The 72,089-nt window shown below is 32.0% G+C and overlaps 2 protein-coding genes across 2 annotated transcripts; both read left to right on the top strand.

Moving 5' to 3' along the window:
- Positions 1–24,117: 24,117 nt before the first annotated feature.
- Positions 24,118–29,072, top strand: LOC120069085 (ribonuclease 2-like). The gene is made up of 8 exons (XM_090307364.1): positions 24,118–24,360; positions 25,108–25,136; positions 25,249–25,322; positions 26,152–26,417; positions 27,429–27,520; positions 27,671–27,835; positions 28,609–28,675; positions 28,786–29,072. Coding segments are annotated over exons 1-5 (582 nt in total). The 5' UTR covers positions 24,118–24,148; the 3' UTR covers positions 27,430–27,520; positions 27,671–27,835; positions 28,609–28,675; positions 28,786–29,072.
- A 23,843-nt stretch (positions 29,073–52,915) lies between these two features.
- On the top strand, positions 52,916–70,703 carry LOC150032600 (ribonuclease 2-like). The gene is made up of 4 exons (XM_090307451.1): positions 52,916–53,160; positions 53,861–53,889; positions 54,012–54,085; positions 70,391–70,703. The coding sequence occupies exons 1-4, from the start codon at positions 52,958–52,960 to the stop codon at positions 70,433–70,435; spliced, it is 351 nt and encodes a 116-aa protein (XP_090163577.1). The 5' UTR covers positions 52,916–52,957; the 3' UTR covers positions 70,436–70,703.
- The last annotated feature ends 1,386 nt before the right edge of the window (positions 70,704–72,089 follow it).

The following is a 72,089-nucleotide window of genomic DNA, read 5'->3' as shown; positions in this document are numbered from 1 at the left end:
TCTAACTAATCAATTTAAGTGCATTAGCATGCATGTTCATAGTTTTTCCAGAATTTAGGGTTTATAGGAATTACCTTTGATGAATCCTCCAATTGATGCAATCTACCGTAAAATCTCTTCAAGAACTTATTGTAGACTACCACAAGGATCTTCTCCACTATTCTCAGACCTTAGATTGGATTGCGAGATTTGAATTGAGAAAGATTTAAGGTGAAATTGGAGAGTTGGAGAGGAAAATTTTCCACGGAATTTTTCTCAAAAATTCGTTTTTGCATGCCCTTTATAATCAAATTAAAACTTTCTATTTATAGTACAAAACATGCAAGCTGAATTAAACCAACTAATGACACTTAATTCTCCACTAGTAGCTTAGATTAAGTGTTATAGAAATGCAGAAAGTGGGAAAATCTCACTTTTATTTTGAAATCAATTTTAAATCAATTTCTTTTTAAATAAATTTTAACAAAATTAAATTAAATATTTAAAAAGAAATTGAATTCTGAATTTGAAATATCCAAATTCAAATTAATTTAAAATAATTAATTAAACAAATTTAATTAATTAATTTAATAAATAATTTAATATCAAATATTAAATTAATAAAATACCAAATCCGAACATGAATCCATATTCATGTAATAAATATTTAAATCATATTAAATATTTTTAACTCTTCAAATACTGTCATTAATTAAAAGTTAATTATATAAAATATAATAATCCAAATCCTAAATCGAATTTGAACATTTCAAATTCTCTCAACACGTTATTCTAAGGTTTAATCCTTTTATGAGCTAGTTGAGGGACCTAATGGAGCTATAGATCATGAGCTCCAACGATCTGAGATTAATTGGTTAAACTCTTTAAACCAAATTAATCAATATTCATTAACCAGAGACACACCACTATAGCTCAGTAGTTGCACTCTTCTCCTTGTATATTTTTGTCCACTTGATTTAACCATAATTAGTAAGTCGATCCTTCACAGGTTGTTCGTATTTATAGCTAGGTCAAAATTACCGTTTTACCCTTGTAATACATCTTTCTCCTTAAGTCTCAACTAATCATTTAATGAATAATTGGTTTATGGTCCTACCAATAAACCGAGTTCCTCTCAGCCATAGAGAGGGCAAGACCCCTTTGTTCAAGATCAGAAGTCAATACTTAAGGGAACAACCTATCTGCTAACCCTAAGATGGGTAGGAGTGAATTCCGTCTTGTAGGACTATGCTCCCAACTATCTATTCGGTCTTACCCTTAAAATGGGAGGCTTACTGAGCAGTGATGTTGAGCCACTCTCACCCATGCAGATTAAAAGATAATCTCGAATAAATAGGAGTTCATAATTAACTCAGGATTGAGATCGAGTTACCTCGGGTCATCGAATAGAAATAGTCAGTTTTAACAGTAAACGGTCGTTATAAATAAAAGTGACTATTTCGTAGTCCAGTCTTATGCAAACATCTTTTGCATAGGATGCCTCCACTCGCATGTCTCCACATGAATGAATTTGGGATCACATCATTTGTATCAATATACAAAGCGGGTCGCATCCATAGTGTCCCCAGGATAAGGTACCCAACCCTATCCATATATTTATAGACCGTTTTGGCTATATACTCAAACTTGATCATCTTTTAGGTCTCTACATAAAGTTTAAGTATTCATGTTATAGCCATGAGTTTGTTAGTTTATTGGATTTAGGAATCTATAAATACAATTTAAATGTTCAATAACAACTTTATTGAAACAATCTTAATAACATCCTTATTGTAAATAGAAATATGTTTAAAGTTTACAAACTGTGAGTTTTAGGATATATAACCTAACAAAAGCAGCATATCTATGGAGCGTCTCAACGTTTCGAACATTGACGGAAATGAAAAGTGCTAACGCGTGCGCGCAGTACGTACACGCCCCCCATCCCCCCTCCTCTCCACTACGAAAAATATCAAGAGCACTACCACACTGTTCCTATGTGTCGTGGCTCCAGCCTTTTATGTAAATGCAATTTTAGCCATTTTAGGTCATTGTATGTCTAACTTTAGTAGTTCCAGCCTTAAATTCTCTATAATTCTTCATTCTCAGCCCCTATCTTCTTTTATTTTCATTATTTCAACTTCAAAACTCATCTTGCCACATTATCAGTCTCTAGGTAAGTATTTCTAGCTTAGTATAAGATCGAGACCAAGTTATTCTTGGTTGGGAGACATGAATTTTAACTTCTATGATGTATGTTTGCTGATATTTCTTTGTTCTTGAATGATATTTTAATTTATATGCATTGAATTTATGAGTTTTTGTCCAACTCTCATTTATTCTTTGATTGCTAAAGAATGAGAATGCATCTAATGTGTTTTTAATCTCAAAGGGGCAAGGGTTAGAGCACGCTTAGGTGTGAATTAGGTTGTTTAAGAATAATCTTTTCAGAAACATATTGTATGATTAACTAATTTCAAGAATGAATTGGCCGATAACTTAGGCTAACTGGGTTATTAAATCGACTTAGCTAGATTATCTATCTTAATGCAGGTGCTTAAGTGATATGGACACTAATGAACACAATTAGTTGAGCATCTAGGTTGATTAATACATTGATCAATACATTAGGGCATGTGGCTTTGGGCTTCTAAAGCACGTGAGCTAAGATTAAAACAAGCTAGCATTGCATGAACTTAGAAGCTCTATGATCAACCACATGAATAGATGGATTCCAAAACTCTAGGCTAGGCCTTTTAATCAAATTAAGTCCTGTTTTAATTGTGCTTTTAAATTCACGCTATTTGAATTCTTTTGCAAACAGAACAACCAACAAACCTCTTGTGACCATTCGGATTCATCAATAGGTTTTAGCATCTCAAGATTTCCTATGGATACAACCTATTCCTATTAGCTACAAGCTCTTGAGAGTAGTTTATAAATTTATTTGTTTGGGGTCCAACAGTCTTGAACAACATGTGTTAACCTCAATAAATTGGTATCAGAACAAGAAAAGTTCAAGAAACCTTCAAAACTTACTTTCTTTATCAAAGATGGTTGTCCCTCGTTATAACATAGAAAAATTGGATAGCAAAGGAAATTTTGCAGTATAGTAGGCTAAAATAAGGCCTATCCTTGGTCAGGAAAAGGTCATTGAAGCTATTATGGATCCTACAAAGTTTTCCACTACGTTGACTATTTAAGAAAATGAAATAATGGTGATCTCGACGTATGGCACAATGGTTCTCAATCTAAGTGATAGTGTACTTAGAAAAGTCATGATCAAGTGACGAGATATAAAATGTGGTAGAAATTGGATGAATTGTATATGTCAAAGGATTTTCCTAATAAGCTTACTTAAGCGAAAGGTTCTTTACATATTAAATGGATTCAAGTTAATCTTTAACCCATAACCAAAATATAAAATTTACATTCAAATAAAACTCTCAAAATCACAATGAGTTCATCTCAAAATTCTCTAAACTAGAAATCCATAAACCTTACCTTTCCATGGAGATGGAGAAGACAAGATCAAATTCTACACCTATTCAACATTTTATGAAGTACTTTTAGGGGACTAAGTCATTAAACCTATATTTCTATGGTTAATGTAACTTAGATGATGTACACAACCCATTGATTTTATAGGTTCTGACCTATATCTAGGGTCGAAAAACAAGGACTTATGTCTAGGCTCCTTTCCTATATTGCATTTATTTGTTCCAAATCTAATCTAACCCTTTCGGTATTAGACAATATTTTATGTACATTAACTCAGGCGATCAATCTAGACCAATGAAATAAGATTATATATCAATAAAAGCAAACTTAGCATTGAATAATTAAATTCTAATTGATCTTTTTACATATTAAACTTTTATTCCTACATTATTTGGCAATCACATATTTAAATCCCTAAAACTAAATTAGTACATAATTAAAACAATAAAATACAACATTGAATTAGAGATGATGGACATAATGTTAAATAAAAAAAAATAAGGAAGGAAATAATGCAATTAATTAAAATCTAAATAAGACTTAAATGGTAAAAAAAAAAAAATTCTAATGATACTCAAAACATAAAGGGAGAAAGTGCTATGCATAATTAGGGGAAATTAGTGAGGAAATGACACAAAATTTGAATCAAACAGTAAACTAAGGTGCTGAAAATTTATTTACTTTGAAAACTAGAAGAGATTTTCATACATCCATCTCAAAAAGTTTTGGATTTCAATTTCTTCAAATGAAATGAATTGATAAGAGGAGATCAGATCGATTACTAAGAATGAATGTAATTGACAAAAATTAAAATTAAACTATAGAAACGAAGAGAGTAGGAGTAGAGAGAATAAAGATGTAAATAAATAAACTTGGGATGAAGAACAATAAAATATTGCGGAATGAGACAATAATTCAAATTGAAACTAAGAAATACAAAGAATGACAATATAAAGAAACTAAAAGCTTGATGAATAAAAGCATACACTAGCTTTGGATCTTCCTTGATTCAATATTTGTCAAGATGAATCAAGGACTAATGGCCCCAACTTTCGAAGGTGACCAGATCTGTGCACATGCTAGCCCAACTCTTCAAGAAAAAAAAAATACAGTAACTAAAATAAATGTGCATAGTTTTTTTTGAATAAAAAAAGTGCATAATTTTTTGTATGTCGGAGAAGAAATAACTCTTGGATTATCTTTTGGGTGAGTCTTGGAGCCTATTTTGGCTGTTGAGATGGAAGGTTATGGGTTGCCCTAATTCACTAAGATTTATGGAGAAAAACTCAAAATGAAACCCAAAATCGGATCTGTAAATTTAACTAGATTGTGGCAGATTGCTATAATATTATAGTTGAATGCTGCAACAATTTGATTTCAATGAATTTTCTACAAAAATACACCAAAATTAAAAAGAATCTTGCTAAATTAACTCTCATTGTTTTTCACATTTAAGATTAAACATGCCATTTATGAATTATTTGCTATTTTTAAACTTGATTTTTCTATGAAAAGTACTAAACGTATGCATTTTTCATCGAAATCCTTAGGTCTAGAAGCTAAATAATTCTAAAAAATTTGAATTATCATTGGTGTAAAGTTCACCTTTCACCTCTTTAAGAATTTGTTGAGTTCGAACTAATTTGGCTCGAACTTGGACCAATTCCACACAATCTTGTTGAAGGAAGTTGATGTAGATGACCAAGCTCATGCTTGAAATAGAGATCTTTGTAAACAACTGAGAATAGGGAAAGGAAACTTATTAGGAAGTTTAAGTTTTGAAATAAGCATTAATGTTGAGGTCGGCCTCGAGAAGAAAAATAACAATGATAATCATTTACTTTATTCTTGTAAAGTGAAAAAGAGGAATGGGAGAAGCATGAAAGTAAGAAGATAACCAAAAAATAAAATAAAATAAAAGACGCAGGTCGATCTCGAAAGTCAAGGCCAACCCCACCGAGAATGTCTTCTCTTTCCTTCTTTAGTTACCTAGAAGGGTTTTTGGGATGACAATACCAATAAAAATCAAGTGTTCTTTAGCAATAAATTTGGAGCCATGTTAGAAAGCAACGTTCAAACTCTAGACAACTAGTTACAGAAGATGGCAAAGCCCCGACAAGCACATAACATTCATCAAACAGTACTCATAGGATTCTGGAGACTCATATGAGGAGAAACATAAAATGATCCCCACTCAGAATGATTTCATTCCTAAAAAAAGACATTTGAAGAAAAGAAAGAAAAAAAAAATAAAAGACCTACCTTTGGAAAAAGAAATACATAGAAATTAGTTTAAATTGAGAGATTTTTTACCTCAATTTATAAGGAAAAGTTGGAAGAAAACGACAATACAAAATCAGGTAGAATAGTGAAAAGTAAAAGAGGGAGGGGAATGGTCGATGCACACAAGCATGCCAAAGCAATAGCACATGCACCGGGCTAGGACCTCCTCGGACTTAGAGGCTGAGGCCTACTAGGACATTCAAATAAAGGGATATGCTTGACACACGCCCACCACAATTCCTCTACCTATTAGATCACTCCCACGAGTCCATTCAATCTTTGTCATCTCTTTTAAACCAATCACTACCCAACATGTGTCAGGACATGTGCCATGTATGTGTTTTCTTCATACGCAAAACCCAAAATATGTGTTTTTTTTCTTATTTTTCTATTCTAAGTTTTATCTACTTTATATTGATTTAATTTTAAAATCATAACATACATATTTAGGAGAAATAGGATTTTCAATTAAGCATAAAATGATTGATTTGCATGAAAGTACTAGCTTGGGGTTTTAGGATAAAGATACTTAAATATGGATAAAAATTCAAAATTTTCATCTCCATACAATTCCAAAAGTCGACCTATGATGGTTACTTCTAAGGACAATATAACGAAGGTTTCATAAACCAACCTTTAAAAAGAACCTAGGGCCAACCCTTGATCTAAAAATTCAGCCAAGATCTGATAAGGTTATTCCAAAATGAAAATGATCTATAGATCACCCGAAAATTAATTAAATTAAGTCACACTGATGGCCACACACTCGAACCAAAACTCAAATGGTGCACATCTTTAGAATAGAGTATTTGCAAGTCCAGAAATGGACATGCAAAAAAGATTAACAAATACACATATTGCATCATTATGCAGAACGACCGAACAATAGAAAATATACTCCCTATTTGGGATCTTAGCACTCAATCCTTAACAATTAGCTTCAAAATCCTAACATGGGAGTAGAGAATTAATCTTATGGGTAATTCTAGACCGGTAAAAGATAAAGATAAAGGTAAAACTAGGAGAACTACATAATAAAAAATAATAATAAAAAAACAGACCTAAGATCGCCATGAAGTGGACCTGGGAAAGTTCCAACAATAGGGAGGAAAGGAAATTGTGTAAACACCTGAACTTGTTTTACTAGTTAATTAAGTTTAAGTTCTCTTAATTATGTGTTAAAAATGTGTATTAAGATTAATGCAAAAGTAAGCTAAGTATGTGTAATGAGTGATGTGTTTGAAATGTTAAGAGAAGGAAAAATTCTAAGTGTCACGAGTATATGCGGTCAGGTTGTAAAGCAGTCGATGCATAGAGAGTTGAGAAGGTTAAACTATGGCAAGCTGGAAAAAAGGGCAAGAAATTATGCTAAGTATGAAATGTAGAGTTCTCGGGTGAAGTAGGAGAAAGTTAATACTTAAAGAAAGTAGAGGACTCTATGCATTAGAGCTATGAGGCACTATGCAGCCAGTCCTGTTGAACTATGCGACCAGAGGTCTAAGAAAGGGACGTTATGGCTAAACACAACAAAAGGGTATGAAAGAAGTATGCGACCAACCTTATATGCCAATGTTGAGGCTAAGCTAAAAAATAAGGTGGAAAAAGATCATGCGTTGAAGGTGTCACTTAGAGGATATGATGATGAGTAGAAGTATGTGCTGACAGGAAAAGACTTAAGTGGCCGCAAGGCCATGAGATGAAGTTAAACTGAGAAGTTTAACTTAATTAATTTGTAAGCAGGCTAGGTGGCAGTTTTAGAGACGTCAATTGGAAGATAAATATGTCAGGTGGCGTTTAATTATGTTGTAATGTTCATGCAAACCTAAGTATAAATTAACCTTACAAAGAAGGGAAATGGTTTGCCAAAATTTTCTTATACTTAATAAAAAATGCTGCCATCTGAAGACTTAGAAAGTGTGAAGAGTTCTCAGCAAGCTTGAAGGAAAGTTGAAGGTTTCCAATCAACTCAAAAAGGAGTAATGTTCAAGTTCTAAGGAAAGTAAAAGCTAAGATGTTTATGAGAAAATTAGTTAAAGTTAGTTTAACTAGTTGAATGTTGGATTAAAGTTATTCAATCTACAAGATTGAAATTCGAAGTGGTGTTGTTGATGAATAAGTAGGCAGCTGTATATGAAGAACAATGAAACAGTTGACCAATTGATGATATGCATTTATGTGTAGACAAGAGTTCACAACTAAGGCACTCTGAGTACATCGCATAGTAGATATTCATCACATAAGCTAAGAAGGTGTTTCAATGCTTATTCAAGCACCCTGAGGAAGGACATCCAAATTTTCAACTAAGTTATAAGGTAAGATGTGTGGTGAAGATGGGTCATGATGTGTTGAACCTAGTTGTGATGCGATGAATTATTAGTATGCAGTGAAATTAAGTTTATGCGCTAAGCTCAAAAGAGAGCTAATTATACTGACCAAGGGACCTTTTCTTATTTCAGGATAAACACAAATAAGAGGCATACAGATCCTTTGGATAAGTAGCTTAAGGCAGTGAGTGACTAGTTTTCAAAATATTTTCCAAGTGTTTTACTTATGAATATTCAATGTATAGTTGCTCTTACTTCAATGTTCAATGCATGCTTTTAATAATGGAAATTGAGTTTAACGCATGATTAATGTTTCTAAAGACAGTTTGCATATGAAATCTCCATGCGTTTTACTTGAGTTTTCATGCCATGACTTAGCATTTAAATGAGTTATCCATTGATTCCTGTAAGTTTGAAAGCATGCTATTTAATAATGTTAACATTTGCGATGATATGAAAACCTACTTCTAAGCTTTGGTAACGAAGGTATGATAAGGTACCCAGTTATATATCGATCCTTGCTATCGAAGGTATGATAAAGTGAGTAGGATCCTATTCAGTTCTATGTGCATGTCAGACTTATGTTATTGATGTTGATGAGATCGAGCAAAAGGGATCTCTCTTAACTAAGGTTAGTAGAAATTGAGCAAAAGGGCTCTCCCACATGTTCAAGCAAAGGAGTAGAGAAATTTTACAAGGTATGTTGATGAGTTTTATACAAGGGTTTTCATGTTATGTTTTTTTAATTTCCTAATTGTTATTTCTGAACCCTGGTATGTTAATAAGATTGTTTTATTATCAAGTTGTTTATACCATGAGTTATGAAAAGCATGTTTTATTGAAAAAGATCACTCATTGGGCTTTCTGGCTCACTCTTTTTAATGTTTTCCTCCCCAAGTAGTAGTTGACGTCCCAAGGCCAAACAGTTCTACCTTTCAGTCATTTTTCAGACCCTTAGAAATTTGAAGCTTAGGTGGCTCATCATGTTTTATTAATTTAGTCTTTATGCTCATGTCATGGGGAACAACATAGACTTGTGTTGAACAGTGGTTGTAATAGACTTGGTTTTCTGGAACTGTTATGCATGTTGAAGTTGATATTTTAGTTAATCGTAATTTGTATGCTTTAAGTTGTTATTGAGATTGTGTGTTAAAGTGAATTATGAACTACTAAACAGGTGTAACAGGTGCAAAGGACATAGGTTTACAGGAGTATGTTGGGTAGTAGTTGTCATAAGATGGTTGGCAACTACTGTTTTTACTTCTCTTCTCGGATTAGGAGGATAATCTGGGGACGGGTGTGACAAATTGGGCCAAGATCCAATTGGACCACCTCGGCCTTAGAGGCCGAGGCCAAGACCAACTTGGCCTTTGTGGCTAGTTGGCCCGCCTTTGCCTTAAAGGTTGAGGCCGAGCTGAGGCCCAGGCCAATAATTCCTCGTGCGTGGCCGATCCAGATCAACCCACTATTGAGGAACATCCCTAGTGGCCCAAATCAAACCCTAAGTGTCTAGTTTCTAAATAGGTAAAGGAGGCATATTCCAAATCCTAAGGCATATTCCAAATCCAGATCAACCTACTATTGAGGAACATCCCTATGGACCTTTGCAAAACACACAATATAGTCTGAGAAACTCTAACAATACACATACTCTAAAAAAAACACTATTCTCCTCTCCCTCTCCCAATAGTTGGATACCACCTATCCCCTATTATAATCCTAAGAGAATAATGAGGTTTCTCTCGTGGTAGTATTCGAGATCATTCAAGGAGTTGTTCATGATCAAGATCGTTTGGAGATCTGTTCGTTGGAATCTTGGAGAGACTTGTTTCTGGCATTAGGGATTCTACAAAGGTAAGAATCATTCTAATCCTTTTCCTAAAAACATGCTAATTTACATGTTTATTTATTCTTTTAGTGTAACAATTTTGTTTAAAGTAAAATCGAATTGTGGTATGCAAGGCATTCTTTGTCGAACACCTTCCGCTACGGGATCCGATCCCTATAATTTTAATGTCTAATCTTTATTCATTTAGTTTTGATAAATCTTTAATTTAGGACCCATTTGGATTGACTTGAGAAAAAGTTTTTTTTTAAAGAACTCATTTTTATTTAAATAGTTTTGACAAAAAAAATGTTGAAAATACACTTCAAAATCTATTTTAAGTTGTTGTCAAACACTCTTGAAAATAAGAAAGGAGTTGACTAATGCGAGATAACTATGTTACCTTTAATGTTACTGCATTTTACATAACAATTACAAGAAATAATCAAGAGACAAGTAACACAAGAAATTGGTAACCCAGTTTGGTGTAAACCACCTATGTTTAGGGGACAGTGTACTCAGAAAAAATAAATTCACTAATATCAATGATAAGTAATTACAACGGAGTACTTATTTAATGATAATACAAATATAGTGACTCCGGAACAGCTTTATCATTCAACTGTACACCTAGGCTCCCCTTAGGTTTGAGATTCCCTTTCATGGAAACCTGCTCTCCCCATAGGTAGTAGTATTAGTGAAGAATGTCTTTGGTTTCCCCTAAGACCGAGACTCCCTCTCTGTAAGACTCGAACTCCCTTCAAGTTGTGAGACTCATTCTCACTTGAATTGTATCTTTCCTTATAGAAGAAAAGTCCCTTTTGCTCGAATGGCTCAGGCTCCTCCTAAGATTTGAGAATCCCCTCTTAAATGAATCACGATACACAGAAAGTAAATAGATCGGAGTTTGTCTCCAAGTGATGCAACTCTCTCCTTCTTACACGACCGATACACTTTAAATGTTCTTCTCGGAAAGACGAAACAACCGACTCGAACCAGAGGATTAATTGTCCTATAAATTTCCACAACGACCTTAACTCCCATTGTAGTTGCACACTAAAAAGGGAAAAGAATTCACAAATAATGATGCAGAAGGAAAAAACTCGATAAGGAAAGCATTTTGCTAAATTTGCATTTTCATAGAACATCCAATTGCTAGAAAACCACAAATGCAGAGACAACTTAATTAACATTTATGATCTTTAAACTAATATTGCCAACCACTTAATATCTAACAAACTCCCCCATTTTTTAAGCATCGACAAAAACAGAATTAATTAACATAGTCAGACAAGCAGAAGTACAATGTCATTGAAACAGAACATAAAAATCTGAGAGACAATCCATACAATTCAAAATAGTAGTAGAAACTGAACAAAAACAAAAACCACTACAACAACTCCATCTCATATTTGACTTCTTCCCTTTTTTTGTCATGTTTAAAAAAAAAACTAGAGAGGAGAACCAAACAAGCAATCATCAACAATCATTCACATCATCATTTTGTGCACCAGAGCTTCCACCCTGATTAGGACCATCCAAAACACGAGAAAGAAAATTTAACATGTCATCTAACTCAGCGAGTAGAAATATTCTGGGCCAAAACGCCAAATTTTTTTGAATCATTTACTAGCACATGCAGTATCTTTTTCTCGTATAGAGTCAGAAGAAACTTTCTAATTGGACCATGTTCAGTCATAAGGACATCAATGTGAACTAGGTCAGGAACATGTTTTTTTTTAATACAATCTATAGCTGATGGACAGAACAGGAGGAAGAGATCCAGACACGTTTGAGTCTAGGAGAAGATTAGGTTTTTAAGTAAGTAGAATCCCACAAATAAGTCTAGGAAACAAACAAGGGAACTTCGGTGGCTTGAGAGGAAATATGACATTTAATTTGATTAAGGATAAAGACACCATAGTTGAATTTTGTCCTGTACCAATATGATAGAAAAGACTTGCCAATGTAATAGAGAGGCTACATTTGTAAGAAGATGGGCACAAGTTTGTAATCCCTATCTTATGAAGCAGCATATATTTCACACTGAGATAAGAGCAAGGCAAATGACCTTTCTCGGGCCAAGCACGTTAGATTCACCCTGTGAGTTCAAAAACAAGATTAGACATAGACGGTCATTGTTCAGTGACATTTTCAGGAACTTGGCGATTCAGAAACTTGCTAATGAGAGAGGTTGAAAACATAAAGCAATGTCCTCTCACATGAACCTTTTTGTAGTTCGAGCTATCTTCATTATCAAACTGGTGAGAGAGATTTACATAAAATTCACGAATGAATTGTGGGTAATACAACCCAAGGTTCAACACAGAGCGAACAATATCAGCCTTCACAAATAAATTCATAATTTCTAGACAGTCTTGTGCTTGTTTAGAAACATATCTTTCAACAATAATCCTCCTATGTACTACAAACTTCCACATCTTAACATTATCCCCTGATATACCACCTAAAGGCACAGCTGGAAAATCTTTCTTTTTTACTCTCCTCTTGGTCACAGTTTTGTTTTCAAGATTTGCCTTACTTGAGTTATTTTTTTCATTCAGACTTTCTGAATCCCATAATCACTTTCCTTTTCAACATACTCAGATTTATTTAATACCCCAGATGTAATAACATTTTGTTGGGGTTGATGCCCTAAATCTCGTAGGGTCCTATAGTTTGTAAACACATGTATGAACAAACATTTGTGATGTAATATTATGAGATATTTTATTCACTACTGTCTATGAAATATGAGATATTTTAGTTGCATTAACCACAAACTAATAAACTAAGATCTCTGGTTATTGTTGTAACTTAAACATGTATGTGGAGACATACAAGTTGATCGTGCCTTAAGTGATAACCTAAATGGTCTATAGTATATGGATATAGGAGGGAAACCTTATCCTAGTGACATTACGGATACAGCCCGCTTTGTAGATAGTTACAAGTGTTTTGACGTGCTACAGATGGTCTGATCCTGATTATTCATGTGGGGACATACGAGCGGGGGTATCCTATACAAAGGAGTTTGTATAAGACCGGACCACGAAGTATTTAGTCTCGTTATATAATGTCGTTTATGAATGAGACTTCATTTCACTGGATGACCATAGGTAACATGACCTTAATCCTGAGTAAGTTGGAAACTTCTGTCTATGAGGGCGGTCCTTTGATTTGCATGAGTGTGAGTGGCCAGATCGCCGACTCAAACTTACCACTTTTGGGATTCGTTTGATTGGGGAGTTAGGAACTCAACTACACAAGACATAATTCACTCCTTCTCTGAAATAGGGGTAAATAAATAAATTGCTCCATTGAGGGCTGATTCCGAGTCTTGAACAATATGGCGCCACACCTTCTCATGGCCCGAGAAATGTTCACTCATAGCGAGACTATGATGTATTGTTCATTAGAGGAATCAGTGGTACTTAAGGAGTTAGATGTAACTATAGGGGCAAAACGGTAATTGGCTCAGCTGTACTTACGAGCGATTTGTGAAGGTCATCATACTATTGATTGGTTATATCCAATGGACACAGAAATATATCTGTAGTACGAAGAGTGCAGCTGTCGGTCTTTAGTGGAATGCCCGACAGTTAACGGATGGTGGATATCGTGATCAAAGAGTTTAGTGAGTTATTCACGTACCATTGGAGCTTCAAGCTACAAGTCCATAAGGTCCCCTTGGTAGCTCAATGGATTCATGTTGAGAACCAGTTTTTGAGTTAGTTTGAATTATTCAAATTAACAAGAGGGAATTTGATTATATATGATATAATTAAATTGATTCAATTATATGTGATATAATTAATTTGATGTATTAGATACATTAATTGGAGGAACTAATATAAATATGATTTATATTAAATGTCATAAAGGAGAAAAAGAACTATGGTTTAAATATTATATATGATGTGATATTAAAACTATAGATTATAAATATAATATGATAAATTAGTTATTATATTTATTTATAATAAAAAAATTATAAGATAATTGTTAGTGGTTGGTTATTTTTTTTCTCCATTAATCGATTGAGTGGGAGGTTTTTTATCAGTTTTAATAACTGATGAATAAAAGGAAAAACTGTTTCATTTTTTTGAATATTTGCATTTACACCGATCAGGTAAAAAGAAAAGCTATACAATAGCCTTTGAGAGAGTAAACGACCAAACTCCTCGTTACTAGACGATAGCTTCTCGTTTGCTAAACGATCAAATATCTAACTCTATACAATAGAGTTTTCTCATTAAATCGTGTACTCGATCGTATACTTCCTTCTTCCCTCTACCAAATCCACATAGAGCCCACACCTCCTGGATTCTCATACCGAGAATACTAAGGTAACCTCTTGGTGGTGTTGAGTTTGCTGTTCGAGGCTCGAGGATCGAGTGTTACTCGATTGTGTTTGAGGATCAGATAGTTCGTGTGATTCACTGGTCGTTTGTTGCGTTCGTGCGTTTGATCAAGATTGCTGGAACACATGACTGGTATTGATCGAGGGATTACTCAAAGCATAGTTCTTCAAAGGTATGTCACTCGATTCTAGTTGGTTTTAACTTAAAAGCATGTTGTAATTTACTCGATGATGCATAACCATTGTTTGTTTGATTGTAAAAGTGTTGATATTTCACAATGGGTTTGGAACAATCTGCTTCCACTCAACGGTTCTCTAGTTTAAGAGATCCTTCACATTTGACAACACATCCAGCGCCTCAGCCTCAATAGTTTCAACATTTTGAATTGTTTCATCGATATTGGACTCAACACTCAACACAGTTGGACTGCTTTCAGTTAATTTATCTTTTGATGATTCCGTATTGTCAGAAACCCTAAACTCTTTTACTATATTTTCATCAATTTGTGTTTGTTCTATAGTCACAACATGCATGTCATCCCCAACCATAGTAACATTTTCATTTCCAGAGTCAACAAAAAAAGAATCATACCTATAGGGTTCTAGAGATCAGACGAAAGTTGGGAAGGATCAATTTCAACACTAGGACCCACAAGGTCCTCCATGTTCAATCTAAGGGAGGTTTCTCCCTTCTTCTTCTTACTTTTAGCTTTCGTCGCACGAGTTGTTCATTTTTGCTTTACACCAAGAGAAGGAACAACATTACCTTGTCCCAATGTCTTAGCATTAAGGTTCTCATTTGCCTCAGTCTCCACAATACTTCCCAAAACAATTTTATCAAAAGTTTTGATAACCTTTTTCCTCTTCACTTTTTCTTTGTATTAAGCCATTTTAGTTCATGTGGTATGAGTTCCTCTTCAAGTATTCATCATTTTGTTTACAATTTTCAGAGACACCCCACGAACATAGGAGAAGTTAAAAAGATCGTGGGCAAACACAAATTTGAACACTTTTTTCCTACCATAACACAATTGATAGGGGTTATTAAGAAAAAAAACATAATTAATTTCCAACTTACTATGAGCAATATCGTAACCTGTGATAGTCTTATGCCACATGTCTTGCTTCTTTAATCTGGGTCTTAATCCTTTCAAGGCGCACATATTAAACATAGTTAGTTGCTATCAGTAGTGCAGAGCCTCAAGGCAGCTCGAAAAGTTTCGAACTGTTTCATATTAAGAGCCTTTGTGAAGATGTCAGCAATGTGATTGTCAGTTCGAACATGCTTCAAGACAACCTGTTTATCCTCTACTAGTTCATGGATGAAGTGATATCTGGTATCAATGTGTTTTGATTTACTCTACTGGATAGGATTCTTAGAGATGTTTATGGAACTCAAAGTGTCACAATACATTATCATAGCATTCTGTGAGACATCATACTCTTTGAGCGTCTGCTTCATCCAGAGTAATTAAGTACAATTGCTTCACATAACAATATATTCAGCTTCAGCTGTGGAGAGGGAGACGTAGTTCTACTTCTTGCTAAACTAGGACACCAAATTGTTCTCTAGAAAGAAACAGCCACCTGAAGTGCTTTTACGATATTCTGAGCTTCCAGCCCAATATACATTACAATATCCTACAAGAGAGCCATTAGTATCAAAAGAATACAGAAGACCATACTCGGAAGTACCCCTTGTGTACTTGATGATTGTTTAGCATTCAAAAGATGACTGGATTTTGACTTTGCTTGATATCTTGTACACACTCCCCCGGAAAAGGCTATATCCGGTCTACTAGCTATAAATACAAAAGACTTCCTATAAGGCTTAGGTACAAACTTTCATCCACATCAACACCTCAAAATCTCTGGATAATTTGACATGAGTGAGAACAGAAGTTCTTGTTACTCTAGCATTTTCATGCCCAAAGTTTTTGACGAGGGTCATTGCATATTTGCTTTGATAAATAAATATACCACCCTTCAGCTGCTTAATTTGGAATCCCAAAAAGGAGGTTAGTTCACCCACCAAACACAATTCAAATTCTGTCTGCATTTGTTTCACCAAAGATCAACCAATTTCTCTAACATTCCTCTAAACACGATGTCATCCATATAAACTTGAGCAATGACAAAACTTCCTTTCTATTTCTTTACAAACAAAGTTTTTTCGACCCCTCCTCTCATATATCCATGACTGAGAATGAACTCAATTAAACATTCATACCACGCATGAGGGCTTATTTAAATCCATACAAAGCTTTTTGGAGTTTATAAACATAATCTGGACACATAGGATCCACAAACCCCTTGGTTGCTTGACGTAGATGTCTTCAATTAAGTACCCATTTATGAAGGTACTTTTGATATCCATCTGAGAGAGCTTGAATTTCAGAAGACATGCAATACTCAAAATAAGTCTAACAGCTACTAGTTGAGCCACTGGTGTAAAAGTCTCATCAAAGTCAATACCCTCTATTTAAGAGTATCCTTGAGAAACCAATTTAACTTTGTTTCTTGTAACCACACCATTCACACCAGACTTGTTCTTGAAAATCTATTTGGTATAATAACATTGGGAGACTCAAGGTGAAGAACCAGAGTCCATACTCGTTTCTTGCGAACTGATTTAATTCTTCTTGCACCGCATTTACCCAGCATTCATCTTTCAAAGCATCATTAACATCTTTGGTTCTACATGGGATGTATAATAGATATTACTGATCATCTGCAAGTAATCCACCTTATCTTTCTTTTTCATGGATACCCTGCCTCAAGATCTTTAATGATGTTGCTGGAAGGATGATTACTAGTTGATGGTTAATTATTGCTCTTATTATCATCTTCACTAATTGAAGCAAACTTGGTTGTAAATGTTAGGAGAATTTTCATTAACATTCTATAAAACTTTCGATTTTGACTTTGACATACACATATCTATCGTGTCTGTCTCATTCTCATCTTTCTCTGAGTGAGCAACAAATTTCCCACCATTTGCATCATCAATAATAACATTGATTGATTTTATGACACATTTTTTGCGCTTATTATAGATCTTGTATGCACAGATATTGGCATAGTATCCAAGAAAAAATCCCTCGTCACTTTTGGAATCCCATTTTTTCTTTGGATCACGGTAAGCTAATATGTAACATGAACTACCAAAAATATGACGTTGGGCTTCCCCCCCCCTCAAAATTTCATAATTTGTGCAGTCAGTGTCAAGATGAAGAGTAATTCTATTGTGAATATGACACATAGTACTCAAGGCTTCAGCCCATAATTGAAAAGGTAGAGCATATGCATGAAGCATAAATCGAGCCATCTCCTGTAGAGTAAAATTTTTTCGTTCAACAATGCCATTCTGCTGAGGGGTGATGGGGGCAAAGAACTCATGATGAATGCCTTTGGAAGAGAAAAATTCAAAAAGTTAACTGTTTTCAAACTCCCTTCTGTGTTGTTGCGAAGACGAACAATGTTAAGTCATTTTTTTCTCTACAGTTGAAGAAGAAGAGTTTTGAGAACTTGAGCACAAGAAGAGTTTTGAGAACTTGAGCAATCTCTTACTTTTCCCTTATAAATCAGACGCAAGTGTATCTTGAAAAGTCATCAACACAAATCATGACATATTTCTTCTTGTTGGGACTTTCAACTTGCATAGGTCCCATAAGATCAACAGGAATTAGTTCAAGTATACGATTTGTAATAGTTACAGGAACTCATTTGTGAGACACCGTTATTTGTTTGCTTGCTTGACATTCTCCACAAATAATTCTTCCTTGACCACCAACATTTGAAAATACTGATCTCAACCTTTTTGTTAACAACCTGTTGAATAGCCTTGATGCTTACATGACCCAACTGTTTATGCTCTAAAGTTTTTCATCATGTTTACAAACAAAACATTGATGCTGAGAATTAATAGGTATCCATAAATAGCAATTATCAGAAGATCTCTTACGAGTCATGACAAGAGATTTAGCATTATCCGTGACAATAAACCCTTCTTTTATAAAATCCACATTCAACTCTTAATCACATAACTAACTAATACTAATCAAGTTTGTAGTCAGACTTTTTATTAGCATTACATCCTCAAGCACAGGCAAGCCAAGAATAGTCGAGTGTTCTTTTTCCAATGATTTTCTCTATTGCTCCATTCACAAATGTAACCTGTCCTGATCCTACTTTCTTGATATTAGTAACATAGTTTCTTTCTCCTGTCAAATGTAAAAAACAACCACTATCAAAGAACCAATCCTCTTTCGTTGAAGATCTAAAGGACGTAAGTACAAAATTATAGAGGTTTGGATTTTTTTTTTTTACTCTCTGAATGTGCTTCATTACAGGAGAATGTGATCTTCTACTATTGAAAAAACTAGATGGCCATGAGTTATGTTCAAAGCTTTGGTAGCCATACAACTTGTAATAATAGGGTCTAATATGGCCTCTTTTTCCATAAAAGTGACAAATCCACTACTTTCTACTCGAATGATTCTTGCTTTGAAAGTGACTAGAAGTAGGACATTCTGGTTGAGCATTTTTCCATGTTTCTTGCTCTCTAACAAATACAATTTTCCATTTCCCTTTATTTGAACTTTGATGCCTATTGTCAGACCTAGAACCAGTAAAGGCAATACCATGAACATCTCTGGAAAACTTGCCTTCAGACATGATTTGTTCTAAACAATTAGTTCCAGAATTTAACATTCTAACAAATCTTCTCATTGACTCTTTCTCTTATCTGACTTTATTGAGTTCACGTTTCAATTTTGAAATAACTTCCATAAGACGAGTATTTTCAGTAATAAGAGACTCAATTCTTGCCTTCGAAACATCAAGAGCCTTGGCATCTTCACACCTCTACTTGTAAAGATCATGATAGGACGTTGCAATAGACGAGTCATGGGATTCCACATCTTCACTAACTGTAGCAAATTCATCGATAGGAATTTTTTCCTCTGAACTATTTGATGAAATGCAACTAACAAAAGCCTTGACATCTTCTTCTAGATCACTGCAGTCATCAGACTCCTTGTCAGACATAACTCTTGTTTTGCCTCTTTATAAATATCGGACATTCTGACTGGTGACCAAAGCCTTCACATTCACGACATCTAAACTAATTATCTTTGTTCATGTCATTACCATTTAGTTTGTTAGAATCCTTCTTTGATCTCTGAGTTCATTGAACATTTAATCCAGAGTTTTTGCCCTATTTGACCATCCTTGGGGAGTGTAAATAAGATTTCCTCTCAAACTTCTTTAGCACGCAAGAAAACTGTTTTGACAGTAAGGAAATTGCATCAGTAAGATTCTCTTTGATCTCCTGTATTGATTCAGATGAGTGCTTTTTAATTGAAGATTGCAAAGTCATTCCCTCGTTACTCTTCTTAGGTTTGTTACCAAAGGACATTTCAAAGGTAAGTAAAGATCCAAATAGATCATTAACCTTCATTGTAGTGATATCCTGGGATTCTTCTATTGCAGTGACTTTCATATTAAACCTTTTAGGAAATGATATGAGAATTTTCCTGACAATTTTCTCTTCAGGGATTTTTCTCCCAAGGAAAAAGATTTGTTTGCAATGTCAAGTAATCTGACAATAAACTAGTAATAGTTTCTTCTTCTTGCATTATCAAAGCTTCAAATTTTGAGGCCGTTAGTTGCAATCTAGACATCTTAACTTTGGATGTTTCTTTGTGAGCAACAACAAGAATATCCAAGCTTCTATAGCAGAGACACACGTATTAATCAACCGAAAGTTATTTTTATCAAAACCATTGAATATGGCATTTAGGGCTCGTGAGTTTCATGGAGAGGCTTCATCCCCTTCTTCAATCCACTCTACTTCGGGCTTGAGATTCAATTCACCATTCTAATTAGCCACTTGAGGATGGGTCCAGCCAATAATAATGGAGTTCCAAGACTTGTTGTCTAAGGAGTTTAAAAAGGTTGACATCTTTGCTTTCCAGTATGCATATTTTGTTTCGTCTAGTATAGGGGGATGTGTAGTGGATCCTCCTTCCTTTACTTCTTCCATTCGAGAGAATTTGGATCGCAACAGCAAGGATAAAGGTGACCCGCTTTGATACTAATTGAAAATAAGAAAGAAGTTAACTATTGCGATATAACTATGTTACCTACAATGTTACAACATTCCATACAATAATTACAAGAAATAATTAAGAGACAAGTGAGTACAAGAGATTGGTAACCCAGTTCGGTGTAAACCACCTACGTCTGGGGGGCAGTGTGCTTAGGAAAGATAAATTCACTAATATCAATGATAAGCAACTACAACGTAGTACTTATCTGTAATGATAACACAATTGTAGTGACTTACGAACAACTTTATCACTCAAATGTACATCTAGACTCCCCTTAGATTTGAGAATCTCTCTCACGGAAACTTAGGTCCCCTCTAAGTAGTAGTATCAATGAAGAATATCTTAGGTTCCCCCTAAGACGAGACTCCCTCTCTATAAGACTCGAGCTCCTCTCGATTCGTGAAATTTCTTCTCATCTGAATTGTAATTTTCCTTCTAGGAGAAAAGTCCTCTTTGCTCGAATGGCTTAGGCTCTTCCTAAGCTCTGGGAATTCTGAAAGGATATACTAACATGCAACGGAACCAAATAGAATCAATAGGTACTTTAATTACATTTAATTTGAGTTCTAAAAGCATGTTTTGACAGAAAATCAGAAAAGGGTTTCTTATGAACATACTTTTGACGAATTCTCCCAAATCCAAGAAGCTCTTCATGTGATTTCAACTCCAATTCTTCAGTGAACCACCAAAAGATCTTCTTTACTATTCTCAGCCTTGAATTTGAGTGGTGGAACTCCAATTAGAGTGAATATGTGAAAGGTGTTTGTGTGCGTTTTTTGGTGAGGATGAATTTCTGCAGCAGTCTTCTAAAGAACTTAGAAATCCTCCCTTCCAATCTCCAATTTCAGAGCTTTTTATTCACAAAGTGAATGCAAGCACTAAAACTTAGCTCAATGCCATCAACAACTTCATGAAGAAGTGAGATTTGTGTGTAAATTTGGTCGAACACCTCTTACTTGGTGTAAATGTGGGAAAAACCCACTCAAACCAAGTTTTCATATTTTTGTATTTTTAATTTCAAATTTTTATTAATACCAAAATTAACTAAAATTTTATTTAATTAATTCATAATTAATTAAATCTAAAACATCAAAATTAAATTTCTTAAATTGAATTGAAATTGAAAATTAATTTGATTTTTAATTAATTAAACATATTTAATTAATTAAATAATTTAATATTAAATATTAAATTAATCACATATCCAATTTTGATCATGAATCTTATTCATGTAATTAATATTTAAATTATTATTTAAATATTATAAACTCTCCAATTTCATTTAATTTCAATAAATTAAACATTAATTATATCAATATAATTATACAAACTCTAATTCGAATTTGGACTTATTCAAATTCAAACCCTAATTTTCAAATTGAACATTTTCAAAATGAAGTTCAATTTGAACAATTCAAATTGATATCATTCCAAATTCACTCAATTTATTAATCCATGGTGTTCATGTTTTACGAGTTAGTAGAGAGACCTTATGGACCTACAAATCATGAGCTCCAACATTTAAGATTAATTGGCTAAAACTCTTTAGACCAAATTAATCAGTATTTGTTAACTATCAAGTCACACCACTATAGCTCGATAGTTAGACTCTCCTCACTATAGATATATTTGTATCCAATTGATTTAACTATAATCAGTAAGTCGACCATTCACAGATTGTTTGTAATAACGGCTGGGTCAATATGTTGTTTTACCTCCGATATTACGTCTTGCTCCTTAAGTTCCACTGATCCTCTAATGAACAATTGGTTTTTGATCCAATCACTAAACCGGATCCTTCTCGGGCCAATGAGAGGGTGGGGCCCCTTGTTCAAGACTTGGATTCAGTACTTAAGAGAACACCCTTTCTCCTATCCCAAATCGGATAGGCGTGAATTCTGTCTTGCACCCTATGTCCCCAACTATCTACCTAGTCTTACCCTTGAAATAAGAGGCATATTGAGCCGGTACTATTGAGCCAACCCTCACCTATGCAAATCTAAGGATAATCCCGAATAAACAAGAGTTCATAGTTAATAACCCTCACCGAATTAGCTCATAATTAAGATCAAGTTACCTAAGTTATCTAAGTGAAGTAAGAATGACTTATTTCTTGATCTGATCATATACAAACTCATTGCATAGGACGCCCTCACTCCTCATATCAATACATGAACGAATTAGGATAACTTCGTTTGTAGCACCTTTACAACAAAATGTAACAACTACAGAGTAGGCCGCATCCAATAGTGTTACCAGAATAAGGCACCCAACCTTATTCATATACTATAGACTGTTTTGGCTATTTACTCGAACTTGATCCATCTTTGTGTCTCTATATAAGGTTCAAGTATTTATATAATAACCATGGATCTAGGTTTATTGGATTTAGACCTTACAAATGTAATTTATAGATTCAATAACAACTTTATCGAAGAATGTTGAATAACATCTTTATTGATAATAGAATATGTTTAACTTTACAAATTACAAGTTTTAGGACATACAAGCCAACAAATTCTTTCTCAGATGAATCACAAAACATAAAAAGTAAAAAGATCGGTGTATGTCTCCAAGTGATGCACCTTTGTCCTTCTTACACGACTGATACACTTTCAATATTGCTTTTGTAAAGACAGATTGACCGACTTGAACGAGAGGACTATTGTCCTATAAATATGCACAATGGAAACACATACGAGCAACCTAACTTCCACAGCAGTTGCACACTTAAAAAGGAAAAGAATCAGCGAATAAAGATGAAGGAAAAACTCGATAAGAAAAGTATTTTGCAGAATCTGCATTTCTATAGAACATCCTTTTGCTAGAAAACCACAAATGCAGAAACAACCCAGATAACATCTGTGATACTTAAACAAATATTGTCAACCACATAATATTTAACAACTCCATTTTTTTTTCCAAAATGGCTAATCTTTTTAAAATTAAGCACTTGAAAATGCATTCCAAACACACTCTTAGTCATTTAAAGTTATTTTTTACCAAAATGGATTAAATAATAATATAATAACTTTCATGCAAAGAAATATAATATTTGAATATATTTTCAAATTTTATAGTGCTAATAAATATATATAAAGGAATAGTTGCAAGGACATTAGACCCAAAGTATTAACAGACATAATGTAAAAAAAAAAAAAATTACAAATATGGCCAAATTTAAATAGTCTATCAGTGATAGACCATATCACTAGTAAGAATCTATCAACGATAGAAGTCTATTGCTGATAGACTTGACTATATTTGTAATTTTTTTTAAATGATATTATATACTTGATTATTATTTCTAAAAATACTACCAATTGTAATTACCCTAAAAAATGTTTGAAAAAAATGCAATAATATACTTATACTAGGGTCAAATTTAAGATGTACTGAAATTACACGAACTAAAACTTGAAACAAGCAGAGATATTAAAATTCAATAACTCTCAACCTTCAAAAACCAAAATAGGTTTTTTTTTTTTTTTTTTTTTTTTTTGGATTAATTATCTACAGCTTCCTCTGAGCAAAATAGTGCCACGCTTTTTTTCTTTTAATTATTATATATTTTTTGGGAAAAGATAGGGGCACGTTGTTTTGGACCAATTAATAATACAATTAGAACAGAAAGACAATTCTACCCATAATAAGTACTTGAAATTCCTTAAATAGCCTCGTTTCATTTTCTTGTATAAATATGGAAAGCTACCAAGTCTCAGTACAGCAGCACTTTACTTTTCCATCTTCCTTCTTTAAAATGGCTTCTTTCTCCATTAAAGCCAAGCCCATGGCGGCGCCCGTGGTGTTTCTTCTTCTTCAGCTGCTGGCCGTGGCGTTCGGGTTCACGGCGGTGGCCCCGAGTGGCAGTGAGCAGAGGGAATTTGACTACTTTGTGTTGGCTCTTCAATGGCCAGCTACTTCTTGCAAAAACCCTGGCAAGTGTTGCCCTGCCAACGGTTGCTGTCGTGGGTAAATATCTCGTTGGATGACTATTTAATTTTTATTTTTAAATATTTAATTTTTATTTTAAAATTTAACTATAAATTAAAATAGTTTTCTAGAAAATGTGAGAATTATCGTAAAGAAATTGAAATAAAAAGTACAATTTTCGAAGACAAAAAATCAAATTATTATCATTCAGAATGTGCCTAAATTTTGTTAATCAATAAGCATAGATTCAAAATATTTTATTTTAGAAAATATAAAACATATTATGAAAGTCTCTTTTAAATAATGGACAATTATTTTAAATGATAAAACTATTGAAAATATTTACAAATAATAACAAAATATGAATGTCTATCTACGAATGACCGTAATAGACCGCGATAGACAGTAAAATTTTGCTATATTTGTAAATATTTTTAGTTCATTTTTCTATATTTGAAAACAACATTTTAATGACTTTGTTGAGATATTTGAGTCTCAACTTCAAATGGATGGAATGGAGCTCGTTATATATTTGGAGCTCCAATTATAATAGTTAGTATTTCCAACAGTTATAATCTATAATTAACTACAATATTATTATTTCAAATATCTTTTTGTTTATAGTGTATACTATTTACTATCCCGACTAAAATAGTTTATATCTCAAACACAGACTATTATAACTTACGATGTCTAAAACAACACCTCTTCGATTTTTTATAGATTGGTTGGGATGTTGACTTAAGTTTGAAAGCTAACATTTTATTTTGTCTTTTGTCTGCATAGAGTTGACTCTCCCACTGAATTTACAATCCGTAAGTGGAAATTGATAAGCTCTTTTAAGCTTTGTAATTTTGTTAATTTTCATTTGAATGTTTAATTTTGTGTAATGGAATGATCTAAAAATGGTCTGTTTGAATATGGTAGATGGGTTGTGGCCTCAGTATAACGATAGAGGATGGCCATCTTGTTGCACTGATGCAAACTTTAATGAAAATGAGGTTCCTTCTCTCTCCTCCCCATAATTTTGTATAATTATTTCTTCAATCCAATTTCAATAAATAAAAACTATTTACAAATATAACAATCAGATCCAAAATATTTATATATATAATAAATTACAAAATATTTATAAATATAGTCAAATATAGATTCAACTCTCCGTGTATATCAATAATATGGTCTACCATTAATTATCACATATAGATAGTAACATTTTATTATATTTATATATAAATGACCCCTTCTTATATCTGACAAAAACATATATTTTATCTCATTTAATCTCTATATATATATATTCAAAAGACTAGATCTATTTTAATTCTATTTGTCAAAGCTTCTCGGGTTGGTCGTATTTTTCATTTTTTATTATTATTGTTATTTTGTCTTTTTCGGGAAAAAAAAAACTAAAAACAATTCGATGGGAATTACGGGAAAAAATTCTTGCTATCAAAAGTATAAATAAAGCAAAAGAAAATAACGTTACATTTTTAAGAATATCAATCCAATTATGTTATATATATAATTTCACACTATACTAAAAAGTAGAAAATTCACTTAAAAAAACCCTTGGAATTTATTTGACATGAAATATGTCATTTACCGATAAACTTTTGGATTGACTCGAGAAAAAATATTTTTTAAAAAACTAATTTTTATTTAAATACATTTGATAAAAACTTATTAAAATACTCTTGAAAACTATTTTGAGTGGTTGTCAAATATTTTAATTTTTTCTAAAATGAATTATATTTTAAATTAAACATTTGAAAATGTATTTCAAATACATCTTAAATTATATTTAGATTGACTTTATTATACGTGCAGATTAATATCTTGGCGGAAGATATTCAAAAGTATTGGCCGACTTATCGATGTGGTACTACATCTACATGCCATAGGACCAAAGGATCATTTTGGGCTCATGAGGTTCAAATTATTCATTCTCTCACTTTTTATTCATCCTTCCTAATTAGATCATCTATATCAAAGTTTAAGACTAATATCAAATTTCTCTTCTTCTTTTGTTTTTCTCTCTTGTTATTATATGATGATGGCCATTTGAAATGTTACCATTGCTTTACTATAGTATGGTAAGTTTCTCCTTTACTTTCATTTTTCTTTTGGAATTATATATATATTACATTTTTTGTTCTTTAGATTTTGGGACTAATTTCTATTTGCTTCATAAGTTTTAAACGTTATCAATTTAGTTCTTAAGTTTTGAGTTTTATTTCAGTTTCTTCTATAAGTCTTAAAAAGTTACAATTTTACCCTCAAGAGATTTGAGTTTTGTTTCAATTATGTCTATAGATTTCGAGATGTATACTTCTAACCTCACTTTTCCATTAAACTTTCAGTAATTGAGATCAATATCTATTAATTAATTGAAAATAATTATGATACAAAAATTTAAATTTAATTTCAAAAGTAATGAAAAAGAGTGCAACTTAATTAATTATAATTCTTTTACTTTTTGAAAAATTAATTCATAGACACTAAAACTAAAGACGAAAAGTGAGATTTTTGTGAAAAATCAAGGTAAAAAGTGTAAATTTTACAATCTAGAGATCAAATTGAAACAAAACTTAAATTTCAAAAATGAAATTGTAACATTTTGAAATCTAGTGGCTAAAATGAAATCAAACTCAAAACTTAAAAAACTATGAGGAGGTTTGAGGCAAGGATTATCGTAAGACTATAATAACCACTTCTTGTTGCAGTAAATACTATTTTATAATTCTCAATAAGCTACAATCAACACTATCTTAAAACTACCATTTGCTACAATATTTATTATTTTAAATTCCTTTTTTTATTCTTTGCTATAGTATTTACTATTTTCTTCTCAAACTAAGATAGTTTACCCCTCGAATGCATACTATTATAACATAGACTAAAATAATCTGCACTTCAAACACAAACTATTATAACTCAACTTAAGACTATAATAACCAACTCCTTGCTTCAAATGCTTCTCTAAATGTCTAGATTTTCAAATCTACAGATCAAATATAAACTAAACCTAAAACCTAGAGAATAAAAAGATAATTTTCTTTTATTTATTTATTTAAGTCTAACTTAAAAAACTATTTCTTCTGTAGAGAAACATGGGACATGTGCAGCTCCTGTAATTGTGGGAGAATATGATTACTTCTTGACAACCCTCACCATCTTCTCCAAGTACAATGTCACTGTAAGAAGTTTTTTTTTCAAAAAAATAATAATAAAAAAAAGTTCAATTTCTCCCTCTTTCTTTATCATCTATTATAATTATTATAAAAAAAAAATTAAATTATTGAGTTTGGTATTGAATTTGGGTGTCTTTACATTTAATTGTTACCAGAAAGTTTTGAATGATGCTGGATTTGTAGCTTCCAATACTGAAAAGTACCCTATTGAAGATGTGGTAGCTGCTATTAAGAATGAATTCAATTCAACTCCAAAGATTACCTGTGCTAAAAAGGGGGTTGTCAAAGAACTTTGGATTTGCTTTGACAAAAGCTTTGAGGTAGGATTTTCCCAATTTAGGTCTTTTTTTTTTTAAACCTCAAATACTATATATTACACTTATACGAAAGCTTTTATCTTAAAAATCAATCGACAATGAAACGAGAATAACCTAGGTATATTTTAATTTTTCATACGTGGGGTTCTCAGCATTTTCCGTGTTCATACAATCAAATAGAAGTAAATTAGTTAGGTCATCGTTTGGTAACTTATTTAGTTTTTGATTTTTGAAAATCAAATATATTTTCTTTCAAATTTCTTACAATGGTTTGCATCTTTTTCAGTAAAAGAGTTGAATTCAAATTTATTAACTTAATTTTCAAAGTTGATAACAAATCAAAAGATCAAGAGGTGGAAAGAATATTTATAAACCTAATTTCCAAAAACTAAAAACTAAGGTCACTTGGTAACCATTTGGTTTTTATTTATTATTGTTTTAAAAAGTAAGCCTATAGACACTACTTCCAATTCCAAATTTCTTCGTTTGGTGTTTACTTTTTACTAATTGTTTAAAAGACCAACCCAAATTTTGAAAAATTAATAAAAGTAGTTTTTAAAAATTTGTTTTTATTTTTGGAATTTGGTTAAAAATTCAACCATTAAACTTAGGAAAGATGCAAAATATCGTAAGAAATTGAAAGAAAATAAGTTTAATTTACAAAAACCAAAAACAAAAAACAAAATGATTACTCAACGGAACCTAAATAATTACGAAAACTAGGTCTAATATTCATAATTATGTAGTAACCAAAGTAAATGTTTACTTTATTGCAGCCACGTGATTGTGATCTACAGAATTCATGCCCCGATTTCATTAAGCTCCCAACATATGATCCTCAAGGTATGTTTTAAGAAATTAAGCTTAATTAAGCTGATAATTAATATATGATATATATTTAATCTTGTTTAATATATTCTATTAACATTTATGTTGTGTTATATATGATGCAGAGCCTAACAAGGTTGAGGGAGCAATTCCATGGATTGCTGATGCTGAAGAAATTATTTAACCTTTTTTTTTTTTTTTTTTTTTTTATTTGGACCTAAAAGAAATGATTAGAGAAATCCCTTTGAACATGTTGGCCTTGTCTTTGTGATCTTTCTAAGCTCATCCACTTTGAAACTAATTTGGAACTTTATTTCAGTTGAAGGCCTCCATGTTGTGGATTTACTTTTCCAAATAAATGAGCTAGTAGTGAATAATAAAAAATAATTTGATGAAATTTGATGTGTTTTCATTTTATTGTATTGGTTTCCTTTAATTTGTGAGGTAGGAAAATTTGACGTGGTTAAAAAATACTTTTAATTTCTAAATGAAGTAACAATTTAGTCACTAAACTTTGATTTGTAACGATTTAGTCCCTATACTTTCAGTTTTATAACAATTTAGTCTCTGGATTTTACTATGTAACAATTTAACCCTTGTAATTTAAAATTTGTAATGATTTAGTTCCTATAGTAGAAATTAGTGTTAAAATTTAATGAGATTTCTTGTATAAATAAATCAATAAACTAACTAGAGACTCAATATTTTTACAAAATACAAAGTCTACATCATGACATATAATTTTGATAATTTCATTTTTTATGTTAGGGACTAAATTGTTACAAATTTAAAAGTATAAGCATTAAATTGTTATATATTAAAATTTGGGAATTAAATTGTTATAAAATTAAAAGTACAGGGATCAAATGGTGACAAACTAAAATTTAGGGACTAAAATGTTCAGCCATGCAAGTATAGGAGCTAAAAAAAAGTGTGTTAAAAAAATAATCTCATCAATTCAAATTGATTGCAAATTTGAGTTTGTAAGTGATAAGGATGTGAATTACCATCTTGAATAGTTACTCTTGTTGAATTAAAAAAAAAAATTAAGTGGATTATAAATGAATATCACCAACTGGCTTCCTAAAATTAGAGAATTTTATTTCATAACTGTTATTTTATTTTATTCATTAATTCACAATTGGATTCTGATACAACTCTTAGAAAAGTTACATAATATTATTATTTCATATCTATCAAAGTTACCCAAAAAAAAAAAAACATGTGTATTGATAATATATATTTGATACACTTGATATGCTAGTGATAATATATATTTGATACACTTGATATGCTATTGATACACGATTAAAAAATGACTAGTTATTTAAGTGTTTAAAAAAAATCATAAAAATGATTCTATTGAAAAACATTTTTTCTTTGATTATTCCAAACACGGCCAAATTATCGAAATGAATATACTAAATCGAGTGTTAGTGAACTTTAGGTTGAATCTCTCCGGCCTACTGTACATTTATATTTAAAAATGAAAGAAACCTCGTTTAAAAAGGAAAAAAACTACAAAATGGATAAAAAATATAAAAACTACAAAAGGGATAAAAAAAAATATAGAAAATACAATTAAAGTGAGTAATAACTCATATTACTACAAATAAAATATACAAAAAGTATATAAATCAATGAAAAAAATATGCAACTGATATATTTTACATATGGTACATTAATTGACTGATATACCTATTGGGTTACTTCACTTAGAAGTGAAAGCCCAATATAAAGCCCAATTGAGCTTTTAGGTTATGTTTAAAAATAAAACAACCTCCAGTGATTGGATGGATTATACATGCAAATTGAAGAAAAAATTAAAATGACAGTAGAGAGAAATTGAAAAGAAATTCATTCCGACCCGCAAAGTTTTTCAGCCATTTAGGGATTGATCCGTGGTCCGATCAAGCTACAATTTTGACAACCTATTCTTGACACGAGGATCTTCAATTTGGATTGTGGAGATTTCATTTGAAAATATCTACAATCAAATACCGTGGATGATTAGTTGTCACTTCAAGTGACACGTTTCTAATTTTATTCTTAATTTATTGCCTTTTTTTTTTTTTTTGTCAAGATTGTTAGTCTTGAGATATTTATTGTGTATGCCGTTAGTTGTGACTAGGGAAAACTCGTTGTAACTCATTATTGATTATAGTGGAGATTTTGACTTCGATCCGTGATTTTTTACTCCTCACATTGAGGAGGTTTTTCCACGTTAACATTGCTCGTGTCCTTACTTGATTATTATTGTTGTTTCTAGCTTATTTACTATTCTATTAGATTCACACGAGAGTGGGATAATTGATCCAAAAGATATAGTGTTTATCCCAACAAAGTGGGTATCAGAATGTCAGTTAAGTTAATTGGAATTGCCTTGTGTTGAATATGGATACTAGTTCAGCTAAGATGGTTACCCTTAATGGGTTAAATTATCAAGTTTGGAAGAGAAAGATGGAAGATATTTTATATGTGAATGATTTACATCTTCCAATTTTTTCTTAAGAAAAGACTGATGATAAAACTGATATAGAATGAGAATTATGTCATAGAAAAGTGTGTGGGATTATGAGACTATGGGTAGAAAGATAACTTTCTAAACCATATTGGTAAAGAAACTCATGCACGGACTATGTGGAGCAAGCTTGAGTCGCTATGTGCCTCTAAAACTGGTAATAATAACATGTTTCTGATAAAAAAGATGATGGCGTTGAAGTATCAAGATGGAACACCCATGTTAGATCACTTGAATACATTACAAGGTATCATTAATCAGTTATATAGGATGAATATCAAGTTTGAGGATGAGATACATGGGTTATGTGTCCTTGGTACATTGTCGGATTCATGGGAGACATTTAGAACTTCCTTATCGAACTCAACCCCAAATGGTGTACTAAGTATGAACTTAGTAAAAATTAGTGAATTGAACGAGGAGATGAGAAGAAAGTCACAAGGCTTTTCTTCACAATCAGATGATTTTGTTACTGAAAGGGGGGGGGGGGAAGTAAGAGTGATGGTCTGACGGATAAAGACAAAAGCAAAAGTAAGAGTGGTCGATTTGCAAATGTTGAGTGTCATTATTGTCATGTGAAAGGGCGTATAAAGAAGCATTGTCGAAAATTTAAAAGGGACAATCAAAATGATAAAGGCAAAGAAAAGAAGAATGACGATGATAGTAGTGCCACTAAAGATTTATACATCTTACTCGACGATGATATTATAAATCTTGCTACACAACAGAGAAGTTGGGTGATTGATAGTGGTGTCTCAGTTCATGCTACATCAAAGAGGGATTTCTTTGCATCCTATACAGCTGGTGATTTCGGCAATGTTAGGATGGGTAATAATGGATCAACAAAAGCAGTTGGCATCAAAGATGTACACTTGGAGAACAAGAATGGTTCCAAGCTGATTTTGAAGATTGTGAAGCACATTCTTGATATTTGCATGAATTTGATTTTTACAGATAAACTTGATGATGAAGGTTTCTGTTTTACTTGGAGAAGGTGTATAGTTAGTTGGAGACAGTGCTTTCAAGAAGTTGTATATGTCACAGAAACAATACTTGGAGAAGGTGCTTCAGCGTTTCAACATGAGTAAAGCGAAACTGATCAATTCTCCTTTATCCAGTCACTTCAAACTAAGTAGCAAACAAAATCATTCTACAAATAAAGAGAAGGAAGATATGAGCAAGATCCCTTATGCTTCAGTAGAGGAGCTTGATGTATGTCATGGTATACACTAGACCTGATATTGCTCACGCTGTTGGTGTTGTTAACTTGTGTCCAATCCAGGAAAATAACATTGGGAGGCAGTCAAATGCATTATGAGATATTTGAGAGGCACTTCCAGTTTGGAGCTCACATTTGGAGGTGGAAAGCCAGTACTTTCTGAGTACACTGATTCAGATATGGCAGGAGATCTAGATAACTGAAAATTTACCTCTGGTTACTTGATGACATTTGTAGGTGGTGTAGTGTCTTGGCAGTCAAGGTTGCAGAAATGTATTGCACTTTCTACAACTAAAGTAAAGTATATTGCAGCAGCAAGGCTTGCAAAGAGATATAGTGGATGAAGCGCTTTATATAGAAGTTTGGCTTGAAGCAACAAAGATATGTGATATACTACGACAATCAGAATGTTATTCATGTAGGTAAGAATGCTACATTTCATTCTAGAACAAAGCATATAGATGTGCAGTATCATTGGATGAGAGATGCTTTGAATGATTAATTGTTTGAGCTTAAGAAGATACATATTGATCATAATGGATCCGATATGTTGACGAAGAATCTACCTAGAGAGAAGCTTAAATTTTGTTGTTCTACCGCGGGAATGACAAGTTCTTCCCCAAAGTGAAATAGGGGGAGATTTGTTGGGTTATTTCACTTAAAGTGAAAGCCCAATATAAAGCCCAATTGAGCTTTTAGGTTATGTTTAAATACAAAACAATCTTTGGTGATTGGATTATGCACGTAAACCGAAGAAAAATTAAACGCTAGTAGAGAGAAACTGAAAAGAAACTCATTTCGGCAAGCAACGTTTTTCAGCCATTTGGGGATCGATCTGTGGTTTGATCGATATGAAATTTTGACAACGTGTTCTTGACACAAGGGTTTTCAATCTGGACCGTGGAGATTTCGTTTGGAGCTATCTACAGTCAAATACCGTGAATAATTGGTTGCCACTTCAAGTGAGACGTTTCTAATTTTATTCTTATCAATTTGTTGTCGTTTGTTGCCAAGATTGTTAATCTTGAGATATTTATCATGTATGTCTCTAGTTGTGACTAGGGAGAACTCGTTGTACCCCATTATTGATTATAGTGAAGATTTTGATTTCGGTTCGTGGTTTTTTACTCCTCACATTGAGGAGATTTTTCCACGTTAAAATTGCTTGTTCCTTGCTTGATTATTATTGTTGTTTCTAGCCGATTAGTATTCTATTAGATTCACTCAAGAGTGGGATAATTGATCCAAAAGATATAGTGTTTATCCCAACAATAACAAAAAACATGAGTTTATTGAAAGGGGAAAATTGGAATACGAAATAAACGAAAGTTTAAATTTGAAAATTTTGCCATATCTATAATTTTACATATATTGAAGACACGCCCCTAATTATACATTTTGATTTATCACCCATTACAAATTCCCTAAAAAATATATATTTTCTATTTTGTTCAATCATAATTAACCATTACATTAGATAATGTTAATAATGTATCTTTTAAAATTTAACTTACCCATTCAATATCTATATCTTTAACAAGATAAGAGGACAAACTATCAAGAAAACTGTCGATGCTTGTTTCAAAATCAAATGCCCAAACAATCAACATAGACTATATAGAAAGTCGTAAATTTTGATATAGATATATGTATGTATGTATATATATCTATGTAGGTATGTATGTATATATCTATGTATGTATGTATGTATCTATGCATGTATGTATATAGATGTATGTATATATGTATGTATGTATATATATGTAAGTATGTATGTATATGTATGTATGTATATGTATGTATGTATATAGATATATATATGTATGTATATATGAGTTTTTTTTATACCACAAATATATGGTTAACAATTCAAGTAAGCATTAGGTCTACTAATTTATGTAATTTTCTCAACTTATATTTATTTATTGTTATTATATATGAATAAAAGATTGTTGGAAAATTATTGAAAATAGTAGGTTTAAGTTTTTATCTTATAAAACTAACATCTTTTTTCAAAATTCGTTCAAATAGTTTTTTTCGAACCATCTCAGACGAGATCGACCATCAAGATTTAGTTAAAAAATAATAATTTTTCTAACTTATCATCGTTTTGGACCTTTTGGGTCTTTCTCAGTACATTTCAACAGATTAATATCGAGATTCTACTAATTTTTTTAAATATTACGAGATCTACCACAATCTTATACCAAATATTATATTTAATTCTTACATAATTTTTGACCAATTTCTATTTCCACAATTATAAGATTTTTTAAATTTCTAAATGAAATTACCAATTAGATTTTTGCAGATGGATGATTTCATTTTATTTTAAATTTTGGAGAAGATTCAATTTTGCAAAAAATATTAGGTAAAATGTGGAAAAGATATAGAACCTCAGTATTAATCTGTCCTAGATCGATACCGAAATTTTATATATTTTTCATATCTTACCCAATTTGTTTGAAAAAATTAATATTTCCTAAATTTAAAAATAAAAACCAATAACCTCAAAGCCATCTTAAAAAAAAAAGACTAGTTGCATAAATAGAATTCAAGCCCAAAATAATAGAATATATAGTAGAAAGATAAAATAATTGCATATATAAATCAAAAAATGGTAAAAGACTAAAAAACTCATGCGTAGCCACTATTTTGCTCACTTCTTCCCAGTTTTCTCAAATTAAAAGCTATTACTGATAGCAGCTATCGGTGATAGCTTCTATCGATTGCTATTGATGATAGTTGCTATCAATCATAGCTTTCAATTTGAGAAAAAATAATACACTCTTGAAATATTAGCTTTTAATTTGCTATCAATTATCAGTTTTTTTTTTAGCTATCATTGATTTACTTTCATCAATTGGAATCAACCTTGAAATATCAATACTTAAGGCTATCAGTGGTTATCAATGATAGATTTATAAATAGTGATCAACTTTGAAAGAAGACCAACTTCTTTAATTACACAGTAGCTATGACTAATAATCTTTTATCATGACTATCACTAATAGCAACTATTAGTCGCTATCATTGATGGACTTTCATCAATTAGAATCAACCTTGAAATATTAACACTTAAAGCTATCAATGATAAACTTCTATAACTGGTTATCACCTTTGAAAGAAACTTGATATATAGATATTACCTAAGTTCTATCACCGATATCACTAACATCACTCATATTGTGATTATCAGTGATAGCTTCTTTCATTGATAATATCACTTATAAGATGCTATCAATGATCTCACTGATATCATGCTATCAGTAATAGTTCTCTATCAGCGATAATGTACTATTTGTGGTAGCTTCTATCACCGATAACATGGTATCGGGTAGCTTCTATCATTGATAACATGCTAGTAGTATTAGCTTCTATCACTGGTAACATACTATCAGTAGTAGCTTCTATTAATCATAGTCACTAAACACCTTTTTGCCCCTTTCTTGTTCTTCCCAAACATTTATAAGTCCCTTTTCTTTTCGATAATAGCTTCTATCACTGATAAACATGCTATTAGTGATAACTTCTAAGCATTCCACTTACATTTTAGTTCGAGATTCAACTTTATTAATTAAATACATTAAGTTGGCTATCAATGATAGAATTCTATAAGGGACTATTAACTATGAAAATATAATCAAAGATTAAGCTATCAATGATAGAAAATATTAGTGGCTATCACTGATAGCCTTTCATTTGCTATTTATATTTATTATTTGGTATAATAATCAAACTTGATGATTGGCTTGTTGGTGTTAAGTTACGTATGAATTGAGTACTTTCAAGTCTTGGGTACAAAAACTGAAGAAAGAAAATAAAAAATAAAGGAAAGAAGCAAAAATCGGATAAAGGAAAAAATAAATTTTTTTAAAAAAAAAAAAAAGAAAAAGAAGAAGCAAAAACTTAGAAAGAAAATAAAATGAAAAAAGGTTGGAAAGAAGCAAAAATCAAAGAAAATAAAGAAAATAAAAAGACTAAAAAAAAAGTGTGCAATAAGACAAGACAATGGAATGCGAAATTAGAAATTAAAAAAAAAAATCAAAGATTGACTAGTCAACTTATCCATATTTACAAATATTTTAAAGATATAATATATTTTTAGATTTTTTCTCTTATTCCACTATCTATTATAAATATCCTAAAAAAAATTACTTGGAATAATTGGTAAATTGATTTGAAAATTATAAAGGGAAATTCTTATAAATAGAAAAAATCCCAAAATTATTTATACTTTATAGTAAAAAGTTTCAATATTTGTACTTTTGGAACTAATTGAGACTTTTTGTTATAAAGTGTAAATATTTTCAAATATCTTTTTATATTTAAAAAGGCCCCAATTAGAAATTGGGTTAAAGATTTAAAAAATTATTTTAGATTTTGATATAATATTTGGAAAATATAATCGGATTTGGAGAAAATGTAAAAATATATAAGATTTTGTATAAGATTTAAGTATATTATATAATATTTAGAAAAATTATTAGAATATAGATCTTTAATGTAGGAGAAATGCCCAAAAGGGCCAAAATAATAAGTTAGAAAAAGTTGTCTTTTTAAGTAAATCTAGATAGTCGATCTTGTCCGAGATAAGCAGAGAAAAATTATTTGGACTAGTTTTCAAAAAGGGTGCTAGTTTTGTAAAATGAAAAGTTAAAGATACTATTTCTAACAAATTTTCAAGATTATTAGTTTGGTTGAATACCTCTGATTAGATCAGGATTTGTTTGGTTCTTCTTTACTTTTCTCTTTGCGCAATTTTTTTTCTTCTCCATTTATTTTTTGCTTTTTCTTCTCATAATTTAAATTCATTTCATACACAATAAAATTATATGTATAACTATATACATTCTTGTATTATTGAAAAGAGAATTATTTGTTGCATTGTTGTTTTAAATTTTCGAAATTAGATGATACACAAAAGCAAACAACTAAAGGAACTCTTATCCAAGAGTACCTTTGAGCGGAAGCGGATCTTTCCAAATACATTGTGACAGAATTTCTATATTTACATTCATGCAGAATAGATATGCAATATACTGTAAACTACCAGCATGCTTTATTAATAACAAACAAGAGAACAAGTAAACTTACCAGTTGAAGACTCTTTCTTCACAGCAAAGCTCGTTCTCTCTAAAGACGGGTTCCTTTTGTTCTCGCTGAAACTTCCAAGCAATCGTTCAGCAATACCACCGGTCGACTACACACGAACGACCTCCACACGAACAAAAGCAAATGGGGATGACACCACCATTTGGAACCCTCAGTATTCTGGGTGTGAGAATCCAAAGAGTGGACTCTGTTGGGATTTGGTAGAGGGGAGGAGGATATGAAGATCGTGTACAATGATCAAGCAGAATCCAAAGAGTGGACTCTGTTGGGATTTGGGTATCTATACCTAATGCAACATAACTCTGACGCTGTTAAAAAGTTCAAGGAGTATAAGATTGAAGTTGAAAACTTGTTAGGTAAAAAGATAAAAACACTACAATCTAATCTTGGTGGAGTGTATATGGACTTAGAATTCTAAAACTATATGATAGAACATGGAATCATGTCCCAACTCTTGGCCCCAGATACACACACCTCAGCAGAGTGGTGTATCAGAAAGGAGAAACATAACCCTGTTGGACATGGTTCGGTCTATGATGAGTTATGCTCATCTTCCAGACTCGTTTTGGGAATATGCAGTAGAGACTGCAGTTTACATTTTGAATAATGTTCCCTCGAAGAGTGTTTCTGAAACACCTTTTGAGTTATGGAAAGGCCGTAAAGGTAGTTTACGCCACTTCAGGGTTTGGGAATGTCCAGCCCACGTACTAGTGTCTAACCCTAAAAAGTTGGAACCTCATTCAAAAGTTTGCCTATTTGTAGGTTACCCCAAAGAAATAAGGGGTGGATACTTCTATGATCGAAATGGGAATAAGGTGTTTGTATTGAAAAATAATATCTTCTTGGAAGAAGACTATGTTGGGGTTGATGCCCAAAATCTCATAGGGTTCTATAGTTGTAAACACGTATACTAACACATATTTTTTATGTAATAATATGAGATATTTCCTTCACTATTTTCTATGAAATATGAGATATTTTAGTTGCATTAACCATAAACCAATAAACTAAGATCCCTGGTTATCGTTGTAACTTAAGCATGTATGTGGAGACATACAAGTGGATCGTGTATTAAGTCATAACCTAAATGGTCTGTAGTATATGGATAAAAGAGGGAAACCATATCCTGATGATAATATGGATACTACTCGCTTTGTAGATGTTATAAGTGTTATAAAGTGCTACAAATGGTCTGATCCTGATCATTCATGTGAAGATATGCGAGCGGGGGTATCCTATACAAAGGAGTTTGTATAAGACCGGACCACGAAATGTTTAGTCTCGTTATATAACACTGTTTATGACAGAGACATTCATTTCACTAGGATGACCATAGGTAACATGATCTCAATCCTAAGTGAGTTAGAACTCCTGCCTATAAGGGTGGTCCTTTGATTTGCATGAGTGCGAGTGGTTTGATCGCCGACTCAAACCTACCACTTTAAAGATTCGTCTGATTGGGGAGCTGGGAACTCAGCTACACAAAACGGTATTCACTCCTTCCCTGAAGTAGGGGTAAGTAGATAAATTGCTCCCTTAAGGGATGATTCTGTGGCTTGAACAATGTGACGCCACACCTTCTCATGGCCCAAGAAGTGTTCACTCATAGTAAGACTATAATGTATTATTCATTAGAGGAGCCAGTGGTACTTAAGGAGTTAGATGTAACTATAGAGGCAAAATGGTAAATTGGGCCAACTGTACTTACGAGCGATTTATGAAGGGTTCCTATTACCAAATCCACAAAGAGCCCATACCTCATGGATTCTCACACCGAGAATATCAAGGCAACCGAGTGGTAGTGTCGAGTGGTGTTGTTCGAGGGTCAAGGATCGAGTCTTACTCAATTGGGTTCGAGAATCTAACAATTCGTGAGTTGCATTGGTTGTTCGTTGCATTCGTACTCATGATCGAGTTTGCTGGGACGCGTGACTAGTGTAGATCGAGGGAATACACGAAGAATACTTCTTCAAATGTATGTCACTCGATCCTAGTTGGTTTTAACTTGAAAGCATGTTGTAAATTACTCGATGATGCATAACTTTTCTTGTTGGTTTGTAAATGCTTTGTTCTTTTGCAATGGGTTTGGAATGATCCTTCTTCCACTAAATGGTTCTCTTGTTTAAGATTTCCTTCAGACCACATAAGGGATCATAAGCCACGAAGTAAGCTTGTTTTAAATGAGATTTCTAATGAGACTGCTAAGACTTTAACAAGAGTTATTGAACAGGCTAATAGATCAATAAGAGTTGTTGATGTCAGCTCATCTCATCAACCATCTCAAGAGTTGAGACTGTCTTGACGTAGTGGGAAGGTTGCGAACCCACCTGAACACTACATGGGTTTAACAAAGCCTACAACATCATATCTGATGATAGAATTGAGGATCTATTGTCTTATAAACAAGCAATGGAGGCTGTTGACAAAGATGAATGGATTAAAGCCATGGATCAGGAAATGGAGTCTATGTACTTCAATTCTATCTGGGAACTTGTGGATCAACCTGATGAGGTAAAACCTATAGGTAGTAAGTGGATCTATAAGAGGAAAAGAGGTGTGGATGGAAGGTACAAATCTTTAAGGCTAGAGTTGTGGCATAGGGTTATACCCAAGTTGAGGGAGTGGATTATGGAGAAATTTTCTCACCTGTTGTCATGTTGAAGTCTATCTGGATTCTCCTGTCCATAGCCATATTTTATGATTATGAGTAATGGAAAATGGACGTTAGGACTGGCTTTTTGAATGGTAATCTTGAGAACACCATCTACATGGCTCAACCAGAAGGGTTCATTGATCCAGATCATGAGCAAAAGGTTTGCAAGCTTAATAGGTCCATTTATGGACTGAAACAAGCATCTAGATCTCAGAATATAAGATTTGATAGCACGATCAAATCATGGCTTTGATCAGAATGTTGATGAGTCTTGTGTTTACAAGAAAATTATCAACAATTCAGTAGCTTTCCCTGTTCTATATGTGGATGATATCCTACTCATTGGGAATGATGTAGGTTTCCTGACTAACATTAAGAAATGGCTAGCCGCCCAATTCCAAATGAAATATTTGGGAGAGGCACAGTTTGTTCGAGGGACCCAAATCATAAGGGATCTTAAGAACAAAAGGTTGGCTTTGTCTTAGGCATCGTACATTGACAAGATGTTGAATAAGTACTTGATGCAGAATTCCAAGAGGGGTTTATTATCTTTCAGGCATAGAATTGTTTCATCTAAGGAATAGTGTCCTAAGACACATCAAGAGGTTGAGGAAATGAGACAGATTCCCTATGCATCGGTTGTTGGTAACCTTCTATATGCAATGTTATGTACTAGACCTGACATTTGCTATGCAGTAGGGATTGTCAGTCGATATCAGTCTAATCCAGGATTAGATCACTGGATGGCGGTCAAAACGATCCTCAAGTATCTTCGAAGAATGAGGGACTATATGCTCGTGTATGGAGATAAGAATTTGATCCTTACAGGATACATAAACTCTTACTTTCAGACTGATAAAGATTCTCGGAAATTGACATCAAGGTCAATGTTCACTCTGAATGGAGGAATTGTAATATGGCGAAGCATCAAGCAAGGATGCATCGTGGACTCCACTATGGAAGCCGAATATATTGCCGCTTGTGAAGCTGCTAAAGAGGCTGTTTGGCTTAGGAAGTTCCTTACCGATTTGGACGTTGTTCTAAATACGTCTTTGTCAATCACACTTTATTGTGATAACAACAAGGTCGTGGAAAATTCTAAGGAACCTTAGAGTCACCAAAGAGGAAAGCATATAGAATGAAAGTATCATTTGATCAGGGAGATTGTGCATCGCGGTGATGTATTGTCACGAAGATCGCGTTAAAGCACAATGTTGCTGATCCATTTACAAAGGTTCTAATAGCTAAAGTACGGTCATCTGGAGAGTCTGGGTCTACGAGATATGCGACACCTTGTTTAGGGAAAGTGGGAGTTTATTGTATTTTGTACTATTTTGTATTGTACATTAGTCTCCCGAGGCTTTAGGACAAGTGGGAGATTGTTGGGATTGGTGTCCTAAATCTCCTGCTAGTCAAGTAGTTTGTAAACATTCTGTAAACATATTGTTATTAATAAAATAAGTGTTATTTTATAAGTATTTACTCAATCCAATAAACTAAGATCCGAGTTTATTTTATGTAACTTAAGCATGTATGTGGAGACATCCAAGTGGATCATGCCTTAAGTAATAAACTAAATGGTCTGTAGTATAAAGATAAAGGAGGGATACCTTATCCTGGTGACACTACGGATACGAACCGCTTTGTAGATGTTACAAGTGTTGTAAAGTGCTACAAATAATCTGATCTTGACCATTCATGTGGAGACATGTGATCATGGGTATCCTATACAAAGAGATTGTATAAGAGTGGACCACTAAATGATTAGTCTGTTTATATAACGCGATTGATAATTGAAACTTACATTTTACTAGAATGACCATAGGTGACATGACCTTAATCCTGAGTGAGTTAGAAAATCCTACCTATGAGGGCGGTTCTTTGATTTGTATGGGTGAGAGTGGCCAGATTGCCAACTCAACAAGCCTACCATTTTGAGGATTCGTCTGATTGGGGAGCTGGAAACTCAGCTACATAAGACGAAATTCACTCCTTCCCCGAAGTAAGGGTAAGTAGATAAATTGCTCCATTAAAGGCCGAGTCCAGGTATTGAACATAGTGGCCACATTCTCTCTTGGGAAGTGAGGACTTAGTCATAGTGGAACTATAACTTATTGTTCATTAGAGGAATCAGTGGTACTTAAGGAGTTAGATGTACCTATAGGGACAAATCGGTAAATTGGCCCAATTGTAATTATGAGTGATTTGTGAAGGGTCATCGCACTATTGATTGGTCATATGGACACATAAATATATTTGTAGTGCGAAGAGTGTAACTGTCGGTCTTTACTAGAGTGCCAGTTAACGGATGGTGAATATCGTGATTAAAGAGTTTAGTCAGTTATTCACGTACCGTTGGAGCATCAAGCTACAGGTTCATAAGGTCCCCTTAGTAGCTCAATGGGTTCAAGTTGAGAATAAGATTTTGGGTTAGTTTAAAGTGTTCAAATTAACAAGAGGAAATTCAACAATATGTGATATAATTGGTATGATGTATTTGATACATTATTATTGGATGAATTAATATAAATATGATTTATATTAAATATCATAAAATAGAAAAAGAACTATGGTTTATATGTTGCATATGATGCAAAATTAAACTATAAGTTATAAATATAATATGACAAGTTAGTTATTATATTTATTTATATATAATAATTATGTGATAATTAATTATTCTTTTTCTTAATAACCAACTTGAGTAGGAGGTTATTTGCGGTTTATGGTAACTGTGAGATAAAAAGGAAAATAGTTTTCTAAATTGGTTGATGATTCATTGAATCGGTCTCACAAAAAGAAAGACTATCGAGTAAAAGTGTTTTACTAAACGATTGCATCTCATAGACTAAACGATTGAGTACCAAGTTTACTATACGATAGTTACTTGTTACTACACGATCGAGTAGCATGTCTATACGATAGGCTTCTTCTTACTAAGCGATCGAGTATCAAGTCTATACGATAAACTTTTTCTTTCTCCCACTTACTCGATTGTCTACTCGATCATTTACCTCCTTCATTCTTCTATCCAGAGTCACACAGAGCCCACAACTCCTAGATTCTCATACCGAGAATACCAAGATAACCTTTGTGGTGGTGTTCTTGTTCCGTTCGAAGGTCGAGGATCAAGTTGCACTCGATAGTGATCGATGATTCTTCAGTTTGTGTTGTTGGTTGTTCTGATCGTTGCGTTCATGTTCTTCTTTGGACGCATTGGAGATTGATTGAGGGATACTTGAAGAAAGAGTTCTTCAAAGGTATGCATACTCTATCCCTTGTTCAATTAAAGAAGCACGCTTGTAATTTATTGTTTATGCATAATCTATTCTTTTAGATTGTAATTGTTTGTGTTCTTTCTCAATGGGATTTGGAACGATCTGCTTCGACTCATTGGTTCTCTATTTAGAGTTCCTTCAGATTCGAGGTTCCATAACTATTTGATAGATAATGGAAGCACATCTAAACTTTTAGCATTTGGTACACTTCAATAAAAAGGTGTGTCAGAAAGGAGAAATAGAACCCTATTAAACATGGTTTGATCTATAATAAGTTAAGTTCAGTTACTAACTTGTTTTGAGGTCATGCAATAATAATTGAAATGTATATATTGAACAATGTTCCATTCAAAAGTATTTATGAAACACCTTTTGAATTATGGAGAGGTCGTAAAGGTAGTTTATGACACTTAAAGATTTTGGGTTGTCCAACATATGTGCTTAAGGAAAATTCAAAGAAATTGGAATCTTATCCAAGAGTATGTCTATTTATAGGCTATTCCAAGGAAACGAGAGTGGTCTTTTCTATGATGTAAGAGGAAGTAAAGTGTTTGTAATTACAAACGTTACATTTTTTTTAAGAAGAGCACATCAGGAAGCATACAGTAAAATCGTGTTAAATGAACTTTCAAATGAAACTACAGAAACTCAACAAGAGTTGTTGAAGAGGCTAGTACAACAACAAGGGTTGACATTGGCACATCTACTCAGGTACATCCATCTCAAGAATTGAGAATCTCTCGAAATAGTGGGAGGGTTATAAACAAACTAATTGAAGGGATTGAATCCCGTGCGGAGGCGTACAAATGCCAGTGCCATTGATTTCAATTTTGGAAAAAATAGAAACAGAGAAAAAAATACAAGATGAACATTTAAGCATGATAAACAGGGAATGGACCAGGATTTAGGATTCAGAATCCGGATTCGGCCCCTAATGGCCCGACATGCCCTTACGTCCCCTGCGACTTGGCTATGTCATCCTCCATTCTTCCTCCCTTCCTCTCTTGCCTTGAAGGCTTTAGAAGTGAAAGTTGTCCCCATAAACCAATTATGATTGAGCCACCGAAAAGGAAGGTGTACCTTGTTGATATAGGTAGTAACTTTCAATTCTTTTAAGCCTTTCTTAACCATACTTTCATGTCCTTAGGATCTCTCTCGTTCGGATGTGATACCGGCATTCATGTACTCCTCCTGAACTATGGTCGTTACATGCACAAACTTCTTCCACAAACCAAAACCAAAGAACACTACCACTTGATTGCCTTGCTATTCTTCGGCAAGAATCTGAAAGATCTTTGGGAAAAGGGAAAGGATCTTATAGAGGAAAAGTGTTCTGTAAAATTTGTGAGAGTTAGAAATAGAGTTCTTGTTAGGAAGATCAAAAAGATTCTAAAAAGTACATAGTGCATCCCTATTTAATTGCAAACACTTTGCAATTTTAAAAAGAAAGTAACTTCCCACCATCTTTGTATAACTTTCTTACGGGGAAGTTACAAGTATTTTTCATTCAACTAAAAAAATTAGATCATATTTAATATAATTAATTAAATGAGTCATTAATTAATTAAATATCACATATTTAATTAATTATGTTTTTTTTTCAAAAAATAAAAATAAAACTAACTATGCATTTAAATCATATTAAAATGCATATCTCTCATAACCTATAGTTTAAATATGAATCTCATTTATATTAATTTTAACCTATAGTTTATATATGAATCTCTTTCATATAATTAATATTTGAACTTTATTCAAATATATATTTCTTTTATATTATAAAGTTTAATTTTGAATCTTATTCAAAATTAACTTTTATATAATAATATATCCATATACATTATATTAATTGCATCTCATACAATAATTTACATTCCCTTATTTAATTTGAACAATTCAAATTATTCTCAAACTAATTGCTTCTTGTTTTATCCTTAGTAAGCTAACAAGGGTGCCTAATGGACCTATAGATTAGAAGCTCCAATGATGGGAGATTAAATTAATTAAATTTTTTAATTAAATTAATCATAATTAAAAATTTTAATTAAATTAATCAACATTCATTAATTGTGGGTCATTCCATTAAAGACTCACAACTACACTCTTTGCACTGTAGATATATTTCTATGTCCACAGATATAACCAGAGTCAACCTTTCACGAATTGCCCGTAATTGCAATTGGGTCAAATTACCATTTTACCCTTATAATTACCTCTTACTCCTTAACTACTATTGATTCCTCTAATGAACAATCAGTTTATAGTCCGACTATGAACTAAATTTCTCTCAAGTCAAAGAGAGGGTGAAGCCTCATTGTTCAAGACCTGGAATCAGTCCATAAGGGAGTAATCCATCTACTTACTCTGAAGATGGGAAGGATCGAATTTCATCTTGTGTAGCTATGTTTCCATCTCCCTACTCAGACAAATCCTAAAATGGTAGGCTTATTGAGTCGGTGATATGGGGCACTCTCACTTATACACATCAAAGGTTTATCCTCATAGATAAGAGTTCATAACTCACTCATGATTAAGGTTGAGTTACTTATGGGTATCCTATAAAATGTTAATCTCTTTAGTTAATGGTGTTATAAAGAGAAATTAAACATTTCGCGGTCCAATCTTATACAAACTCTTTGTATAGATACCCCTACTCGTACATCGGCAAATGAACGATTTGGATCACATTGTTTGTAACACTTATAAGTCTTGTAACATTTACAAAGTGAGCCATATCCGTAGTGTCACCAAGATAAGACACCCAACCTTATTCATATACTATAAACCATCTAGGTTATTACTTGAACATGATCCACCTGTATGTCTACCACATATGTTCAAGCTATATAAAATAACCTTGGATCTTAGTTTATTGGATTGAGTTAATGCAATCTAAACGTCAAATAAAATAAATCCGTATTTTATTAAAAAAATAATTCGTGTATACAATTTACAAACAACAAGAACCACGAGATTTAGGACATTAACCCCAACAATCTCCCACTTGTCCTACAGCTAGTAGGGTATACAATACAAAGTAAAATACACAATACAATAAACTAGGCCATACACTATACCAAGTAACAATCCCATAAGTGTATGTTTATTTTTGCAGCATTTCCGATAGCAACATATAGTTGTCGTGAGTAACTTAGAGATAAAGAATAGTTACTTGATTGGGTAATCAACTTTTTCATTAGCTAATCATGCCATGATTTAGCCCTAAGCCTTAATGCATGGGTTTAGGTTATTAACGAATGCTTTCTTAATTAGGGTGAAAATCTTAATTAATTATTTATGACACTTAATGTCTGACTTTTCCATTTAAGTAGGCCTTGTGCTTGAGTAGATTGAATTATATTTTAAGACCAAAATTGTGAATGGGGTGATTCCACTTTCATTAACTTTTCAAGGGAACAACTGCCTTTTCTTTAGCTCAATGGGTTTCCATGGACTAATCTTCGACACCCTTTCTCTTCATCTATCACTTTGTCATTTTCTTACTAAATATCTGACACTATAAAACTATGTTTTTGTTGTCTCTTTTTCTTTTTAACTTTTTCTTTTTTATCTTTCAAAGGTATCATCAAGATTATGACTAATTTACTACATGTCTCAAAATATATTTTTTTTAAAAAACCATGACCATATAACCATATTAAATTAAAAAATTTGATGAAGAACATAGAATTTTGGAGGAAAGATAAAGGACGTATTTGGTAAGAACTTTTTAATTTTTTTGCATTTAGTGAACATTAAGAGAACCTAAAACCATGTGAAAGAATGTAATAGTAATGAGTCATTATATAATACCATTATAGAACTTCGATACTCCATAACAAAACACATATGTTACAATTCTTAAGTTGCAAACAATTAGGTGAAAATGAAACCAAACATCAAAAGTGAAAGAGGTTCATGAAAGCAAGATGCAAAAATGTATCAATGAAATATCTTTATTTGTTTCACATTATTTCACTTTTTACCCAGGATATTATTGACTACAAAACTTTAAAACCCACTTGATATAAATTTTCTAATACCTCCCTACATATGGGATTTTTATACTTGGGAGATGAATAGTAAAAATATAGCCCGGTTCATTAATAAATTAATATTAGTTTATTATTATTAATTTTAATTTAATATAATTTGAACTTATATAACATATTTATTTTTATTAATTTATTTTTTTAAAATTAATATAGATTTGTTATTTGTTTTCAATAAAATAATATATATTAATTTAAGAATTTTTTTTTTATAAAATAAATATTAATTTGAATTTGAGTTTGAATATCTTTCTAAAAAAATAACTACAATATAATCCAGAAGAGTAAAATACATAGTTCACAGTATTTATTTTAATTATAAAATGAAAAAATGAGAATTATATATATATATATATATATAATTCATTCATTATAGTGTTATCTGGATGTCCACTCCATGAGAATCTTGGATTCCCACGAAATAAAAAGATATGACTATTTAAATTGTCACAAATAATCTATAAAAATATATAGAGTAGTTGATACCACAGAGTTCTCAATCTCTTTTATTTATACATATAACTACTCATTCATTATAGTGTTCACAAAGTCTTGTAATTGAAGTGTTACTTTCAGGATTGTTAATTTGTGTTATTTTGAGAGACCATTGTTCATGATACTTTGGCCCAAAAAAGAAACAATTTTTTTAAAATAAATATCATAAATTTGTTGGATTTAGATTAATTGTTTATATTGATTTCTTATTCTCCTGTGATTTTGTTTTGCAAAAACAAAACTATTTGCTTATATTTTGTTAATATATTTATTTGTGTTATTTTTCTTCATTTGACTTTTGATTAATAGTACATTTGAAATATTGATATTGTTTTATCCATATGAAACCTTTTTTAAAAAATAAATTAAAGAGATAATTTTACAATTACCTATATTAGAAGAACAAGCATTGTAAAAGTAGTTTAATTTAATTTTATAAAACAAATATATAACTAAAAAGGTCATAAAAAAACATTTTACTTTTTAAAAAATGGAATGCAAAAACACAATTATCCAATATGTGTTTCGTTCTGAGTTTCTAAAATAATTGCGAAACATACTTTTAGTTTTCTGTTTTTTAAAAAAATAGAAAGCCAAAAGAATGAGATCTCATTTGGTAATTATTTCATTTTTTATTTTTGGTCTTTGAAAATTAAGTCTATTTCCTCCCTATTTCTTACATTGATTTTCATTTTTCTTAATTACAATGGTTGAATTCTTAGCCAAATTCCAAAAACAATAACAACTTTTGAAAAACTATTCTTTTTAGTTTTCAAATTTTGGCTTAGTTTTTTAAATCATTGGCAAAAAGTAAATAACAGAATAAGAAATATGAAGGTAGAGGTAATGTTAATAGGCTTAATTTTAAAAAATAAAATGATTACCCAATAGAATCTGAATAATCAAATATATATAGTTTTTGTTTTTTAAAAACAGATAATCAAAACCAAATAATCAAAAACCAAAAATCAAAAAATAAAATATAGTCATTAACTTGTAGCTTTTTCTTTTTCTTCGTTCAAAACAATCATATTCATTATAAAATATATGGTCGATGAGTTAACTTTCTTTCCTCCAATAATGCTCTTTTACTTTTTCAAAAACAAAAATAATGCCCTCTCAAAATTTAAAACATATACTTTTCAACTAACCGTTAGAAAACTATTAAATCATATTATAAATATATATTATTCAACATTCCATTCTATGACAAATACATTTTAAAAAATCAATATCATGACTTCAACTTTTTTGTAATTATACGTGTGACAATCACAAAATAATCACATAGAAATTAGATAGCAATCAAATTTTCAGACATAAGTTTTTTTTACCATATTTTTTTAAAAAAACAAAACCTAGAGACACACATCTAATTTTCAATTTAATTTTTTATTAAAGTTGCAATTGCCCAAAATTAATCTCAAATTAGATTTAATATAAATACAAGATTAAGAAACATAAATTTTATTCTTTTAATAAAATAATACTTCAGCACCAAATTAAACAAATCACCACATATCAAATCGAGTAAGATTTTTTTTTTTTTTTTTTTTTACCTATTGAGTCATCATTTTGGGTTGTATATAGTTGGTATTTTTAGGAGAATTTTCGAAAATAAAAAAATAAGAAAAACTATTTACACAAAAAAAAAAAATATTTTAATATTTTTTGATAGATGCTGTTAAAAGTCTATCAATATCAGTGATAAAAATTTATAGAAGTCTATCATGGATAAATACTCATAAAAGTCTATTAGTTTTTTTTTATTTCTATAAATAGAAACTTGCTTTGATACCATTTTAAATCACGATTGACCAAAAAATTTAAGCTTTGTCTTTACCCACAAGCTTAAATTTTTGGATCAAATTGTGATTTAAGATTTGTTCATCCGTAATATATTGAAAATATTAATTTATATTTAGACGCATGAATATAATATCCTCAAATACTATGAAACTCGGTCTACCCCTTAATGAAATGACTCGTCCATCAATAAAATTCAATTTTTCAAGTGACCAGTGTTCACACATTAAATATATTATTATTGAAATAATAATTCAATAAGGCATGAAGCTTTTGTTAATAAATTATTAAGAATTTTTTACACACCAATAGTAAAAATGAGAATTTTAAAGTAATAAGAACCAAATTTAAAACTAAAAATGATAATGTGAGCTCTTTAATCAAAGTGGACATTATTACTTTGAAGTATAGAAATAGAACGAGGTCACTTATTCCAATATATGGAATCAATTAACTAGTTTGAGAACATTTGATTTTTTAAAGGTAGTGACAAAAAAAAAAGCAATTCCATATCGTAATAATCTATAAATTGAATTTTTTTTTTCTTTTTTTGAAGAATATGAGGATTATATTAGATGTTAGTTTTTCTCTCTTATCTTCCTTGCAAGTGTAGAAATTCCAAGGCTTCATATTGGAGTCAAACCATATGGCCACCCCATTTGTTTAATGAAATTAAATCATTAAAAGCAAGGAAAATGAGTTTCTTTTTTTTTTTAATGGAAGATTTTAGGTATAAGAATTTGAACGTCCAACTTATAAAAAAAGAAAGAAAGAAAGTACGAGTCAATTATTGTTGAGATAAAATGTTGAACATCTAATATGAAAAACATGAGAAGAAAGAGAAACTAAGAATGTGTTTGTTAAGGAATCTAAAAACAAAAATTTAAAAAGAAAATATTTAATGAAAACAAAGTTATATTTCATATTTTCAGATATGTATTAGTATCAGGTTCATAATTTATATTCTAATTTAAACAATTGTATTTAAGTATTTTTTATACTATATTTTTATAAATCATAAAACTAGTTGTAGTTATACTCACTATATATAATGTTAAATATAAATTAAATATAATTAATTTATGAACATTGTTAATTAATTTTTTGTATAATTATTATATTCTAATATTATATAATTTAGAATAAATTACATAACACATAGTTTAATTTAGAAAAATATGAACTTATAACATGAAATACTATATTTATAGACATTTTTATCTATTTCTTAATATAATTCTATATTTTAAAATTCAAAATCTGAATAGGAATAAAAATATTTTCCAAATTACAATATTTGTATCATATAATTCAAAAATAAAATCTAAATTATTTATAAAATGCATATTCGCTTAACTCAGTAATCTAAAAATATAAAATCGAAGTCAAATTGCAAACCCATCAAATCCAATTATTCATTTTTTTTCTCTTCAAATGCCATTTTAGTACTTTATTTCAACGTTCCCAATTTTTTAAATATATATATATATATATATATTTCCAAGAATTTGAGTTGGGTAGTGTTCGGTTTCTTAAAGTCTATTAGGTAGACAATCTGAAAACAAAAATTTAAAAACAATAGATTCAATGGAAAAAGGGTTGTATTCATGTTTTCATACATATGTTTTTCTAGAAAATTTAGAACATAAATTTCAATTTTTTTAAAGTAAATTAGATTTCAATTTACACAATTGTTTTAAATTTATTTGATAATATATTTATAAACCGTAAAACTAGTTATACCTAATAAATATTAGGTTGAATATAAACTATCAATGATTAATTTATGAGCATGTTTTGATGTTGATAATTTCGTATAATTATTATTTTGTAATATCATATAATTTAATTGAGTTTAGAGAAATTTTGACAAATAGAAAAAATATTAAACTATTTACAAAAATAGAAAAAAAAAATATTGATAGACACTGATAGACTTGTATCAATCTTTATTAATGATAGACTTGTACCAATTTCTATCACTGATCGACATTGATAGACTTCTGTCAGCATCTATTTGTGATAGTCATTAATAACAATGTCTATCACAACTAGTTAAAAGTAACAACATTTTCCATAACAATACCTATTCATAACAACATCGGGTGTATAATTGATGACAATAAAATTATGAACAAAATAATAATATTTTGATTGAGCATTGATAATAGTCTATCACTGTTTATAACAGATAGATAGTGATAGACAAGTCTATCTATAATCCATAATGATTCCATTGTCTATGATTATCATTGTAACGATTATTTTGGAACTAGCAACAGAACTACCAAAAATTACTATCAATTGGCCTATAATTTGGCCTTCCATTGTCTATCATTGTCATTCTAATTAACATTTTTGAACTGGCAAAACAAGGAGAAGATAAGAAGGAGAAGGAGGAGGAGAAGAGGAAGAAGGTGAAGGAAATAATTAAATTTTTCTATTTGTGTAAATATTTTTCCTTATTTTTCTATTTTTGAAAATCTCCCGAGTTTACAATATGAAATATTATATTTATTAGCTTTTTATCTTTTTTTCTAATATAATTATGTATTTTGATTAACTATATTTCTCTAAATTCTATTAAAACATTTTTTAAAATTACATAAAATTTTGGTAATTGTTGAAAATACTTTTAAGTATAGTAAAATGTCACTATCTATCATTGATAACGGTCTATCATTGATAGACAGTGACATTTTACTCTATTTGTAAGTAAATTAGTTCATTTTCTTTATTTGAAAACAATCATAAAGTTTCATGATTTTTATTTTATTATCCGTTCGTAATTTTATAAAATTGAGTTAGTAAATATTGACATTTATATCTAAAATGAAAAAAAAAATACTTTAAATACATTTTAGGTACCACTCTATCAAATTCTTCTAGGTTTTTTTCTAAAATATTTCAATACTTTTTCAAAATGAGTGATGAGAGATGATGCACAATGATCACTGCATCCAAATCTAAGCTTTTTTTTGTTTTTTTTTAAACAAAAAGAAATTTGTTGTACAATAAAACAAGAAAAAGACAATTATGCCCATCAGAACTACTAACATTACCTTAAGCTTATATAAGTAAGAGATTTGGAGAACCAAAACTCTGCACAAAATCACAGCACCTTCCTCTCCTATTTAAAGGGGGAAAAAAACCATATTATGGGTTCTTTCTCTTTGAAAGCGGCGGCGCATGTGGTGTTTGTGGTTGTTCTGGGAATTGTTCTTCCGCTGCAAACGGCGGAGGGCTTCACCGGCGGCAAGGAGCAGAGGGAATTTGACTACTTTGTATTGGCTCTACAATGGCCAGCAGCTTTATGCAGAAACATTACCGTATGTTGCCCCACCAACGCTTGCTGCCGCGGGTGAGTTTTTTTAAATTAATCGGTAAACATTAAAATTGAGGTCATAAATTGAGTATTTAGTGAAACCTCAAGGTTAAAAGTATAAATCTTAAAATATAAAGATCATATTGAAACAAAATTTAAATCTTAAAGATAAAATTGTAACATTTTAAAATCTAAAAACTAAATTGAAACCAAACTCGAAATTTAAGGACTAAAAGTGTAATATTTGAAACTTATAGACCAAATAAAAACTAGATCCAAAACTTAAGAACAAAAGATATATTTTTTCTCTTTTTTTCTTCTCTTTTTCATTTTAAGGTTTTTTTGTGGTTCATGTGATGGTGTGACCGCAAAATTTCTAGTAGTACGAGAGTACTACCTCTTCTCGTTTGTTCATATTTTATTTTTTTCTCCTATGAATAACTCTTTTATTAAAATTGATGAAAGTTATATCATTTCTTAAAAAACACTTATATACATCTTAAATTGTATCTATAATTATGCAATAACTCAATCAATCGTCTAATCACAGTTTGTCATGTGACGAATTCTTCTTAATTTATTTTTTAAAAATAATTTTGAAAAATTTTAGAATATATTTTGATTGTAGTGCACTATATAAGCAGAAACTCAAAATGCCCTTAAACATTGCTCTTATTTTTACAATAATTGACGTTACAATTAATGTGCTAACTACAAATTTTCTATGTCCCTCTAGAGCAGACTCTCCCACTGAATTTACAATCCGTAAGTGTTAAAAAAAATGAGTTCCCTTGCCTTTGATTTTGCTTTTCGTTTATTTGGATATTATTATGATGATAAGAGTTTTGTTATTAGTAGTGTTTTTCTTAATTTTATAAATCGCGCAGATGGGCTGTGGCCTCAGTACGAAGGGAAAGGATGGCCTTCATGTTGTACTAATGAAACCTTTAACGAAAATGAGGTCTCTTTCTTTCTTTCTCTCTCTCTCTCAACTTTAGTTGTTATAGAAATGTCGAAAGTAGAGCGATATCTTGATACATTCTAAGATGTACTTATCTCTGTGCATTCTAATCTAATCACATGCACAAAAAAAATATATTTTTTAAAAAATTAAGAAGAGTTTATCAGTTGCATGTAAAAACCAAATACGAAATCATTATTGTGGAAAGAACTACGACCCTGAAAGCAATTTCGGTGTGACCTCGGTACAAATCGCTTCTGCCGGTTGCTGCCAGAAAAATGATTGGAATCAATGAAATATGTTCAGAAACAGAGAAGAACAAAAAGTTTGAAGAAATTGGACGATGAAAAAAATTATTATTTGGATCCAATCATATTAAATAGAGAAGTAATAAAAAAGTACTCCTTTTTCACAAGAACCTGCGGGGAAAGATCATACTTTCACAACTACTACATTTTGAAAACTCCTCTATCATACCTTGGTATTTATACCCTTTTGGCATTCTTTAGTTTTCCAATATGGGATAACTTTCGTCTTTTCCCACTTGATTTTGCTATGGGCCTTAGTTCAAAAGTCATTCCCAACCTTCTTCCACCAATGACTGGTACAACAAAACGGCAAAGAAGAATGAAGAAAGAGGAAAACACAAAATGTTTGAGACAGCGGATCAAACTTAAACATCAATATCTAACGACTTAAATTGATGCATAGAGAAGTGGGAAACAATTTAACTAGAGAAAGTGAGTTACCTCTTGAACTTTAAAACTGATGTCAAGACCCCACAACACGTTTTACTCCTAGAATTTCATTGATTATGCGATACATATATGCTATTTAAGGTCATGCATATTAAATCTCGATTCACTGTGAAATCTCTAGAAAAAGATCCTTAAAACTCTTTCATAGAAGACAATCACATCTTCACAATCACATTAATTGCTTTATCTTGACAAACTACTCAAAAATTGAACTATGAAGATTTCATCTAGCTCGTACCAGGATCAACTTCATCAAGTCTGTCAAAGACAAATCATTCAAATACTAAGTTATGAAGATTTCACAATTATTCATCAAGTCTAAACGAGGACCACTCAAAGAAAGGGTTATTGAATTTAAAGGTTTTAGTTCTATTCATCAAGTCTGAACTAAGACTACCCAAATAAAGAGCTATGAAGATTTCATGGGTTTAAAACCCATGTTCACTGAGGATTCTAAAATTATTTTTCTTGTTAGGCCTTTGGTTAGAAGATCTACCAAATTCCTCTCAAACCTCACATCCAAAGAAATAATTCCTCCTTTCAATAATTGTTTCATACTTCCATATCTAAGGCGTATATGCCTTCTTTTGCCATTGTATACACTATTCTTGACAATTCCTATTACAACTTGTGAATCACAATGCAATGAGATTGGTATTGATGTCTCCACAATGGTACATCTTCTAGTAGACTTCTAAGACACTTAGCCTCCTGTCCTGCTAATTCTAATGCAATAGGATTCAGATTCCATGGTGGATTAAGCTATATATGTTTGTTTTGCAGACTTTCATAAAATAGCTCCTCCTCTAAGTTAGAACATATATCCACTAGTTGAACTAACCTCGTTATTATCAGTCACCCAATTTGCATCATAATAATCTTTTAATATAGCAGGAAATTTATTGAAATGCAAACAATAGTGTATCATACCCTTAAGATATCTTAATAAACCACGAAGTCCAACCCAATGATCTTTATTAAGATTATGTGTATATCTACTCAACTTGCTTACAACATATGCAATATCATGTTATGTACAATTCATTAGAAACATAACACTTCCTATAACCTTTGCATATTCATATTGAGAAACATTATCTCCCTTATTTTTCTTAAAGCTTATACTACATTGTAAGGTGTTCTAATAGAAGCATCATCAAAACAATCAAACCTCTTTAACAATTTTTCAATGTAGTGTGATTGACATAAAGAAAAATCATTTTTGGTTTTTCTTATTTTAACACTAAGTGTTACATCTCTCCTAAATATTTCATTTTAAAATATAACAATAATAGTAACTTGGTATTATTAACTACCTCTATTGTTCCAAAGATGATTATATCATCAACATCCAAACATTCAATCAAACACTCTACTCCAAACAATTTTATGTAAACACATGTGTCAGAGGAATTTACCTTGAATCCATTATTTATTAAAGTATTATTATATTTTTCATACCATATTTTGGGAACTTGCTTGAGAGCATAAAGAGATTTTTTAAGTTTGCATACTTTATTTTCCTTACTGGCAACTGTAAAGCCTTCAGGTTGTATCATATATATTTCCTCCCCTAGATTACCATTGAGAAAAGTTATTTTTACATGGATTTAGTGAATTAGTAGTCCATGGATGGCAGCTAGTGCAATCAAGACTCTAATTATAGCTAATTTAGTCACAGAGGAATATGTGTCAAAGTAGTCAATACCTTGTTTTTGTGTATACCCTACTATTACTAGTCTAGCCTTGTACTTTTCACTTAAACCATCAGGTCTTATTTTCTTTTTGAAAATTCATTTGCATCTGATAGGCTTTCTTCTTTTAGGAAGATCTACTAAGTCCCAAGTTTGATTCATAGTTAGAGAATCCAGATCACTGTTAATAGCTTCCTTCCAAAGGCTAGAGTCTACTGAACTTAAGACCTCTTGGTAAGTTTTAGGATCTTATATTAAATACATGCATGCAAATTGAAAATCTATATCATCTAATCTTTCAACTAAAAATTTAGTCAAGAAATCAAGGCCAAAATTTTTCTCTGTCTTTTGTCTTTTACTTCTAGGTTCAATTTCATGTATACTATCACAAATGTTACTATCTTTAGTTTCCTGAATACTATCACAAATTTTACTATCTTTAGTTTCATGTTGTCAACCGACGAAGGCATAGAAACAGATACATTATCACAACTAGATGTACTAATTAATTCATTATTTAACTTTATAATGGGAAATATATGCTAAAAAAAATTATGCATCTCTATTTTCACATACGAATCTATCATTAAACATATAAATCTATATGCAACACTATTTTGGGCATAATTGATGAAGACACAATCAAAATTTTTAGATCCTACCGTAGGTTTCTTGTATACAAGATATGCTACCTTAGCTAAACATCCTTACCATCTCAGGTATTTGATGTTTGGTGCATAACCTTTCCATAGTTCGTAATGAAAGAACCCCTCTGAAGGGACCTTGAGTAGAAGCGGGATCGTCCAAAATCTCAATTATTTTGGAAAACAATTTTGTAGATAAGATAGAAGAAATCATGCATTTGTAAAATTATACAACATGCTTAAATTAAAATAATAGAGTTAGGGTTTTTCAGAAAACCTATCTTTGAAGACTTTTCTTCACTGGTGAATCCCTTGGAATCCTAAACGACACTACCACTTAGAAACCTTAGTATCCTCTGGATGATGGACCCAGGAGTGGTGGACTCTGATTGAATTTGGGAAGAGGGAAGAACAAAGAATTTTTTCTGAGAGGGAAAAAAATCTCTATTGAATTGTATAATTTTGTCTTTCACACACTCTCTTCTCTGTTTTTGTAGGAAGAAGATGAAGACCTTTCTACTACTAAACCACGTATGTGGTGGAGAGAAATAAAAGGGAGGAGGGTGTTGTAACTCCCTCCTCTTAATTAATTTTAATATTAAATAATAAAATTATTTAATAATAAAATAAATAATAAATAATAAATAATAAATAATTTTAATTAATAATTAAAATTATAAATATATAATAACCAATTTATTATATATTCAAGTAATCATATGTTATATCATATACAACATATAATATATAGTTTAATATTGTATCATATATAATATATAACCTATAGTTTCTTTTCTTTCACTAATGACATTTAATATAAATCACATTTACATTAAATTTTAACTATATAAATCTAATTCATATAGTTAACATTTGAATCATATTCAAACATTTAATTCCTCTCATAAATACTTTATATTATAATGTATCAAAACATTATAATAATTATATTATATATAATTAAATAAACTTAATCATATCACATATAATTAATTCCCTCAATTAATTTGAACAATTCAAATTAATCCAAAACTTGATCCTCATTAAATCCTGTTGAGCTATCGAGGAGACCTCATAGACCTGTAGCTTGAAGCTCCAATAGTTCGTGAATAATTAATTAAACTTTTTAATTAAATTATTCACTATCTGTTAACTGTCAGACACTCCATTAAATAACGAATCCCCAAAATGGTAAGCTTATTGAGTCAGCGATCTGGCCACTCTCACCCATACAAATCAAAGAATCGCCCCCATAGGCAAGAGTTCACAACTCACTCAGGATTCAAGTCATGTTACCTATGGTCATCCTGGTGAAATGTAAGTCTCCATTATGAATAGTGTTATATATGAAACTTAACATTTCATGGTCCGGGTTTATACAAACTCCTTTGTATAGAATATTCCCGCTCAAATGTCTACACATAAATGATTAGGATCATATCATTTGTAGCACTTTACAATAATTGTAACACCTACAAAGCGGGTCATGTCGATGTGTCACCAGAATAAGGTATCTAACCTTATCCATCTACTAAGACCATTTAGGTTATCACTTAAACATAATCCAACCGTATGTCTCTACATACATGTTTAAGCTACAAGATAACGTTGGATGATAGTTTATTGGTTTGTGATTAATGCAACAAAAAATATGGAATAAAATATCATATATTTTATTAAATAAACAATGATTTTGTACAAAACATTTACAAACTATAGAACCCTACGAGATTTAGGGCATCAACCCAACAAACTCCCACTTGACCTAAAGCAGGTGGGATGTACAGTATAGTCAAAATACAAAGTACACAAATAATAAACTAGGGCATAACACGCGCCCAGTACAAATCTCCCACTTGCTCTAGTCTAGTCGTGGCCTGTCCCTTAGACCCATACTTTGCAGGTGACCCTCAAACACCTTAGCCGTGAAGGCCTTAAAAGGATCGACAATATTTTGCTTCAAAGCTATCTGCGTAACGATCACGTCCCTTCAATGCACAATCTCTCGGATGAGATGATACTTTCGCCTATATGTTTCCCGCGCTTGTAACACTTAGGCTTGCAGGAATTAGCCACAACACCACTATTATCACAATAAAGTATGATAGACTTTAACATGTCTGGAACGACTTTCAGATCAGTCAAGAACTTTCTGAGCCAAACAGTTTCCTTAGCAGCTTCACAAGCCGCTACATACTCAACCTTCATGATGGAGTCAGCTATGCACCCTTATTTGGTGCTTCTCCAGACTACTGCTTTTCCATTAAGAGTGAACACTGACTCTGATGTGGATTTCCTAGATTTTTTATCAGTCTGAATATCAACATCCGTGTATTCAATAAGGATTAGATCCTTAGAACCATACACAAGCATGTAATCCCTCATTCTCCGTAGATACTTGAAGATATTCTTAATGGCGGTCTAGTGATTAAATCTTGGATTAGACTGATATCACTGACTTTCCCCACCATATAACAGATGTAGATCTCGTACATAACATCGCATATATCAAGCTGCCAACAGTCGATGCCTAGGGGATTCGTCTCATTTCCTTAACTTCTTAAGGTGTCTTAGGACACTGTTCCTTAGACAATGTAACTCCGTGCCTAAAAGGCAAGAAACCCCTCTTGGAGTTATGCATCGAATACTTGACAAGAATTTTGTCAATATATGACGTTTGAGGCAGAGCTAGTATTTTGTTCTTTCGATCCCTAAAGATCTAAATACCTAGAACAAACTGAGTCTCTCCCAAATCTTTCATTTGGAATTGGATTGATAGCCAATTCTTAATTCTTAACCTCAGTCAGTAAACCTACATCATTCCCAGTGATTAGAATATCATCTACATATAATACTAGAAAAACTATTGAACTGTTGATGTTCTCTTGTATACACAAGACTCATCAACGGTTTGATGAAAGCCATAAGATTTGATCGCAGTATCAAACCTTATGTTCCAAGATCGAGAAGCTTGCTTCAATCCATAAATGGACCGATGAAACTTGCAAACCTTTTGCTTTTGACCTTGGGTTATGAATCCTTCGGGCTGCACCATGTAATCTGTCTCCTCAAAATTACCATTCAGAAAGGTAGTCATAATATGAGGCAATGGACAGGAGTATTCAGATAGATTTAAGCATGGCAACAGGTAAGAAAGTCTCCTCATAGTCGACTCCCTCAACCTAGGTATAACCCTTTGCCACTAATCTAGCCTTGAAGGTTTGCACCTTCCCATCAATACTCCATTTTCTTTTATAGATCCATTTACAACCTATAGGTTTAACCTCATCTGGTTGATCTACAAGATCCCATACGGAATTGAAGTACATAGACTCCATTTTGGGATCCATCGCTTTGATCTCTTCATCTTTCTTAACATCCTCAATTGCCTTCTTGTAAGACATGAATCCTCAATTTCGCCATCAACCACCATAGCCAGGATTTCTGTTAAACCCATAAAGCGAACAAGGGGGTTCACAACCCTCCCACTGCGCCGAAGTTCCCTCAACACTTGAAGTGGATTTGACCTACTAGATGATCCTGATTCAATAACTCTTGTTGAAGTATTAGGTTCTTCAACAACTCTTGTTGAAAATTCAGTAGTTTCTTTGGAAAGATCATTCAACACAATTTTACTTTAGGGCTTGTGCACCCTTATGTGTCTTCTTCAAGAAAAGTAGCGTTTGTCGATACAAACACTTTGTTTTCTTTAAGATCAAAGAAGTAACCACCCCTTGTTCCTTTGGGATAGCCTACAAATAAGCACAATTTTGAACGAAGTTCCAATTTCTTAGGATTAGCCTCAAGCACGTGTGTTGGGAAACCCCAGATTCTGAAATGACGTAAACTAGCTTTACGATTATTCCATAATTCCAAAGGTGTTCTACCAACACTTTTTTATGGAATGCAGTTCAGGATATATACTGCAGTCTCTACTGCATAACCCCAAAACGAGTTAGGTAAGGAAGCATAACTCATCATAAACCGAACTATGTCTAACGGGGTTTGATTTCTCCTTTCCGATACATCATTCTACTGAGATGTACCAGGTGCTGAGAGTTGGGATACTATTCTATGTTCTATCAAATAGTTCTGGAATATGAAATCCATAAACTCTCCACCTCGATCAGATCGAAATGTTTTAATCATTTTGTATAATGCATTTCAACTTCAACTTTGAATTCTTTGAACTTTTCGAAAGATTCAAACTTATGTTGTATTAAATAAATGTACCCATATCTTAAATATCCTTGTAATCTCGTAGTTTGTAAACTTTGTATAAACATATTGTTGTTAATAAAATAAATGTCATTTTATAAGCATATACTCAATCCAATAAAGTAAGATCCTAGGTTATTTTATGTAATTTAAACAAGTATGTAGAGACATACAAGTGGATCTTGTTTAAATAATAACCTAAATGATCTGTAGTAGAAGGATAAGGCTGGGTACCATATCCTGGTGACACTACGGATATGACTCGCTTTGTAGGTGTTACAAGTGTTGTAAAGTACTACAAATGATATGATCCTGATCATTCATGTATAGACCCGTGAGTGGGGATATCCTATACAAAAAGTTTGTATAAGACCGGACCAAGAAATGATTAATCTCTTTATATAAGGTCATTAATAATAGAGACTTACATTTCACTAGGATGACCATAGGTGACATGACCTAAATCCTGAGTGAGTTGTAAACTCATGTTTATAAAGGCGATCCTTTGATTTGTATGGGTAAAAGTGGCCAGATTGTCAACTCAATCGGCCTACCATTTTGAGGATTCATCTTACTGAGGAGCTGGGAACACAGGTACACGAGACGGAATTCACTCCTTCCCTGATGCAGAGGCAAGTAGATAAATTGCTCCCTTAAGGGCTGATTCTGAGGCTTGAACATAATGGCCACACTCTCTCCTGGCTAGAGACGGACTTGGTCATAGTTGGACTATGACTTATTGTTCATTAGATGGATTAGTGGTACTTAAGGAGTTAGATGTAATTACAGGGACGATAATTTTAACCCAGCTATACTTACGAGCAATTTGTGAAGGATCATCGCACTGTTGATTGGTTATATCCAATGGACATAGAAATTTATCTATAGTGCGAAGAGTGCAGTTATCGATCTTTCGTTGAATGACTGGCAGTTAACAAACGTTGGGTAATTTAAGTAAAGCGTTTAATTAATTATCCAAGTACCATTTAAGCTTCAATCTATAGGTTCATAAGGTCTCCTCTGTAGTTCAACAGGGATTTAATTGAGAATTATTTTTGGATTAATTTGAAGTGTTCAATATAATTGAGGGAGTTAATTATATATGATATAATTAATTAAATTAATTATATATGATATAATTAATATAATATATTTGATACATTATAAGATAAGGTAATATGAGAGGAATTTGAATATGATTTAAATACTAGTTATATGAATGAGATTCATGTAATTAAATTTAATATAAATATGATTTATATTAAATACCATAAATAAGTTGAGAGGAATTAAATATTTGGATTTGATCCAAATATCAATTATATGAATGAGATTCATATAAGTGAGTTTACTATAAATATGATTTATATTAAATGTCATGTATGGTTAAGAGAAAATACATTTATAGGTTATATTGTATTTGATACAATATGTAACTATAGATTATGTGTTATATGAGATATAACATATAGTTTATATACATATAATAAGGTTGTTATTATATGTAATTATTATTAATTTTATTTTATTAAATTAATATTAATTAATTAACGGAAGGGAGCTACAACTCTCTCCCCCTAATTTCTTTCAGCCAAATACGTGATGAGAAGAGTCAGAGAAAAATGATGGTCTAATTGATCTTCCTCTATAAAACACTGAGAGGAGTTCTCTCTACAAAAAAAAAAAAAAAAAAAAAAAAAAAACGAAAAGAGAAGAAAAGTTCTTCTCCTCCCTCTCCCCTTCTCCATCTTCTTCCCTCTTTCGAAACCCTAAGGCAGAGCCCACACCTCCTGCCATTCTCAATCCCTAAAGAGAATACAGGAGGCTCCGTTTGGTGGTGTCCCTTTTGGAGAAAGAGATCCGTTTGTGACTTGTTCAAGGGATTCTTGAAGAATAGTCTTCAAAGGTAAGTGTTTCTAAAACCCTAAGTTTTTTTATTAATGCATGCTATAATTTGTGTAAATGCATATCTTATTCTTGATTTATTGTAAAACTTACATTCAATAAAAAATTGATTTGGGAAGATCTTGTTTCTGCTCAAGGTTCTTTCCTCATAGAGTTCCTTTAAAATATTCATAACCTCCCCTTGCTTTGACATTCATCGGACTACAGAAGTTTGAATGTATTAGCTCTATAGGTTCTTTGGCCCTGTGACCTTTTCCAGTAAAAGACCTTTTAGTCATTTTTCCTTTAAGGCAAGACTCACACATAGGTAAAGAATTTTTTTCTAACTCACTTAGAAGTCCATTCTTCATCAATTTCTCAATCTTATTGAGATTGATGTGTCCTAGTCTTTGATGCCAAAGTTGGACATTTTCTTTAAGAGAAATTTTAAGTCTTTTAAGTTAAGTTATTGCAGTCTTAAATATTTCTGTGTTATAGAGGTCTTTAATTGCTAATGGTTTTAGCACATAAAGATTGTTTTCCAATTTTGCAGAACAAATATTAACACCATTCTTAGAAATAAATATTTTATTTAAAAGAAAGTTGATAGCATAAGATTGTTTAATCAAACACTTTACAGAAACGAGGTTACTTTTTAAATCAGAAACTATATATACATTCTCTAAAATAAGAAAATTTTTCTGTAAAGTCAACTGGATTCCTCCCATTGCCACAGCCAAGACAACATGTCCAATTCCAATTGGCATTGTCATCTCGCCAGCATCTAGTTTCCGCCAGGAATTAATTCTCTGAAAAGAAGAACAAATGTGGTTAGTGGTGCTAGAATCTATAATCCATGCAAAATCATCATTCTCCACTAAGTAGGTTTCCAAAACAAGTAAATCAAATTTACCTTGCTTAGCTTTCTTCTTTTCTGCCAAGTATTTGGGGGCAATTCCTCTTCCAATGCCCATCTTTGTCGCAATGAAAACAAATTCCCTTTCCAACCTTGACTAGCCTCCTACCCCTTTGAGCAGCAAGAACTACAAGGTTAGCTTTCCCAATCCCACCCTTTTTCTTCTTCCTCTTTTTGGTGCGGGAGGAATAAGGTACAGACTTTTTCCTAGAGGTCGAACCTCTGTGGAACTTCTTTGAGGATGAGGCAACATTTGCCTCACCCTTTTGCTCATTTTTTTTTCATCAAGGATTGGAAGGTCTGTAGTTCATTGAGCAATGTGGTCAGGTTTTAATCAATACTGTTCAAAACAGTATTGCTACAAAAGTGGAGGAAACTTTCAGGTAAAGATTCCAAAATAAAGCTAACCTGATTGGTTTCATCAATGCTCGATCCATTCATTTCTGCCACATTAAAGTGGACCATTATGATGAGAACATGTTCTCGAACAGATGCCCTTTCTTGCATACGGACATTGAAGATGTGTTTCAAAGCATCATGCCTAAGCTATGTAAACGGTTGTCCGAACATTCCCCTCAGAGACTCCATTATTTCACGTGTTGTGAGTATAGGTTCATGCTTTTTGGCCAAGACTTCATTAAGACTTACCAAGATATAAGCTTGGGCCTTATCGTTTGCCCGTGTCCAATGCTCGTAAGCTTCCCGAACGTTTCGAGGAGCATTGGGAGCTGGACTGGGAGGACAATCCTCTATTAGGAAAAAACGAAGATCATCGATGATCATTATTGTGTTGATTGTGTTTTTCTAACTAGCGTAATTTTTGCCCGTTAATTTATCAGCGGCGAGCAATAATGTAGCGTTAGCCATAATAAACTTTGTTGAAAATGAACAAACTATTTACGAATTAGTTTATTTTGCATTAACCATGAAAACAACCAATTGGTTTTAGCAAAATTCTAATGTGCTCTTAGTGACATCTAATTTTACAATGATGTTTCAGTGAGGTAGAAAGTCACCATAGGGTAATCAAGTGTCCCTTCACTGAATTGAGACATTCTCAACTAATAGACAAAAACAACACCTTGTCACTGTAACTATTAGTCACCATTGTTTGGTCTAGGATTCGTTAAACTAGCTTAACGATTCTGGTAAGTGTAACCCTTTATTTTAAGTCCTAGAGTTCTACCCCAATGAGCCATCCATAGGGAAAAACCGATTGGGACATGAAACTAAAGCAACCATATCCATTTCTGGAGATTGAATAAAGCCTCATGCAAATCTGTCATCCTTTAGGGAGACACCCATGATGTCACGAGGCGATGCATGAAACTTTACTTCAACCTAATGAGAGAGACCGAGGGATATGCTATCACACGTCCCACTCCCACTTATTATAAACATTCTCTCCATTCACCTTGTTATTGATCTACCCAAATCTCACTCGTAGAGGGACACCTATGGTGTCTCGAGGATGAGTGTAGATCTCACAGTGTGAATTTACAAGAAGAATTGCGTAGAGGATAAAATGAAGTATCATATATCCCACTTTCCTCTCACTGAGTGTTTTACCTAGGGTTAATTAACTTAGGAAAAACCTGACTAATGATTTTAACTAAGTAAACGTTTGATTTGTTAAAAAATAACACTTGTCTTTGATAATTAAACAATTTTGATTGAAGTCTTATTAAACTCTTTAATAAACTTTAAACAAACTTGCATGCATGTAACAAATCTATCTAATTCACCCGTCCAGTAGGTTCGCAGGTAGGGGTGCGACGTTTCCATCAACATAAGTATCCCAGCCTAGATAGAACCCAGAAAAAGGTCTCTTATAAATACATTTGTTACATATTTAATCTTTTAATAAGAATCAGTTTAATCCTATTAAACCGATTAAAAGATTAAAATAAGATTTCTAATCTTATTAGAAATATGATCTTAGGTCTATCTCAATCATATTTTAAAATACGATTATAAATAAATGAAAGAATTAAAAAAACATTTATTGCATGCTTGACATACTTTAGTTAATCATAACAATTATAAATTAACCTAAGGTAGTGTCATGCTTCATGTAATCTCAATTTTATTACTAATATATATAACAATCACATATTATAAAGCAATGAAAGATATTAATAACATACTATAAAAGACATACAATCATACTTTATATTATAATTCTTATAATATTCATGATGCATGTATATGTTATTAATGCATGCGTGTATATAATATAACAATTATATTGTATAATGCATGAGCATGCTTCATAGCTAAATCATGCATATTCTAATATTATAACACTTATAATATAAATGATGCATGAAAACAAATGCATAACCTATGGTGGGATTTAATTCTATATGACATACAATATGACATATAATCCAATAAAACTACATCACATGTATATCTCTAATATAAAAGTTAATGGACCGGGATAGGACACTAAAAAAAATAAAAAAAGGCTAATTATTACAATAATAAAAGTCATCCGATTTGAAACAAGTGAACCAGGCCTTGAACTGCTCGAACCAAGTCATGAACCGGTCCAACCTTCAACTGAACCGCCCTCGAACCGTTTGAACCGGGTGAACTAGGAGCGAATAGGAGAAATTTCTCCGCCTTGCAACGTCGCAACGTTGTGCCTAGTGTCGCGATGCTATGGAGAAATTTCTCCGTTCGCCGCTCGTCCAAAACTTTAGTTGCGATATAGTCTAATTCATATAGGGCACACCATTGCGATGTTGCGATGTTGCAATACAGTCTGATATTATACAGAATCAACCTTCCTCGTCCAAAACTAGCCTTGAAACGCAAGAAAACCTCTGAGAACAGCACGAGCGACTCGATACAATATGAATACAGACTCTATAGCAATTAAAACATGGGCCCTTACAATCAAAGTGTAAATATAAATAAATAAATAAAAGAACATAAAAACTGTGCCCTATCCTGAAAACATCCATTAACAAACCGCATTCCATATAAATACCATTAATCATATGAATTACAACAGAGAATGCAAAACAATAAATCTCACCATTGGTGTAAAATCAATTCACAAAAAAATTGGCAATTTGGGATTACAACCACTCTCTGATTCCAATTGAAAGAACCCACTTGGAAACCTCAGTATCCTCTGGATGATAGACCCAGGAGTGGTGAGCTCTGATTGATTTTGGGAAGAGGGAAGAAGAAAGAATATTTTCTAAGATGGAAAAAAAAATCTCTGTTGAATTCTATAATTCTGTCTTTCATACACTCTCTTCTTTGTTTTTGTAGGAAGAAGAGGAAGACCCTTCCACCACTAAACCACGTATGTGGTGGAGGAAAATAAAATGGAGGATGGAGTTTTAATTAATTTTAAAATTAAAGAAATAAAATAAATAATAAATAATAAATAATTTTAATTCATAATTAAAATTATAAATATATAATAACCAATTTATTATATATTCATGTAATCATATGTTATATCATATATAACATATAATATATAGTTTAATATTGTATCATATACAATATATAACCTATAGCTTCTTTTCTCTCACTAGTGACATTTAATATAAATCACATTTACATTAAAGTTTAACTATATAAATCTAATTCATATAGTTAACATTTGAATCATATTCAAACATTTAATTCCTCTCATAAATACTTTATATTATAATGTATCAAATGCATTATAATAATTATATTATATATAATTAAATAAACTTAATTATGTCACATATAATTAATTCCCTCAATTAATTTGAAAAATTCAAATTAATTCAAAACTTGATCCTCAATAAATCTCGTTGAGCTACCGAGAGGACCTCATAGACCTGTGCTTGAAGCTCCAACGGTTTGTGTATAATTAATTAAACTCTTTAATTAAATTATTCACTATCCGTTACCTGTCGGGCAATCCACTAAAGACTGATAGCTGCACTCTTCGCACTACAGATATATTTCTGTGTTCATTGGATATAACTAATCAACAGTATGATGATCTTTCATAAATTGCTCGTAAGTACAGTTGGGCCAAAATTACCATTTTGCCCCTGCAATTACATCTAACTCCTTAAGTACCACTGATCCCTTTAATGAACAATAGATCATAGTCCAACTATGACTAAATCCCTCTCAGGCCAAGAGAGGGGCGCCACATTGTTCAAGCCCCAGAATCAGCCCTTAATGGAGTAATTTATCTACTTACCTCGATCTCGGGGAAGGAGTGAATTTCTTCTTTGTGTAGTTGTGTTCCCAACTCCGCAATCAGATGAATCCCCGAAATAGTAAGCGTATTGAGTCGATGATCTGGCCATTTTCACCCATAAAATCAAAGGACCGCTCTCATAGGCAGAAGTTCACAACTCACTCAAGATTTAGGTCATGTTACCTATGGTCATCTTGGTGAAATGTAAGTCTCCATTATGAATAGTGTTATATAATGAGATAAAAATTTCGTGGTCCGGGTTTATACAAACTCCTTTGTATATAATATCCCCGCTCAAATGTCTACACATGAATGATCAGGATCATATCATTTGTAGCATTTACAATAATTGCAATACGTACAAAGCGGGTCATGTCGATGTGTCACCAGAATAAGGTATCTAGCTTTATCCATCTACTACAGACCATTTAGGTTATCACTTAAACATGATCCTCCCGTATGTCTCTATATACATGTTTAAGTTACAAGATAACCCTGGATGTTAGTTTATTGGTTTGTGATTAATGCAACAAAAATTGTGGAATAAAATATCATATATTTTATTAAATAAAAAATGATTTTATACAAAACATTTACAAACTATAGAACCATACGAGATTTAGGGCATCAACCCCAACACGTAAGACGTCTAGTTTTTTGTGAGGTACCCTGTTAAGAATAAAACAGGCAGAAAGCATAGCTTCCCCTCACATATTATCAGATAATCCAAAACTTAATAGCGTAGCATTCATCATTTCCTTCAATGTTCTATTTTTATGTTCAACTATACCATTTTATTTAGAAGAATAAAGTGCAGATGTTTCTTGTATAATGCTATTTAGTTCACAAAATTATTTTAGTAACTTATCAATATATTCTCTTCCTCTATATGATCTTAACCTTTTAATCCTTTTATCCAACTGATTTTCTACTTCAACTTTAAATTTCAAAAACATATTGCCTGCCCCATCCTTTGTTTTTAGTTGATAAATTTTAGTATACCTAGATAAATCATCAACAAAAATGATATAGTAACTTTTCCGACCTCTACTAGTAGTGTTTTTGAAATCAGCCAAGTCTGTATGAATTAATTCAAGAAATCCTGTGCACCTAGTGGTAGTTGGTTTAAAATGTTTCTTGATAAATTTAGCTTCCACACATCCAAGACATTTACTAGTTTCATGTATTTTAGATGCATTAATAATGTTTAATGCTTTTTAAGTTTTTTGAGCAATGTTCATAAGATCTAATCTACCATGCCATAGATCAATAGATTCAACAATATAGGCAGAATTAGAAGCACTTACATGTTTCTAGTATAATTTTAAGCCTAGTCCGATTCAATAGACTTATAGACACCAGGTTTGTAAGTAAAAAAGGTACATACAAGACATTACTTAAAAATAATGTTCTTTCAGAAGTCAGTTTAAAAGAATATTCCCTTTTCCAAGAACTTCTGTCATCGTAGATTTACCCATAAATACACACTCTCTGTTAGGTGTATCTTGGTAGTCATGAAAGAGCTTTCGATTTGAGCAGAATTGTCATGAGGCTCCAATATCAAGAATCCAATCAGATTTGTTTTCCACTAGGTTGGCTTCCACAACTACAAAACCTATTACATTGTTCTTCTCAATAAGATTGGCCTATAGGGTAAATCGTCGATCTGGCTTACCTTTCCTCTGGTTGCACTGGTAGGAGTGTGCCCTTGTTTTCTATAGACATAACAGATTATTTTTTTCTTTTGAATCTTCCCACCTGAAGTCCTATGATGTCCCTTCTTTTGAGAGGAATATATTTTACTAGACTGCTTGTTCTTACCTTTGAACCCATTTTTGTTACCAATAGAAGATTCAACAACATTAGCATGAACTGAATTTAAATTTTTAGAAATCATCTTATTTCCAGTCGATTGGCTTCTCCTGTGCACACGTGGTTGATCAATTCCTTTCAGAGTTAAATCCTTCTTCTTGTATTTCAGGTGATTCCAGTAGTCACTCCAAGATGGAGGAAATTTCTCAAGTAGTACATTCGCTTGAAGAATTTCACACATCTTCATACTTGCGGACAACACACTTGCCACCGGATTTTCATACTCATGAATCTAATCCACCACTCGGTTCCTCGTTTGTCATCGATAATTGTAGCCATTTTCCGACGACGTATTTTTTACAGCCTGCATCGTCTCCTCTTATCTTGACTCTAGCATGTTCCAAACTTCCTTTGTTGATTTTCGGCCCACAAACAGATCGAACAACAAGTCTGACATATGCTTAAGTAGATGGCTTCAAACCATTTTGTTGTCTTTTTCATATTTGTCGGTATCAATATCAGATGGTTATTTCATTTGGTCAGAAACAACGGTAGCTTCTTTGGAGGTTTCTGGATCATTGACTAGGCATCTTTTCGATAGCAGCAGGACCTTATGTGGTGAGAACGTAATCAACCTCTAGTTGTTCAAAGAAGGAGAGCAACTTCTGGGACCAACAGCGGTAATTTGCTCCATCGAGTGGTTCAAGCTTGGACAGATTAGGAAGGACCTTATCGTTCTTGATCAACATTTGAAATGAGGAAAAAATTGCTTTTAGATAATAGGAACCAAATACCGAATCGTTGTTGTGTTGTGAAAAGAATCATTGCCTTGAAAGCAATTTGGATGCGACCTCGGTGTTAAATCGCTTCTGTAGGTTGCTCCCCAAGGTTAACGCAACGCCCAATCTCAGATGTGCACTCGCTGGAGACAAGACTGGAATCAAATGAAATATGCTAAAAAATAGAGAAGAACATAAAGTTTGAAGAAAACAAATAGTGAAAGATATGAACTCATCTTTGATTGAAAAAATTTGGAGTGTATAAGAAGAAGAGGGATCTGGAAATGGCTAGGGCATCAACGGGCAGAAAAAAGGAAAAAATTATTAATTACATCCAATCATATTAAATGGAGAGGTAATAAAAAGATATTTCTCTTTCCCCAAGCGTGGTAACTCAAACCTATCCCTCTGATCGGTGGTGGTGTGCGTGTGTGAGGAAAGACCATATTTCCACCACTATCACACTTTGGAAACTCCTCTATCATGCCTTGGTATTTGTACTTTCTTGGCATTCCTTAATTTTCTATTGTGCAACAACTTTCGTCCTTCTCACTTGATTTTGCTATGGGCCTTAACCCAAAAGTCATTCCTAACATAACAAACTATGTGATTGAACAATTAGATGAAGTGTACAAACATGAATGTAGCTGTGATAGAGTATTTTTTTTAGAATACAAATAGTTTTCTAGGAACTACCACAAAGATTCAATACAAAAAGTGGTATGTGAAAATATATCATTATAAGTCAAATATTTAGAATCCATATTGGCGCATTAATTGATTCTAGAGCAAATCAAAATGGTATCCATGAGAGCCTAAATCCAATGAATATTGTGAGAAAATATGGTCAACCATTATTCAATAAGCTTAAGCTTTTCAAAGTACATATTTGAATGGAAGGAGTTTACTTGTGATACCTTATTTCTATTCATCAAAAAATCTGAATTAGACGGTGATTCTAGGTATACAATTCATTACTCAATTATATCCTATTTGTCTTAGAGAAAGGAATAATCTCGATAATTACAAGGAAGGAGATTATTTTTAAATTTATTAATCTAGTTGAAAAAATAAAGTTCAATCAATCAA

The sequence above is a fragment of the Benincasa hispida genome, chromosome 11, assembly GCF_027475165.1.
Source record: "Benincasa hispida cultivar pf3 chromosome 11, pf3_genome.v1.1, whole genome shotgun sequence".
NCBI classification, from domain to species: domain Eukaryota; kingdom Viridiplantae; phylum Streptophyta; class Magnoliopsida; order Cucurbitales; family Cucurbitaceae; genus Benincasa; species Benincasa hispida.
The sequence above is the reverse complement of the archived record's forward strand: the minus strand, read 5'-3'. Positions and strand labels throughout refer to the sequence as shown.

Excerpts from the sequence above, each read along its gene's own strand:
- LOC120069085 (XM_090307364.1), top strand. The coding sequence starts at position 24,149 with ATGGCTTCTTTCTCCATTAAAGCCAAGCCCATGGCGGCGCCCGTGGTG. Across the intron at positions 24,361-25,107 it reads GCCAACGGTTGCTGTCGTGG|AGTTGACTCTCCCACTGAAT; the intron begins GTAAATATCTCG and ends TTGTCTGCATAG. Across the intron at positions 25,137-25,248 it reads TCCCACTGAATTTACAATCC|ATGGGTTGTGGCCTCAGTAT; the intron begins GTAAGTGGAAAT and ends TGAATATGGTAG.
- LOC150032600 (XM_090307451.1), top strand. The coding sequence starts at position 52,958 with ATGGGTTCTTTCTCTTTGAAAGCGGCGGCGCATGTGGTGTTTGTGGTT. Across the intron at positions 53,161-53,860 it reads ACCAACGCTTGCTGCCGCGG|AGCAGACTCTCCCACTGAAT; the intron begins GTGAGTTTTTTT and ends ATGTCCCTCTAG. Across the intron at positions 53,890-54,011 it reads TCCCACTGAATTTACAATCC|ATGGGCTGTGGCCTCAGTAC; the intron begins GTAAGTGTTAAA and ends TAAATCGCGCAG.